At 38.5% G+C, this 72,089-nt stretch overlaps 5 protein-coding genes and 1 long non-coding RNA gene across 7 annotated transcripts; 1 reads left to right on the top strand and 5 right to left on the bottom strand.

Moving 5' to 3' along the window:
* Positions 1-3,455: 3,455 nt before the first annotated feature.
* Positions 3,456-4,175, bottom strand: LOC113330664. The gene is made up of 3 exons (XR_003350418.1): positions 4,099-4,175; positions 3,837-3,939; positions 3,456-3,675 (listed from the first exon to the last, which is right to left on the bottom strand). It is a non-coding gene; the product is annotated as an uncharacterized LOC113330664 (long non-coding RNA).
* A 17,698-nt stretch (positions 4,176-21,873) lies between these two features.
* LOC113291737 (tRNA pseudouridine synthase A-like) lies at positions 21,874-23,982 on the top strand. The gene is made up of 2 exons (XM_026541236.1): positions 21,874-23,191; positions 23,377-23,982. Exons 1-2 carry the CDS (start codon positions 21,984-21,986, stop codon positions 23,723-23,725), a joined length of 1,557 nt encoding a protein of 518 aa, XP_026397021.1. The 5' UTR covers positions 21,874-21,983; the 3' UTR covers positions 23,726-23,982.
* Positions 23,983-24,211: 229 nt separating this feature from the next.
* On the bottom strand, positions 24,212-25,492 carry LOC113342790 (basic 7S globulin 2-like). Its single transcript, XM_026587234.1, has one exon. The coding sequence runs from the start codon at positions 25,490-25,492 to the stop codon at positions 24,212-24,214; it is 1,281 nt and encodes a 426-aa protein (XP_026443019.1).
* A 723-nt stretch (positions 25,493-26,215) lies between these two features.
* LOC113291727 (bifunctional riboflavin kinase/FMN phosphatase-like) lies at positions 26,216-28,323 on the bottom strand. Of its 2 annotated transcripts, none has more exons than XM_026541226.1 (3): positions 28,000-28,323; positions 26,648-26,791; positions 26,216-26,563 (listed from the first exon to the last, which is right to left on the bottom strand). In XM_026541226.1, exons 1-3 carry the CDS (start codon positions 28,018-28,020, stop codon positions 26,237-26,239), a joined length of 492 nt encoding a protein of 163 aa, XP_026397011.1. In that variant the 5' UTR covers positions 28,021-28,323; the 3' UTR covers positions 26,216-26,236. The 2 variants fall into 2 exon arrangements, with proteins under 2 accessions (XP_026397011.1, XP_026397015.1); XM_026541230.1 differs by having other exon boundaries at positions 28,018-28,323.
* A 982-nt stretch (positions 28,324-29,305) lies between these two features.
* Positions 29,306-31,433, bottom strand: LOC113291720. The gene is made up of 2 exons (XM_026541219.1): positions 30,232-31,433; positions 29,306-30,065 (listed from the first exon to the last, which is right to left on the bottom strand). Exons 1-2 carry the CDS (start codon positions 31,330-31,332, stop codon positions 30,057-30,059), a joined length of 1,110 nt encoding a protein of 369 aa, XP_026397004.1. The 5' UTR covers positions 31,333-31,433; the 3' UTR covers positions 29,306-30,056.
* An 8,083-nt stretch (positions 31,434-39,516) lies between these two features.
* On the bottom strand, positions 39,517-40,779 carry LOC113342696. Its single transcript, XM_026587174.1, has one exon. It carries the CDS (start codon positions 40,777-40,779, stop codon positions 39,517-39,519), a length of 1,263 nt encoding a protein of 420 aa, XP_026442959.1.
* Positions 40,780-72,089: the final 31,310 nt, after the last annotated feature.

The raw sequence follows: 72,089 nt of genomic DNA, 5'->3' as shown, positions 1-72,089 counted from the left end.
TCTACATAAACAATGAACAAAATCTGGGTGGTGGGTTTAGTATGTGCAATATCATATACAAACTATATGTAATTTCTAAAGCAGATGGAAAAAGAATACATCTTTGAAATAATATTGTTTGAGAATCAGTTTTGATTATCTAGCTAAAACGGTAATTAAGAAAAAGAAACTAACAACCACATCAAAATTATGAATGCAATCAAAATCCAACACTATACCATGGTGGAAGATGTCATTGTAATTAAGAAAAACATTAGTGAATAGTTATTGATTTGAGACCTTCCACACCTTCGTTTAGATTAACATCTACCTTGTTACTGATTTGATGTTAAGGATACAACTATCCTCACTCATTCAAAGCAGTAACTACAGGTGTATCCTTCTAAGCTATAACTGTCATATTATGTCGACATTCTAATGTCTGTCAATCTTGTACTTTTGGTATACAATCTTGCAATATCTTCTGTAATAATAGCCATATACGGCTCTTTATATTGAATGAGAATCCACAATATCAAGTGTGGAACATTTCACCAAAACATCTTGTCCTAGCTTGGTATCAGATCTCCACTCCATCTCCTATACAACAAAAAACCCGACTGCTCCTTTCTAAAGGTTTTTGGTTGTCTATGTTACCCATGCCTTCGCCCATATGTCTCTAATAATATTGAACCAAGATCATTACCGTGTGTATTCATTGGTTACAGTGGCGCGCACAAAGGATATCTATGTTTACATGTACCTACAAGAAGGTTGTATATCTCTCGACACGTCAAGTTCGTAGAAACGAGCTTCCCATTTGCTGCCAAGCAACATGTATGTATCACTAAACCCATTTCCAGGCCATCCACAAAAAATTTGCATCACCCACTTTTTCTAATTCATCTCATGAGAATATTGTTTCTCAACCATCCTCTCCTATGCCACATATTCCACCAATGTCGCCTGGTATGGATATTTTGCAGTCACCACCTCTATCTCCAAATATGGATAATGTGCTGTTAACTTTAAACACAGCAGCACCAGAATCTACTACAACAATCCCTTCTGCAGAGACAACCACTTCAGCAGCACCACAACCATCTATGTTGCAGTCGGCTCCATTAGCTCCAACAGCTCCACCTGCACCACCTACACAACATCATATGATCACTAGAGCTAGACATGGTATCAAAAAACCAGTCAAGAAGCTTTGTCTTAAAGCAACAAAGTATCCACTTGCAGAGACATCCCTCACCACTCCATCATCTTATACAGAAGCATCAAAAAATCCAATATGGATACCTCCCATGGATGATGAGATTAATGCTCATATTCGTAATGGTACGTGGAGCTACGTACCACATGAACCATGGATGAATTTGATTGGATCGAAATGGGTTTTTAAGTTTAAACATAAAGAAGATGGTACAATTGACAGACCAAAAGCTCGACTAGTAGCTAAAGGCTTCAATCAAAGAGAAGGTTTTGCTTATGATGAAACCTTCAGTCCTGTGATTAAACCAAGCACTATCAGACTTGTCTTGTCCATTGCTGTGGCAAATGGTTGGTCCTTGCGACAATTAGATGTTCAAAATGCTTTCTTGCATGGTGTTCTGACAGAAGATGTTTATATGAAGCATCCAGTTGGTTATATTCATCCTGACTTTCCAACTCACGTTTGCAAGTTGAACAAGTCAATCTACGGACTCAAGAAAGCTCAACGCACTTGGTTTTCAAGGCTTAGCACGTACCTAGTTGAGCTGGGTTTCAAAGGATCTGTTGCAGATAATTCACTATTTATCAAGACGAATTCAGATGGAGTAATTTATGTCTTAATATATGTTGATGACATTATCATGACAGGTTCCAATTCTTCTCTTATTACAAACCTAATATCTGCTCTGAATTCTGTTTTTGCAATCAAAGATTTAGGTGACCTCAGCTACTTCTTGGGGATAGAAGTTATTAAGTAAAAAGATTCAGTTTTGTTGAGTCAACAAAAATACATCACCGATCTGCTTAAACAGACCAAGATGGATGCTGCAAAACCAGTTGCTACTCCCTTGGTTGTGAACACTAAAATCAGCAGATTGGGTACACAAAGATTTGAGGATCCAACGCTTTATTGAAGTGTCTGTGGAGCATTGCAGTATCTACATCTCACTCGGCCTGATATTGCTGTCGCAGTAAACAAAGTGTGCCAGTTCATGCAAGACCCTTACATCGAGCATTGGGAGCTAATCAAACGCATACTCAGGTATCTCAAACACACAGTTCAACATGGTTTGGTTTTGCGAAAATCTTCAGATATCAGTCTTCATGCCTACTCTGACTTTGATTGGGCTGGAAGTCTCGATGATCGCCGATCCACTAGTGGATACTGCATCTATTTTGGCAACAATCTTGTATCTTGGAGCGCAAGGAAACAGAAAACTGTTTCCAAGTCGAGCACTGAAGCAGAATATAGAGGCATAGCCATAGCAGCTTCTGAACTAATCTGACTTCAATCTTTGCTAAAAGAACTTGGTGTTGAAGTAAGAGCTCCGTCAATCTGGTGTGACAATTTAGGGGCTACATATCTCACTGCCAATCCAGTTTTTCATGCTCGTATGAAGCACATAAAAATTGATTATCACTTTGTGCGTGAAAGAGTAGCAAATAAGCAGCTTCTGGTACGGTTCATCTCGACTAAAGACCAAGTTGCTGACATCTTCACTAAGGGTTTGTCAGTACCAAGATTTCTTTATCTCAGGAACAAGTTGAACATTCAACAACTCATGTTCAACTTGAGGGAGGATGTTAAGGATACAGCTATCCTCACTCATTCAAAGCAGTAACTACAGTTGTATCCTTCTAAGCTATAGCTGTCATATTATGTCGACATTCTAATGTCTGTCAATCTTGTATTTTTGGTATACAATCTTGCAATATCTTCTGTAATAATAGCCATATACGACTCTTTATATTGAATGAGAATCCACAATATCAAGTGTGGAACATTTCACCAAAACATCTTGTCCTAGCTTTTGAGACCTTTTCTCAAACAAATTTTTTAATTTTTTCACTCTAACTTAAGACTATGAGGTAAAATATGTATTTAAAGAACACAGTTTTTCACCAAACTAAATATTGTAACCCACTCTTTAAAGGCACAATTATTATCACTCCACATCTGGATAATCTAAGCTTGTTCTACAGACAATGTCCTCATCCACCCTTTCTCAATACAAAAACGACAACCCCATTGGCAACAGGTAAATGTATATGCAGATGAGCCTATTCAAATAAATCATGATTGAGGTGTATTTTGCATGTTGATCATATGTTGCTTCTTACAAAAATACTGGCACTACAATAAATCTTAGTCACTACAGAAATTATCAAAATCGAAATAGTAGTCTGAATTTCAAATTATCAATATCCACATGAATAGTTTAATGCGACATGGTGGTTTCATAACAAACATGAATGCAAACATAAAAAATAATTAACCTGCTACTCATTGTTTTTGCTATCGCCAAATGGATTGCGACTGCCATCCACTGCAGAACTTATTATATTTAGCTCAGTCTTGGTTCTCATAAAAGACAAACTTTGAGTCCTTATTAAGTACTCTTCTTTCATCCGCCTCTTATCTAGTGGTGCATCCTCCCACATTTGCTTCTGGAGAGCGTTTGCAGCATCCAACCACTCCTGCAAAACTCTCGTCATCAGATCAGAACAAATAATCATTAAAGAACACGAAAATTGCATCAAATACTACCTTAGAATTTGTGACATAGATCAAAGATTCACACTTCATTCTATATATAACGAAGTACACAAAATGCAGAATCAAATAAAATTAGGAGTACCTAATTTGAACCACCAGAAAGAATGGGACTTTGATATAGCATCGCAATTATCCAACTCCTTCAAAGCAATTTCATTACCGCTTCTCAACAATACTGAAATGAACTTTACAATCCGAGAACAATTGCAAATTAGAATTTGTCTTTAAGAAAATGGGTCAGCGTATGGTCGACTACATTAACAGCATACTGTAAAAGAAACTTTTTATGATTAGAAAATTGAAGAAAATTGATTGTAAAATATAATTTTCTACAGGTCGTGTACCTCTTTCATCATGTCCAAAACGTTACGGCATTATATGTATAAAGCTCCTTTGCAGACCGATTAAGATACCACTAAAGTGGTTATAAGCTACTTTTAATGTTTCTTACCGGTCTCTGTACCTACAAATTTTAAATACACTATTTGTATACCATTTACATTTACGGTACCTTTATGACCTATCCATACTTGATAGGTCATAAAGGTGTAAAATTTTCCAACCAATCTCAATCCAATTTATGTGTTAATCTTTGAGCTTGAGGTGTAGACACCGAGGATGTATTGGTCCCCATGGAAAATGTTTCATAACTTCAACATCACCATGACATCGGCATTTTTTCTCTGGTAACTCCATATCATACCAATGATTCCATCAGGTGAACAACCAAGAAGTCCATTATTCTAGGTTATCTCATGGTAAATTTGTAACTCGGTATTACTTCATTTCCTCATCATGTAATGCATTCCAAAACATAGAAGGAATAAGAAAAAAAAAACCCTAGAGTACAGATTAACTAATCACGAATAATTTGTCAAACATCATATACCCTAACTCAAGTTTTCTTAATCCTTGAGGTCGCAGTTGACTTCAGATCGAAATACTCCAGGTCCGGGACCAACCAACTGATGCTATGGCATTGAAGAGAACTGCAATTGTACGACGCCTCTTTTTATTTTGTAGCCAAGCTTTCCATCTTGTTGTATTAGTTACAACATATTGCCCTTATCCAGCAGCTATGGATCCAGTACCTGGTGGAGATCCAACCATATATCCAGTATCATACTACTAGCAAACCAATTGTCATTACAGAAGCACATAATGCTTTATGATACATGGATTTTACCTGAGCACGGTCAAAGATGCACAATGATTTTAATTGGTGTAAAATCCCTCTTCTATGACAGTGTTGAAGACTGCAAGCAGTAAAAGGCAGTTTTGGACTAAGTTTCATTGAATAGTGCGAGTGTTACATCAAAATTTGTGTTGCCACAAAAACTTTCAAAAGTATTTAAAAGCAGTGGAATTCCAAAATTAGAGATCAAAAATCACCTCGTCCTCATGACGTGGGAGATCCTGCTTTAACTTTCGATTTTGGATATTCCAAACTGAAAGTACAAAATTGCATAACAGAGATGAGGTTCATCTTTAATCGGTATGGTAAAAAAAGTTTTTTTTTTCTTTTTGATACAATCAGCAGGTGATAAAAGAAATTAGTTAAGGATGACTTGTTATTGCGCATATCAACCGTCTCTTCTCAATACACCCTATCATATCTATATTCCCTAAATAAATTAAGGTAAGAAAGATGCTAATGTTTAGCTATGTGTGACGTATTGGAACTCCTGCCATTTTGTGAACACACAAACCACGAAGGGATCCGAATGCTCACAATCAATCATCATCATCTAAAGAGATTTGTGATGATGATGTCCTGGTGTTGATTTATTGGCTCAAAACCTTCGGGTTTATCATGGCCTCATCTAACAACTCCATGTGAGGCGTTTGCGCACGGGATATAAGTACAAGCAAAGAAAACAAAACGTATAAGTAAAGATCCATGGGGCTAAATAAATATAAAGTGCTGAAATGTAAATAAGATCAAGGTTTACGTGGTTCAGCACTAAGGCCTACGTCCACGGGGTTTGTTGTTTTACTATATTCTTCACGGTTACACGAATAGTCGAATGATTTTTGGGTTTACATGTTTCTCTCTTCTAAATGATTAACTTACACTTGCAATCTCTCTCTCTCCTTCCCTTCCTGATTTTTCCGATCCCCTTTCCTCTTGGTGGAGACGGGGTATTTATAAGGTTAGAATATGGGACCCATCTCTGAAGACCGTTGGAACCTTATCTTCTTGTGTCCTTGCGTCTATCACGCAGAGGTCTGCGTTTGCCCCTTGATCCCGCAGAGGCATCCTCGCTCGTTCCACAGGTTGATCGACACGTACACTGCTCAGAGTGTTTAATGTGGGTAGTTGAGGGGTCTGCTCGTGTCAGACAAGTGTCTTCTGCCCCTGTCACGTCCGTGTCAGCTAACTTTCTCTCCACCGTTGATCTTAGCTTCTCTTTTGGGGATGAGATAAAGTAACTCCTCGGGGTTTATTTGGTGTTTCGTAGCGCATCATGTTTTGATGTTTTGGCCTGCATGCTTTCCACGTATCTTTTTATATACACGTGTCTGATAGTGAGATATATGTGTACACAATTTGCCCCTTTTCTTCGGGCTTGAATGTCTAATGGGTGCCTTGAAGAAAAACTATCGTCGCATATTCTTCTCACTCCTAATAACTTCTCCTAGATACTTGGGCACGTCTTTTATTCGTGCATTAACTGCTTCTGTAACGGGCACGTTTCCCATTCCTCCATTAATTTCCTTCTCTTTCTTTCGGGTATATTAAGGAGAGAAAGAAAATTAATTTCATTATTCCTAAACATTCTCTCAGTTTTCATTCTTTGTTTTTCAGCCCTTAAATTCTCTGTCTGTCTTCATTGAACCTGTGACCTTAAATTCTCTGTCAGTCTTCATTGAACCTGTGATCTTAAATTCTCTGTCAGTCTTCATTAATCACGCCCGCTTCCACTGTTTGTTTCTTCTGTTGCTGTTTTTGCCGGTAAGTTTTTCTTTTCTTTGTTTCCACTGTTTTACGCTGTGTTGATTTGTAAATTCTCTGCTACTGTTGTTCCTTGTTTGTGATGAAGAACTTCTTCTGATGCTTGCATACTAGTTTGCCCCTGTTCTTCATCTTAAATCAAGGAAGCCACTTTTTGCTTGTATTTGAGTTTTTGAGGGTATGAATTTTATGAAATTTTGAGCATGTATACTAATTTTAGGGTTTCTGCGTTATCGTGTGTGTATTGCTATTGATGTGGTTTTTTGATCTTTGGTAATGTTTTTGAATGTGTGTAACTTGTTCTTGATTTTAATCTTTTCGCAGCCATGTCTGACCGTCCACGGCTTACTTATCAGACTCCTGGTTCTGGCCTATCGAGATATCCTCCGCGTAGAGAGTCTCAAGATGATGTTCGTCGGAGTCGAGTTTCTTCTGGAGCGAAGGCCTCGTCTTCTAGGGAAGAGATTCCTCCGACAAATCCTTCTGGTTCCCGAAGAGTCTTCGATCGCGCAGCGTCTCGTCCTCGTGATGATACTAGGAGTACGCAGGCTCCGCCTCGTGCTGTTGCTTTTGACGTTCCTCCTCTACGTTCGTTAGTGCCCGAGCATCATCTGCGGTCCCCTCCAACTTTTAAAGGGAAGAATACGAAGGGTGTAGTTCCGAGGGCTGAATCTTCAAAGAATCCTTCTGTGAAGAGAAAAGCTTCTGAAGCGTTCATTAGTTCATCCGGCCCCGCCGAGGAGGATGAGGCTGCCCCCTTGATACGCAGTGTCTCGGTTAGTAAGAAAAAAGTAACCTTCAAGCATATTGATCTCGAAATATTCAAGGAAAAGCATGAGCTTCAAGCCTTCGGGGTTCGTTTCTATGCCCCTGAGGATGATATTACTTATGAGCTTATCTCAAAGTATGAGTTCGATGAATTTCATTTGTTAACGACGGTTGGAGCGTTCGAAGCTGGTCTTATGCTGCCGTTGTACAAATCAGGTGATTCCTTCTACTATGACGTGCTCGCTAGTCGTGAAGGCTCTTCCACCAATACTCACAGCCGTTCCGTATCCCAACTATCGGGGAATTATCTCCGCGCCCTGAAGGAGTGCTATCTGCGGAGTAAGGGGGAGACGTCGATGACTTGCTACGTCCCCAATCCCGCGGAGAAGGAATGGTATACTCCTGAGAATTTCAATAACTCCTTCGGTGATTACGTCAATAGTAGGAACCGCAAGCCGTGGAGTGTCAGCCTTCGGAATCTCGCTGCTCCTCGGGGCGAGATTCGTCTGTTAAATGAGGTCAGCGATGCCAAGCTGAAGTATGTTCCTGGCACGGAGGGGTCTAGTCATCGGAAACTCTTCCCAGCGCGCGAGAGGATCAAGCGCGATCATGACTACGAGTGGCACGCCACCGTTATCGAAATAGTTGGTCCGTGGGCTTACGGTTGGATTCCTGGTCCCCGCGGTTGGCGGCCTACCGAGAGTAGCAAGCCACGCGAGTCTCCTCCTGCTCGTTATGGAGATTTCTGTCCCTGGCGTTTGAACTTTGCGGGTATGAATTTTCCTTATGCCCTTGACGTCGTAGAGGGAGACGAGGAGGAAGGTTCTGGTGCTATACTTCCACCGAAGAATACCTCAACTGCTCAGGTACGCGGATTCTAGCTGCGCTTCTCCTTTTAGAAATTCAGTCGGGAAAAATAATTCTTTTTGTGGTGTTGGTTTTTCAGGTGTTGAAGAAGAAAAAGATTAAGCCGAAGCAGTCTTCTACTATTGTGATGGGCGAGGCTGAGGCCCAAGAAGAAGTTACTAGTCCAGTGAACGAAGAGTTTGCTGAGGATGAGGAGATTACAGATGGGGAGGAACGTACTGGTACTTCCCCTATCAATGTCGAAGAAGAGGTCTTCGTTGGTCATGTTGGTGATGAAGGAAGGAACAAAGCCGTGGTGGCTGATGACGTTGTTATTGGGGACATTTCTGTCCCTGCTGTGATGTCGCGGATACCCTTCCCGCTCTCAAGAATTTTCTTTTGATCGGATGTACTCCACGGGGGAGTTCTTTGACGATGCCCTCGATTTTCCCGAGGACTTCTCTTTACTTTCCCCCAATGATAATTGGGATGTTCTTGGTGGTGATGGTAATGGAGACGCTACTGTTGAAGATGGTGGCGCGGAGGAGCATGCTGCGCATGTAGGCGCGGAGGAGCATGCCGACATTTGTGCTGAGGGGGCCGTGTCAGAGAAGGGGAAATCGGTCATTGATGCGCCTGCTGATAATCTTCCACAGTCGCCGACGTCTGAGGGTGAGGACGCCATCATGGATTGGTTCAAGGAAAAGAATCTTCTATTTGTCCATCCCGCCCCTGTTGTTGCTGGGGAAAAGGAATCTACTGCGTATACCCGTCGCATGATGGAGATGTCTTCTAAGGCGCGGGTGTCTGAAGCCTGGGGAAAAAATTTGAGTGTTCCCGAAGCTACCCTTGTGCCGGAGCCTCCTACTTCCGTTGCAGATATGATGGCCATCGCCGACGGGTATCAATATGGCTTTCCGCAGCAGCGTGTCTTGGAGGTAAATTTTCGTACATACTTTTCGTGACGATCGAATGCTTCGGTGAAATAATGTTTGTCATCTTGATGTGTAGATGATGAGGAGTGAGCATTGTAACCACGTGCTGTATCAGTTCTTCAAAGCGAAATCTCTGAAGCTCGAGGCTAAGCTTCGTCACAGAGAAAAGGAATTATCTGCGGCTGAGGTGGAAATAGAAGAACTGAGAAAAGCCTCAAGGAGAAAGAGAAGCTGGGTGAAGCAGAGGCCGGTCTTCGTTCCGAGCTTGTTGTTGTTCGCGCTGAGTTAGAGCAAACTCGCAGCCAATTTCAACTTTCACAGGTTTGGTTCTTTTTCCCTCGCAGTATGTCGTCATTCCTCTATTTCTTAGTTGTTCTGTCTGAGTCTCCCCACCCTATCTCCAGTGGGTGGCGTCCCCGAGCTGATATGGCTTCGAAACGAAAGAGCTCGGCAAAAATCTCGTATTAGAGATCTGGTTGAGAAAATTAAGAATGAAGCCAAGAAATGGGATGCTCGGGCTGAGGTATGGCGCGCGAGGCATGTTCAGATGGTCGACATGCAAAATCTGTACAACCATGATCGTGCTTTATTTAATGGCACACTGCTGTGGACACGTGATAGTCTGCGGGAAGCCCGTGAGCGTACTTCCTTGCTGGAGTCTAGGATTCAGCTGCTGGAAGAAGAATTACAGAAGGCTCGATCCATTCCTCTTTCAGGGGTTAAGGATAATATGCTCTGTCTTGTCAGAGAAAGAGATGATGCCCGTGCCGAAGCCATGCGCTCAGCAATGCCTTGCCGCGTCCCGTGCCGACGTAGCTCGTCAGGCTGAGTCTGAGAGGAATCTTGAAGTGTGTATGTACAGACTTAGCAAAGGGGTCTCAGAGTAAATAAAGAGGTCGACCACCTTCGTCACATGGACTCGATGAAGCAGGTAGAATTAGATGCCTGTCAATTTACTCTCACCAACCTTCAACTAGACTATAAGAAATTATCCGCGGAATATGACCATCTTGATGAAGCGCGAGATGCGGTTGTTAATGAGTATGAAGAGGCTTCGGCTTGTGTCGAAGGTATAATCCTATTTCATCGAGTGTGACCGTGTTTTTTTCTGCGCTAACTCCGTGGTGTTGTCTTTTTCAGAGCTCGAGGGACACCTTCGCGTCACAAATGAAAAACTTGAAAAGGCTCAATCTTCCTTAGCGCAGCAGGAAGAACAGACCAATCATTTCAAGAATTTAGCGGCAACCCGCGAGGAGGCCGTTGGTGCTGCTTCTAGAGAAGTGAATCGGCTATCTTCGTTATTATCCCAAGCCCAACAGCGGACAACAGTTATTAAGCACAAGGCTCGTTGTCAATTGGCTGAGGAGACGAACAAGATGCTGGAGAGGATAGAACTTGGCCTAAAGAACGAGCATGGTCTCGTGAAGAACTATCCTCGTCGTCCAGTTCCTTCTGCCTTGCCTGCTCCTCGGGACCCTTCTGGTGGGAGCGTCCCTTCAAGTCTTCGGAATAATCCTGCCGATGGGGCAGCAATCTAGGCAGAGACCGCAGCATTTTGTAGGGCCGCGGCATCATTATCCTTCCCTTTTTGTAATCATGTAACAAGAATATTTTTTTGATATCCTGTAAAAGGAATATTTTTTGATGTGTATCCTTGAATTGGCCTTTCACTTTTTGTAATCATCCTTTATGAAATGGATCCTTTTCTTGATATACCTGCAATGTTGGTTTTTTTTATTTTAAGCATTTGTGAAAAAACAAAACAAAAGTTTTTAAGTGTTTGGTGCGATACTGAAGGAAGGTACCTTCGTGATCGTCTTGAGACCTGTCACCCCGCTGGCGAATCCTGGGCCAGAGGATTCCCAGACGGTGGGGGCCGGGGCAACGTTCTAGGATATGGGATTTAAATATTTACACACCCATTCCGTCGACCCGTTGCCTTAAGATTGGTTGGGTATCTCTTTTTGGTTGGGTATCTCTTTCTGCTGGGTGCCTTCCCCCTGGTCTTACACTTATGGACACTGATGGGGGAGCCCTGAGAGATTGTAGATTAAATACTTTCCCCAATATTGTCGATAGATTCCGCTGACTTGATAATTTGAAAGCTTGTTTGATTGATAAGTTGAGGCCTGCAATTCCTCTTCCAGAGATAGAAACATGTGGAGCGGTCAGGCTCCCTTCTTCTTCTGGTACACTCCAAGCAGATTCAAGTCTGCGTTGCTCCTATGGGAAGTATGGTTTGAGCCACTTAGCATTCCAAGGATGCCGGAGGACCTCGCCTTTTAGATTACGAAGGTAGTAGGAACCGTTACCCGCAACGTCGTGTATTATAAAGGTCCTCCCCACGTAGGTGCTAATTTTCCCCATTTCTTTTCTTGCTGATACCGTGGGATTGTTCTCAACACATACTGCCCCTCTACAAAATTCCGCAGCTTTACCTTTTTGTTGTACTCCCTTGCTAGTCTTCGTTGATAATTTTCCATCTTTTGTAATGCTACTTCCCTTCTTCCTTCCAAGTCGTCCAACCTTTCTAACATCATATCTGTTGTGAGGTTTTTCTCCCAAGCTTCGGTCTTCGTGGTTGGCATGAGGATTTCCGTAGGTATGACTGCTTCAGCTCCATAAGTTAGAAGAAACGGGGATTCCCCGGTGGCGGATCTTCGTGTTGTCCTGTATGCCCATAACACATTGTGCAGTTGTTCGCACCATCTTCCCTTATGCTCGTCTAATTGTTTTTTGAGTATAAGGGCGAGGGTCTTGTTGGTAGCTTCCGCTTGTCCGTTGCTTTGAGGGTATATGGGGGTGGACTTGTTTTTCTTATTTTGAAAGTATCGAAGAGCATGTCTATATTTTTCCCCTGTAATTGCTTGCCATTATCAGATACAATTTCAGCGGGTATACCAAATCTGCAAATGATGTTCTGGAATATGAAAGTAAACACATCCGCGTCTCTGATCCTGGCCAAGGCCTTAGCCTCCACCCATTTACTGAAGTAGTCCGTGGCTACTATCAAAAATCGTCTTTTCCCTGATCCTTCGATGAAAGGCCCGACGATGTCTACGCCCCATTTTGCAAATGGCCACGGGCTATCGACGGAGTTTAACATTGTCGCCGGCGCGTGGATCTTTTTTGCGAAGCGCTGACATTCTTCACATCGTCGGGACATCCTCGCGGCATCCTGTATCATTGTCGGCCAGTAATATCCTTGCGTTTTTGCTTTGTCAGCTAGTGATCTCATGCCGCTATGATTCCCCGCGTCACCATAATGGATATCATTTAGAATTCGATGCCCCTCTTTCCGGGACAAGCAACGTAGTAATGGTCCAAGGAAGGATTTCTTATACAGGACCCCATCCCGAAGATCATATCTTCCCACTTTGGAGAGTATCTTCCTAGCTTGTTTCTGATCCGCAGGTAAGCTTCCTTTTTCGAGAAAGGCATGGATTGTCACTCTCCAGTCATCTTCGTTGCTGAAGTCTTCGTCTTGATTTGCTCTTGACAGGATATCCTCTTCGTCAAAGTCATTATGGATGTCTTCTCCTACCTGGTCTTCGATATTTTCTTCCACTGTATCTTGATTGGTAGCGAAGGAGAATTGAGATGCAATCGAAGGCTCGTATACCCTTGCTATTTTAATAGCTTCGACATTTTTATCCCTCAGCATGGATGATATATAGCTAGGGCATCCGCGTGCCTGAGGTCCCTTCTGCATAAGTGCCGGAACTTAATGTTCGGGATTTGTGATGCCAATGTTTGGACCAAGGCCATGTAAGCCGAGAGGGTGTCATCGTACACATTATACTCGAGCCCTATTTTCCGTATGACAAGCTGCGAATCACTTGTCAGCCTTACATCGGTTACCCCCATCTCTATTATTATACGGAGGGCGTGTACGACAGCTTCGTATTCAACAATGTTGTTGGTATGCTCTTTGAATTCCAATCTAAGTGCCTGTATAATCCTTTCTCCAGTTGGGGTGATAATGACAATGCCTATTCCTGCTCCTTCCTTATTTTTAGATCCGTCGACGAAGACCTCCCATTGTCTTTGACTCGCAGGTTCGAGGATATCCATTGAATCCTTGTTTTCTTCCTCGGCTTCTGGTATTCCCTTAATCTCTTCGTCGTTGTCAAGGGGGAGGTCTGCTAAGAAATTCGCCAGAACTTGGGACTTCCGAGAATGTTGAATTTCATGAATGATGTTGAATTGGTCCAGATGGGTGTTCCATTTGGCTATTCGGCCCACTTTTCCCGTGCTTTTGAGGACTGCTTCCAATGGTGCTTTGCATGGAACCCTGACGAGGTGAGTTAGGAAGTAGGTTCTCAGTTTTTGGGTAGCCCATACCAGTGCGAGGATGAGTTGTTCAATCTTAGTATAATTTCTTTCCGCAGAATTGAGGGTCTTGCTGACGTAATAGATAGGTTGTTCTATTTTTGTATTGGTTTTGACTAATACCGCGCTGACTGCGTCCTCTGTTGCTGCTATGTACAGTGCCAAAACCTCGTCAGGGTCTGGCTTCTGCAGGATCGGGATTGAGGCTAGGTGTTCTTTGATTTTTTGGAATGCTTCCTCGCATTCAGCGGTCCATTCGAACCTGCTCCCTTTTTTGAGAATATTGAAGAAATGTTTGCATTTGTCCGAAGACCGTGCAGTAAATCTGCCCAACGCTGCTATAGACCCATTGAGCTTCCAGGCGAACACATCCTCATATTCCTTAAGTAATTTGATTAAGGAATGTTCCCTTCCTTCGTCCATTATGGTCCCGATTTTGATCATCTTCGGGTTTTCTTCCGTTCCTATGTTGATTTCCTTTACGGGCTCTACTGGTGTGAACACAGGCTTCGGGTTTCCGAGGACTGGGACGTTCTTTAATTGCTATTTAGCGTGTTTCTGTTCTTCGCTGGTTGTTGAAGTACTTGTTTCTGTGCTTAGGACATTATCATCTTTCGTCAAGCCCTTCCCTGTAGTTTCCTTGAGGAACAGGTCTATGGCCTTCTCTTTCGCGGTTTCTTGATTTTTTACTCTTCGGATTTTTCGCTGCTCTTCTTGCTCGTTGTTGATATGATCCTGAGTGGCCTGGCACTCTCGCGTAGTGATTCGATCTCCCTTGATTTCCATTACTCCCTCAGGTGTTGGAAATCTGAGATATTGGTGGTATGTTGCCGCGACTCCTTTAAGCTTATGTATCCATTTTCGTCCAATAATAACGTTGTAGGGGGAAGGGGTGTCCACCACACTGAATCGGGTTTCCAGTTTCATGGGCCCTGCGTTAACCTGCAACACGATGTCTCCCAAGGGCTTCGTGGCTGCTCCATTGAATCCGTAGATGGTGTGATAAGAGGTCATTAACTGTTCATCATGGAGCTTCATCCGTTTGAATGCATCGTAAAATAGGACGTTTACGGAGCTTCCCCCGTCTATGAGGATCTTTTTGAGGTTACATCCAGCTACTGGTAGTGTTAGGACCAAGGGATCGTTATGGTCTTCCATATCTTCTTCGATATCCTCGGCATCGAATATGATAGGAGATTCCATCCATTCTTCGTGTTCGTCCACCACTATCCCATCGACTTTATATAATTCGCAGCGGTCTTCGAATTGCTTCCGTAACCTCTTTCCAATCTGCGCTGTAAGTGAGGGTCCTGTGGCTTCAGAACACGAGATGGTGTTGATTGTTCGATTTCCTTCCGGAAGTTGGACTGGTTTGGTTCGCTTGGATCTGTCCTCGGTAACATCCTTTCGTACGTAATGTTTGAGCTCTCCCGCATCAATTAATTTTTGGATCATTATTTTAAGGTTCTTGCACTTTTCGGTTTGGTGTCCGTTGAAACAGTGATATTCACAGTAATCTTTAGACTTCTCGGATCTCGGGGGCTGCTTTCCCTTAGACCATGGCCACTCCAAGTTTTCCCTCCCTTTGATCTCTCGTAGGATACGAGCATTGCTAGCGCTGAGTTTCGTGTAAACTTGATCTTCGAATTTTCGGTCACCTGCTCTTCGTTCATCCCTTCGTTCCTTCCTATCTTCGTGAGGTCTCTCCCCTGAGCAACTCCTTTTGGCCCCATTGGTTTGTTCCGCTGAATTGGTGCGGTGAGACCTCTGCGGATATGCCCTCGGGTTTTCCCGTTGAATTTCTTCAAGTCAAGCGTGCTTTTCGATAATTATTCGAAGATCTCCCTCTGTCTTAGGCACGCTCCCATGAATTTCAACAAATAGGGGACTCATTCGGTCTAAGCCCCATTTGTAGCAATTGATGCTTACCACCGGGTCCACGCTCCCTATGGCTTGGCAGATCTTGTGCCATCTGTTAGTGTACTCCCTCGTGGTTTCCTTGTAGCCAATCGCTAGTGAAAAGAGCTTATCCATTCCGGTGTTTACAGTCTTGTTGTACATGTAAGTTCTTAAGAATTTCTCTGCGAGTTGGTCGTATGAGTGGATGGAGTTTGGCGGCAGATTATCGAACCATGATAACGCCGATCCCTTCAGGCTTGACGGGAAATATCTGCAGAGTACGGCGTCGTTCTGACCCCATCTAGCTAAGACACGGTTGTAGTACCGAATATGTGCAGCAGGGTCGCTGGATCCATCATAGCATTCGAACGTTGGGACAGGGCATTTCAGTGGAATAGGGGTGTTGGCTAAGCGATGAGTTAAGGGCGTGGAGTTAGCTTCTCTCATGACCTCTTCTAACCTCCCCCCGCCTTGTTTATTTTTTAATTGCCTGATCTCGGCCATCATCTCATCTCGTAGTTCTTCCATTGCGCGGTGGTGCCCTAAATTCTTCTGCTCGTTACCGTCTGACTCTCCATCGTCATAATCCGGGTCGGATACGCTACTTCCCCTTGTCGCGTCTTCATTAGCCGCTATGACGACTCTACAGTCTCGGTTTGGATCTGGTGCTTTGGAGTTTGCTTTATCAAGTTGTTGGATGGTCTTCGTGCTTAGAGCAATCCGCTCCTTTAAATCTTGATTTTCTCTGGCCAACAGGGCTACAACATCTGCGTAAACTTGCTGGATCTTCTTCAGTTCCTCAAGCTCAGCCATCAGTCGGTGTGATTGGTTGGACCCATGATTGGGAGTCCCAGCGCGTGCTACTACAGCCATGGTGCCGCCCTCCTCCATGGTCTTCACTGAAGGTGGCAGGGGTTCATCTTCGGTTGCTGTCATTTCCAAATTGGGGTGAGTGCCCCTCTGCGGTGCTAGAGCCGCCGGTATGGTTTGATTTTGATCATTTGTTGGTGGCATTCCAAAAGTTAGAAGGTGCACGGGTTGGAATGTTCTGGATTCATCCTCCCTTTCTCTTGGTTGATTAAGTTGATTCATGGCGCAAGTATTGCTAGCCTCTGCAGCCTTCGGGACTACCGCAACCGCACCGTACTTTGTCGCTGCTGCTCTGAGAGCCGCCGCTGCAACTGAATTAGCGTTCATAGGTGAAGTGATTTCCGCGGTATCTTGCCTTTGACTGGTCATTTTAGCTTTATCTCCTTTCTGCTTGCTTCGGGTGATGACCGGGGTTGTCCTGGGTGTTTCTTTTGACAAAGCTTTGGATTTTCCTGCTTCCTGCGTCTTTTCCATCACGTGTCCTTTTGTTGACAATGAAATCTCGCCGAAACTCGCCTTCTTTACTCACAATACGTTCTTTCTGCACAAGGCATTTCAAACAAAAAACGGGAATATCCGCGTGAAACGGGTTAGTTGGCGAAATACATTCTTCCAGGAGAGGATTAATACACGCAAGTTACAATATACGGGTTAAAGTTTTATTAAAGGAGATCCTTAGTATAAAAACTACGAAAAACCCCCCAGAGAGACGGGTTCGCATGAGATCTAAAGAAAATCGTAAATCCACGGATTAGAACAATAAATCTTATCGAAGATAAAAGGTGGGTTTTTGAATACAATACAGTTAACAAATGATCTACACGGTCCGAGCTGATAAATCAGAGCAATCATATGCCAATTTAAAATGAAATCACAGGACAAGATAAATCTTTTACCGGGACGAAGTCCCTGTTTCTAGCGCCAAATTGTGAACACACAAACCACGAAGGGATCCGAATGCTCACAATCAATCATCATCATCTAAAGAGATTTGTGATGATGATGTCCTGGTGTTGATTCATTGGCTCAAAACCTTCGGGTTTATCATGGCCTCATCTAACAACTCCATGTGAGGCGTTTGCGCACGGGATATAAGTACAAGCAAAGAAAACAAAACGTATAAGTAAAGATCCATGGGGCTAAATAAATATAAAGTGCTGAAATGTAAATAAGACCAAGGTTTACGTGGTTCAGCACTAAGGCCTACGTCCACGGGGTTTGTTGTTTTACTATATTCTTCACGGTTACACGAATAGTCGAATGACTTTTGGGTTTACATGTTTCTCTCTTCTAAATGATTAACTTACACTTGCAATCTCTCTCTCTCTCTCTCCTTCCCTTCCTGATTTTTCCGATCCCCTTTCCTCTTGGTGGAGACGGGGTATTTATAAGGTTAGAATGTGGGACCCATCTCTGAAGACCGTTGGAACCTTATCTTCTTGTGTCCTTGCGTCTATCACGCAGAGGTCTGCGTTTGCCCCTTGATCCCGCAGAGGCATCCTCGCTCGTTCCACAGGTTGATCGACACGTACACTGCTCAGAGTGTTTAATGTGGGTAGTTGAGGGGTCTGCTCGTGTCAGACAAGTGTCTTCTGCCCCTATCACGTCCGTGTCAGCTAACTTTCTCTCCACCGTTGATCTTAGCTTCTCTTTTGGGGATGAGATAAAGTAACTCCTCGGGGTTTATTTGGTGTTTCGTAGCGCATCATGTTTTGATGTTTTGGCCTGCATGCTTTCCACGTATCTTTTTATATACATGTGTCTGATAGTGAGATATATGTGTACACACATTTAAAGTGCATTCTAACCCTTTTGGCTTCCCATCCACATACCTGGGCTAAAAGTAGTTCATATATTAGCATAGTAACAACCCTCTCTATAATCTGTACCACATCCAAATAAAAATGAAAGAAGATAAGTAACTAACCTAAAAATAGAAAAACACTTGATAGTAGTTCATACTATCAATCAATAATATGAATCAAAAACCCTAAGAAAAATAAATTTGTAAGAATCAATAACATGGAGAGCTAATGAAACAAAAGTAGTGAACAAATAAAAAATTAAACACAATATACATTGAGTTTGCACAATCTATAATCAATCTGATAAATAAATGTTTTTTAGAAAAATCAAAATATTGAAGAAAACCCAATACTGAATTAGTGTAGCAGAATTACATTTGGGGATTTTCCGTTTGCAAAAGAAAACCATGAGAAACGGAATCAGCACACATGATTTTGAAAGTTAAAAGATATGTGTTTATGATATATCAGTAATTAGAATAAGAGTAAAATCACGTTGAATGGCTATTAGGGTTTCTCCGTAACTTATCTTGGACAAAAATCGTACCTGCAAAATAAAAAAAGAAAAAAAAAAGAAAAAGGGTTAGGTTTTATTGATTCAAAGAAACAAACACAAAATTGAATATGTTTGCAATCCACTGTATCAAAAACCCAAGCTTTCCTTCAATCGACGAATCCCTACAACACAAACACCAAACCCCTTCTTCAAATGTCAAAAGAAATAGTTTGAAAACCCCAATTAACAACAAAAGAAGATAAAAGAGAAACCCCCGAAACTATCTACTCTACGTCTCCATCTCGTAGAAGAATCGGAGAAAGTACCACTTAATCTGCTTTACCGAACACTCAAGAAGAAAATCGAGCGGTGAGTTCGTGAAGAGACAGAGAGTAAATTCGGATAAAAGTTTTTTTTTGTTTTATGTTTCCGGGAAGACCATTTTGTTCGTTTTCCATTTCGTTAAAAACCGGTATTCACTGTTACATTCATATAATTTGAGGAAAAGTTGAAATCAGCAATTTCAAGGGGGCGGTGACGCTCATCCAAGGGTGGGTATTCTCACAGCGCGACGTGGGGCCTTATATGACTTAGGGATTTAAAGGGAATATGTTTGCAATCCACTGTATCAAAAACCCAAGCTTTCCTTCAATCGACGAATCCCTACAACACAAACACCAAACCCCTTCTTCAAATCTCAAAATAAACAGTCTCAAAACCCCAATTAACAACAAAAAAAGATTAAAAGAGAAACCCCCAAAACTATCTACTATAGGTCTCCATCTCGTAGAAGAATCGTAGAAAGTACCACTTAATCTGCTTCATCGAACACTCAAGAAGAAAATCGAGCGGTGAGTTCATGAAGAGACAGAGGAGTAAACTCGGATAAAAGTTTTATTTATTTATTTTTTTTTTTGTTTTATGTTTCCGGGAAGACCATTTTTTCGTTTTCCATTTCGTTAAAAACCGGTGTTCACTGTTACATTCATATAATTTGAGGAAAAGTTGAATAGAGCAATTTCAAGGGGCGGTGACGCTCATCCAAGGGTGGGTATTTTCACCGCGCGACGTGGGGCTTTATATGACTTAGGGGTTTAAAGGGTTCGATTTTTGCTGCCCCTTGGAATTGCTGCACGAAGTTGAACTTCGACAACTTTGTCCCAAGGCCGGACTTGGAGATTACAGCGAGAAAATTTTCACTCGCGCATTCTGCTCAAACATTTTCGATTTAGCGGCACTATAAATAATAGTCTTCCATATAACTGGTTGTGATGATACTAGCAAAAACACTTAATAAATAAAAAAAGCTTATCCAGATTAACTGAATGAGTGCCGCTTATATTTCTCAATGGATGGTTGTAATGCTGGTAGATCAAAAAAAATGGTCGAACAGCGTGCGAGAAAATATTTTCCTCTACATTGGGCTCAACTAATGAATACGATCCCAATCCAAGCAGAAATCTACATTCTAGAAAGTGAAAACTACAGGGAGACCCATTCTCCCAGATTTTTCCACTGTCAAACCCACGGACAGAAAAGTTTAGGCGCGCACCCATTTTCCCGTCAAAAATTCGTAGCAGACCCATAATTTATGAAATTCTGCTTCTCAGTTTTTAAAAGGCCAAACTACCCTTTTCTTCGAGCGACGAACAGAGAGAAGCGAGAAGAAAACAATGGTGAACTCCGATTCTTCGTTTTTAACATTTTGATTTTTCTCTTTGTCAAATCTTTTCCCAAATCCTTTTCTGAATAATCTTCTCAATAAAACTAGGGTTTCTGTTTCAAAATCTGCGATTTAAATCTGGGAATTTTGAGTTTTTGTTGTCTTTGATTGCACATGCATAAGATGTTATGCATATTTTTTTGTACCGCATAACTTGTTATGCACATTTTCTTTGTACTGCATAACTAGTTATGCATATTTTTTTTGCATCTGCAGTGATTTATGATAAGCATAACCTTTTAAAAACATTGTTTTGTACTGCACAATGTCTTATGCATCTGCATAACTGGTTATGCACATTTATTTTACTTGTGCTACATAACAAGTTATGCATCTGCATAACTGGTTATGCACATTTTCTTTGTACTGCATAACTAGTTATGCACATTTTCTTTGCATCTGCAGTGATTTATGATAAGCATAACCTTTGATGCATCTGCATAACTAGTTATGCACATTGTTCTGTACTGCATAATGTCTTATGCATCTGCATAACTGGTTATGCACTTTTTTTTTGTGCTACATAACAAGTTATGCATCTGCATAACTGGTTATACACATTTTCTTTGTACTGCATAACTAGTTATGCACATTTTTTCTGTACTGCATAACTGGTTATGCACATTTTTTTTGTACTGCATAACTTGTTATGCACATTTTCTTTGTACTGCATAACTAGTTATGCATAGTTTTTTTGCATCTGCAGTGATTCATGATAAGCATAACCTTTGATGCATCTGCATAACTAGTCATGCACATTGTTATGTACTGCATAATGTCTTATGCATCTGCATAACTGGTTATGCACATTTTCTTTGTACTGCATAACTAGTTATGCACTTTTTTTTGTACTGCATAACTTGTTATCCACATTTATTTTTGTACTGCATAACTGGTTATGCACATTTATTTTTCGTTAACTGAAAGTGAAAGTATCAAAGTAAAATAAAATGTTGATTTTGTTTGTGTTTCGTTCATTTTTTTTCAAAATGTTGTTTCTAGAATTTGTAAACTGTAAGTAGTTTCTAGGTTGGTTTTTTAGAGTATGAAATTGATTTTTCATCCATTTTTGTTGAAATTGATTTTTTTCTGTTTCTTCTACTTGATTTTTTCTTCTTCGTCTGTTTCATCCATTTTTGTTGAAATGTATTCTAGGGTTTAGTCAAAAATGATTTACTTCTTTGAATCATCGATTTTAAATGATTTATTTCTTTAAATGATGGAGAAAAAATCTTTGCAGATCCGTTACAGAGATTAATGGAGGAATAGAGAAAGAAACCGGCGGAGAAGAAAAAAAATTATGCCCAAAAACGATGAAGGATAATAGAGTCTTTCAGTACGTTTTAAATAGTTTTAAATAATTATGGGTGCGACTGTATCAGAAATTAATTGTGGGCCTGACGGTAAGAATGTTTTTTTTTTGGGCCTGCCTCTAAGTTCCCCGAGAAATATCGGTGGACCGGTCCATGGAAGTGCGAGTGGACTTGTAGAGAGAGAAACTGTAGAAATCCATCACAGGTTCAGTTAGGGTTTTGGCTCCAAACATATTTGCAAGCCTACAACACTTTCCTACATTCCCCTGCAAAATCAACTGAAACAATGGACGAATCCATTACTACTACTACTTCACCTTCCTCATCTTCTCCTCCTCCACCACCACCACCACCAGAAGAACCTGAACCTAAGAAACTCAAAATGTCCACCACCACCTCAGATGATGAAACAACCAACACAGACCCAAACTCTATAGATCGAAAACCTAGATACAAACGTCGCAAAATTGCAATATTCTTAGCTTACTGTGGTGTTGGTTATCAAGGCATGCAGAAAAACCCAGGAGCTAAAACCATTGAAGCTGATTTAGAAGAAGCCCTTTTTCAATCTGGTGGTATTCCAGAACCTGACCGTGGAAACCCTAAACGATTCGATTGGGCTCGTTCTGCTCGTACTGATAAGGGTGTTAGTGCTGTTGGTCAAGTTGTTTCTGGCAGGTTCTATGTTGATCCTCCTGGCTTTATTGATCGGCTTAATTCACATCTTCCTGATCAAATTCGAGTATTTGGGTTTAAGCGAGTTACGAATTCGTTTAGTTCGAAGAAGTTTTGTGATCGAAGGAGGTACGTTTACCTGATTCCTGTTTTTGCTTTAGACTCTAATGCTCATCCTGATAGAGAAAGTGTGTTAGCTAGTTTAGGTTCTGAAAATGAACTTTCCAAGTGTTTGGAGTGTCCTGATAGAGGTAGAAAGGTGCTAGGTGTAATGGGTAAACGTAAAATCATTGAATCCAAAACATTAGAAGTTGATGGGATCGATGTTGTTGCTCAAACAGAAACAACTGAAATTGAGTCTGGGTTTGTTTTGAATAATGATGGTACTGAAAATGAGAATGTTGAGTTAGAATCTAAAGCTTCAGGAGTGGAAGTATTGGCGGAAATTGGGGGTTCCGAGGAAGTGGGTTCGGGCTTGGTTCAAAATAGTAATGGGGATGGGAAGGCTGGGAAAAAGAGTGTGTTCAGCTATGGTGAGAAGGAGAAAGAGAAGTTTAATAGAATTCTAGGTCGTTATGTGGGAACTCATAATTTCCATAACTTCACAACAAGAACGAAAGCTGAAGACCCAGCTGCAAAACGCTTCATTATATCGTTTGACGCGAATACCGTTGTTAATGTTGAAGGAGTGGATTTTGTTAAGTGCGAGGTTGTGGGACAGAGTTTCATGCTTCATCAGATCAGAAAGATGGTTGGGCTTGCAGTTGCTGTCATGAGGACTGGTGCACCAGAGTCATTGATTGATGTAGCCCTACAAAAGTAAGTGCTTTCTACTGGTTTGTTCGAATGGTTGGTTATATGAATCAACCATCTCGTATTTCATTTATCATGCATATTTCCATCCTTTCAACTTTAATACGAGTGATTATCTGCTATTTTATCTGAATTTTTCATAGTACGAATTATCCCTTTTAAAATGTTTTCTCCATTTCTTGGAATTTCAGGGATGTGAATTTTACAGCTCCTACAGCTCCTGAGGTTGGTCTATACCTGGATGAGTGTTTCTTCACTTCGTATAACCAGAAGTGGAAGGATACACATGAAGAGATTTCAATGAAAGATTATGCTGAAGAAGCTGAGGATTTCAAAATGAAACAAATATATCCTCACATTGGATCAACAGAACTGAAGGAAGGATCTGTAGGTATCTGGTTACATTCTCTAAACCACCGCAATTATCCTGATTTGAATTATCTAGAGGCCAATAAAGTCGGCAATAATGGGCTAGCAGAAGAAAGTGCTGCAGTTCCAAGTGTTCCAGTTGAAAGCGCTCCAATTGAAAGCGTCGCATGATATGCACATTGAGTAAGAGCATTTATAACCTGATGTCTCCTCTCTCTGCAATTTATAAGTGTTGTATTTGTTTTTAGGAGGATATACTTTCTCCTATATAAACTTTCAGACGTAGGTATTAAACCAAACCTATTTCTTGACATATTTGCCTGTGTTTATGCTTTAGGCTCGTGTTTGATAACTGTCAGATAAGCATGGAAATTTGGCATTTACACAGTGGAATTGAATTAATGGCATAAAAGCTTAATCTTATAAGATGTCTTTGTCTGCATTAATCGGGTTACTTATTGTGTCTTGTCACGTTTGAATGTACTCTTTCACCTTCTTGTATGAGCATTACAGTCTCAAACTGCAACTTAACTCGAGATAAGGTAGACGAATTCATGATTATTGTAGTAATAACAAGTAAAGAAAATTACATTCCCTTAGTGAAAACCGCACATACTTTACTATTTAAAAAGGTTTAACAAATCTGCCACTTGATCATCAAACTTGCATAGGTGGACTGAACCCTAACCTTGATCTTGGAATATCAAATTGTAGAACGTTATACTGCAATTGATGTCCACCAATAACAATCGACGTCCTCGGAGTAGAACCTCCATCAACAAAACCCAGGCAAAATACACTATCACGAACATAAACCAAAGAATTTCCTGTGCCTATCATCTGCCACTTGACATTCTTAGGCAAGACTAGATTGATTGTTGGCACAAGATAACCTTCTGGTCTTTGTGTCATGGTGGATGAGTTAAAACAGGCAGTGAAAGGTGCAACGGAAGCAACTCTGGAGATACCCATGGCTTTAGCTCGCTTGATATAAACACTAGTAAATGCCTTGTATATTGAAGTCTGCATAGCAGTGTATGGATCTAGAGTGCTAAATCTCGTTCCTCCAACACCGTCTTTCTTGTTAATTGACAACAATGCTTTATTCAACGGGACAACTTCACCATCTATCTCGATCGATTTTACATCAATGTAGTAATCACTGTTAGGGGCAGTTGACCAACTTTCAGTTGGCATTGGGTTTAACAACAGAGGGGTGTAAGATAAAGAACTCATCAGTTGCCATCCAGAATGTTGAATAATGTAAGGCGCATCTCCGAAAAATACGAACCCATTGTCAGCTGATGATAGATACACAGCAAACTTCCGAGGGAATCTAAATGCAGCTGAAAATTGTGACGCTAAGGCAAGGCTGGAGCGCCCAAGACTAACCATCCCCTTAACACCTTTAGGAAGACCCTCTAAGAGGCCAATAGTTGTTTCACAAGCAAACGGAAACCTACGTGCCGTAACATTGGGGACTGAGATCCAATCTCCAGTTCTTGGATCGATCACATCGCTTGGTTGTACAGTCACAACACCTGAAACGAGATCTGCGTTGGTGGCTGAATGAGTTATTAAGTTGGCAGCATAAAGGCTACATGTGTTGTTAACGCAAAATACTGGACTGGCAGATTGTCTAGCTAGTGAACATTGAGGTGACTTGCAATCTACCGGGCTGTATAATGATGTGGAGCAACCTCCCTTGGAATGTATCCAGGATACTTTACCGCCAAGATCGACGACAAAGTTTACGGGCACTCTTGTAGCTCCTAGGCTGATTTGGGTCACATATTGGAGTGTAGCTGGATCTTTGTGAACTGGAAAGACGAGCCCGCGGGGTCGTGAAGAAGAAAAAGGCTGAGCATTAGAGAGGGAATGGAGAAACAAAAAAAGAAGAACTGAAAAACGAAGAGAACTCAAGGAACAAGAAGTCATGGGATTTAGGAAATGATTAGGATTTGATTGTCGTAATCAATAGGTAATGATAAGATTGCTGGGTGATTATATTGAGATCTAGGCACGGGTTCTTATAGTAGTGTGATCGATCAACGTAGTCAAAGTACGACTTTTAACTCAAATTAACTATGGGCTAGTTGTTGTTGCCAGCTAAAGTCAAAGATTTTATGAAGCAACGTACGTAATTATGGATAAAGAAGGTGATTAGGAGTGTATCCACTTGAGAACAATGAGTAAGTCATGGAAAATATCTACGAGAGGGTTATTGACGGCGTCACGTTAACGCTTGTGACGATACTGTCTTGCAACTTCACATACGGCGGGTGTTGTGGCAAAGAAATGTAGAAGCACTTCGGCTCCGCTTCTTTGTTGAGTGCTTCTGACAAAGCCATGAGCATGAACAGAAATAAGGCAGTCGAAAAAAAAGAAGTTGCCTTCAGGATCTTCAAAACTGAAAATATAGGATCTATGCCATCCTACTCGCTGGACAATGGACATTAAATCCACAGAACACCAACCTAAGCCATAAAAATGGCCACGACTAAAATGCAATAATTGCATCCAAGAATTTTATTGCAGCTAACGTGGTGGACTGGTAGTCGGCCATTGCACTGTATTTCGCGTGAGTACATCGCATACTCACGTTTAAGCTTGAAATAGTTCACAAAAGAAAATAACCAACTGCTAACAAAACCAAATAACAAAAAACACACTACTGTTGATTCAGTTTATTGACGACCCGTATTTAACAATGTTCATTCCACATGGGTAATAGTAACAAGGGAAATGGCAGAAATATTTGGTCTCTTTAGTACAAAAAATACAACTGCACATCTTTTTCTTTATATTTCTTTTTGAATTGGATTGTTGCATAATGTTCAGAAAAACTTCCGTAAAGGGTTTCCTCTCATGGACTGACCTTATTACAGTCCTAACATATGCATATGTATTACAATATGTCAATACCTCTGGTCGCATATAACCAACAATGGCAAGACGCAGTTCTTCCCAATAGAAATCCTCACTGAAATCATGAAATAGCCAAGGTTCCTGCAGTAACAACATACTATGCTGTGTCAGGATCCAACAGCAAGCACAAAACAGAACCACTGGTTAATCATAATTGACACTTACAATAGTCTTTTCAGTGTTATTGAAGTATGGGTTCCAACCAATCTTATAGACACCTCGAGTTAATAATCCAGCCCAACCAAGTATACCACAGAGCCGGAAGGGTGGTAAGAGAGGTACTGACCAGCCCTCAGGTTGATAAATTTCCTGAAAGAAAGATGAATTAAAATTTACTGTCACCGAAACATGGCATAAAATCACATTATCTCCTAAGACAATGAGCAAATCAAAGGAAGATCATCCTCAGTCCTCACAAATCATAGTGTCAGAAATATAGCAATATGACATGTCTAGCAAAAATAGTAGGACTATCCATAAAAAGTAACTTGTAAAAAAATAGTATCTCAGTGAACGCCAATAAGAATTTCATCCGAAAGACACGCCTGGCATATGGTTTCAACATGATATTTCCATTATAAACTCAAGAATGTGCAAAAAATTAGAAACCATTTATAATGTGCACTCAATGACAAGGCAGCTGGAAGGCTCAGCATTCAACAACTTCACCATCTAAAAGAATCTTAAGGAGAAAATCAAGCAACAAATGCAGACTAGACGCATATATGGAATTTATCCGCAGTTAAGAATAATAGTAAAATATGCAAAAGCATCTCACAATTCAGGATTCTTTTCAGCCTAAACACACATAATGAGATGGTAAGATCAAACATGTAAAATTAATCTGAATGTATTGAATAATCTCTAATCTAGTACTGGTTGTTTAAGATCGGATAAATATCTAGCGAACCTGACCTTCCGGATAGGTGAACTTATTTCTATGCTTTCCGTAGGGGGAATTCGAAGCCAATGCCATGGGTACACCATGTCCCGTCAAATGTTTAATCAATCGGTTGGCACCAGGAAGAGGTCTTATTTTAGCACTAGCTACAGTAAATAACATAATACTTAACAACCAATCTTGGAAACACTCATAGATCATACAGACACTATTAGTTAGCCAAAGTATAGCATCCACTCCAAAAGGCTCTCTATTGTCTTTGTGATATCCTAGAGAGAAGATAGTCGAAGACAAAATAGAAAGAAAGAAAGAAAGAAAGAAAGAAAGCAAAAGAGAGAGATCTGTATCTATCCAATAGCGCAGATACATCTTACGTAATTATGAACTCTATTTGATAGTGCAGAACTGTCTTAAGTTATCTGCATAATATTAAGTGTTTGCAACGGAATATACAAGAAGGAAAATTATATACTATATGATAACTCATAAGTTCCCATTGATGATTAAGAAAGATTCGGGCATATAATTGAGTAACATGTCATGGAAACTTCCATCAACCAGCTTCAAATATATCCAATTTAATTAACCACGGTGCACATTAAGAAAAGAAAAATACTTCGCCATAGCTAGTTACCATCCAGAAAACATTGAGGTAATTTCTGACATGAACTCATCAATTGTGCACGGAAGCTCGCCAACCATGCCATCTGTCATGTAACTGAAACACAAGTTATGCCCAAAAGATAACAAATGAAAAACAGCAAAATCAAAGAGGATAGCACATAAAACAAGTAATGGTATTGCTGATTACCCTATATTACTTGGATAAACTAGAACGGTTACCTAATGCCTAAGACTACTTTGGAGTATTGGATACTTATATACCTCACACGTGGTGCTAGAATGATTCTCCTAACTACGAATTCGTTGAAAATGAATATCAGAACCCACCTGTGTTAAGAAGAGTACCATCGACACAAAACAACAACCTCCTTAAGGGCGTGGCAGTCGGCCTTTCTTAATACTTTTTAGTGCTGAATTCCAAATGAAGTTTATATCTTCACTTAAAAGTAACTTTGTAAAAGAAACAGAATTTGAATAGTTTAGCAAACTTTGATAAAAAGAACAGACAAAATGTACATAAAACATAGTAACTTCTATTACGTTAAGCATCCACAGAGAAATATTGGAACTTAGTAATACACGTAACAATACTTTTTTCATTTCAACAGAATAACTTATCAGTAAGCAGAAATAAAGTAGAAAAATACATGTGTAAGGGCACAAACTACGTACAGGTCCGAAGTATAGGAGAATAAGTGAGTGTTGCAACAAAATATATGCCATGCGCATGCGCATGCACATGCAATAATAGAAAGAGAACAATGATCAGAATAAACACGTGATGTAATAAAAAAAACTATTATATGAAGTTATCACACAAGCTCAAAAATTAACAGAAACTATTTTGATCTATAAGCAGAACTTAAGCTTGAATCTTGAAAGGTTGTTAACCATTCTTAATGATAACAGAGTACTCTACACTCAAAGAAACTAAATTTCCTGAAAGCTTAAGTAAACCCATGCTTACTGAATTCAGAATGTCCAAGTCCAACACCAAGCAGATGCTAAGCTAGAACTATGAATCTTGAAAATCTGTTATCTAGTCTAACAAGCAAATTATCAAACATACCGGTTCTGAATTGGTTAAGACATGAGATATTGCAAGTAAAACTTTGCTTTCCCAAAAAGAAATCGCTTACCAGCATTATACCTTGGGAATCCGAGCATCGTAATTCCTATGTGCAGCCTAGGTATGTGTTGTTGAAGTGTTTGAAAGGAGTGAAACTAGAAGTTTTTCAAAAGATATTCTTTCAACTTTCATGGAAAAAATTATGTTTGAAAATAAGCCCAGCTCAAGAAAAATTAAGACCAGTTCATGACTGGTACTAGCTTAATATCATAAAATATTTAGTGATATATCTGCAGAATCTAATTTTCGTAGTCTTTGAGAATTTGAACCAAATCAATAAGAACTGATTGATTCATCAGAAGAAGAATAAAAGAACTTAAGATGTGCAGAACAAACCAAAGGAAGGAACATATCTTAGATTGTTACATTTGAAATCCAAGCTGGTGGAAGCCAGAACAACTGTGAACACCCTGAATTAGACACTAGAGGACCAATACTGCGCCAAACACACCATCTTTTTCAGTGCTTGTGCAGACGGATTTATTTCTATAGTATATGCAATTTCCTTTATATCCTGAAAAATCAGGAGCTGAGGCAGAAAATGAGCAATTGTCACCTAAGAACAAAACATGATCATCCAAGCTTTCCACAATTCGACCCAGTGCTGCAAGTCTTAATTTAGCTTGTGGACTTTTAAATAGACTGTAGACTCTGAAATATACAGATCACTCTGCGCAACAAGAGAACCATCATTGTGATCATTATCGGTGCTTAGATATTTGTCAACCATTAACAGCTCTCCATCTGATTCCACCAAACACAGGATATGCAAATTCTGAAATGATTATAGAAGGGTTAACAGCTACAGCTCTTTCCATTGGTATCCACTGCATAGAATCCACCTTTGTAACATATAACAGCATCATAAGGAGATGTTCAATCATCACTTAAAGTCCGCAAATTCATCGCTCTGAAGACGGCTAATTTTCCTGACACGCGTATATTCATGATCACATAATCATAGCCAACACTCCAAGGAGGATTAAACCTTTTTTTTTCTTTTTTTTATTTATTGCAAACTAGTTTAATTTGAATAATTACAATGGACCAAGTACTAAACCATAAAACAAATAAAGAGGAATGTGGATTTCATACCCCTTTGGCAGCCATTATAGCTCTCTTCAATTCCTCTCCCACTTCATCTTTCGAACTCTCAGAACCACTGGAGTTCTTTTCTTCTCCACCATTCTTCTTATTTCTCCACTGCTCAAACCCAGGTGTAGATGGCGAGGATGAGGATACCACATTTTTGCTAGCACTTCCACTTCCTCTGCGACTTTTCAATGTCGAACCTCCCAAATTCAATTCATCAACACTCTCCTTCAATATTCTATTCTCTCTTTTCAAACCCTCAACTTCATTTTGCATCCATAAACACAATCCTTTCAACACTTCCAAATCTCCCTCACTCCCATCCTTATTCTTCTTCTTCTGAGAATTCACTTCCACCTTCTCCTCAACTCGCTCCACTGCAATCTTATCAACAGTTAAAAAAGGCATCCTTTGCTTCTGGCCAAAATCTGGCGGAAAATTCACTCCCCATCGACATTTAACAACAGCCTTCTTAGTAATAGGCAAAAGGGTTTTTGCCCTAACTTCAACACCAGAGAAAACCCCATCACCACCATTACGAAATTCAGTCAATTCTTTCCAAACCAATGGTCGCTCTAACATAACACCAATATCATCAGTGAAATGGTTTTTTTCACCATTTTCTTTAGTAAATGAAGGGGTTTTAGGGTTAGGGTTAGTTAAAGGAGCAGAAACAGCAGTCTTTTTTAATGAAAAGTCGCCAAATTGGGGTTTGATTTGAAGAAAAAAACTAGGGTTAGGGTTACCAAAAAGATTAAACTGAGCAGACATGATAAGAGGTGAATTTTGAGGAGAACCAAAGAAACCCACACCAGATTTCAAAGAGATTGAAAATGGGGTTTGAGTTGTTGATGATATGTTGGGTGAGTAAGAGAATTTGAGAGATGGACCATTGATTGAATTAGTACGAATACCAAATGAAAGATCTGAGGAGTCTCCTGCTGTGAGTATTGATAGAAATGGAAACCCTAATACACTAATCGGGATTTTTGCTCTCAGAAGTGGATTTTGATATTGAGATTTTGGATTATTTTCGGTTTGGTTTTGTGGTTGGTTTAGAGTTGGCTGCTTTTGATCTTCTCGGAGTTTCAGTGATGCCTTCATCTCTCACTTACTCTCTAGGGTTTTCTCTGGTAAGCTGCTTCACTCCTCGGTCTCGAGTTCGGAGTTCAAACTCGAGTTTTAACTATTGGCTTGCTGTTGTGGCCAGCTTAAGTCAAAGGTTACAGGAGACATCGTAATCTTACGGATAAAGTGATAAGATTGTACTAACCGTAGCACCTGAGAAGTCGTGGATGAAAAATTGAAAATATTTACGAAAGGGTTATTTACAAGGCACTGCGTCCGGTGAATTCCTATCACCTCTCCGTTGGAATGGTTAGACTTGAGAGTAGTCACGTGTTCACCCCCTCCCTCCCAGGATATCTTGTTTAACTTGGGGTCGCCTAATAAACAAGGGAAGATTTTGAGTTTAAGATTTTATTTCTACCGGATGTTCTGTCTTCCGCACAACGATTCCAGATCGGTTGATTTGAATTGTGGACAAACCTGCAGATTATATGTTCCCAGATAAATTTTCATATATTTTTTTCTGTGATTGTGACTACAGCTTTCGCCTCAACCCATTTTGAAAAGTAATCACTAGCGATTATCAGAAATCTTCTGCCACCCGGAGCCTGTATCATTTAGGTGAGTTAGTTTCCAGGCGCTTTTGAGATCGGAGATCCCAGACTGTTACTCATTTCACTGTTGTTTTATGAGCAGTTTTGAGCAGTAAAGTTATCTGTTTACTCATTTAGGTGGGAGATATGAGTGTATATACTTTACCGTTTTGAATGGTCCTATAATGTCCAGTGTCCACTGGAGGAATGGCCATGGACTCAGCACATTGCGTTGCAGCTCAGCTGGTGCGTGTATTGTGCTTGCATACCTGCATGCATTTCAAGTAGTATTACTTTCAGACTTCAAGAGTCTCATAACAAGCTATTTATGGTTCAGTTGATATGAGTTTTCGTGTCTGAACTACATGATTATGCATGAATGAGAGGTTTCTTCATGAGCTTAATAGTTTCAGATAGATTCGAGATAAGATGTTTAGTAGCATCATGAGAAGTTTAAGATGTATGCTTCTAGATATGAGCTCAAGATGTATGTTTTGCATAATGATTTAGAGTTCAGGTTTACCTCTGGCACTTGTCACGTGTATTTTTTATCAGTTCGGTTGTGTGTCCCATGCTTGGCCAGAATTAGCCCTGAGATCAGGCTTTATCAGGCTTTATCTGCTAAGGATTTTTTTCCTTCATGATTTTGCAGTCACTTATGTGTGTATCGTCCATTATTAGTTTTCCTTGCTTTCTATTATACATCTCAGGAGTGGGTCCATGCATGTTCTTCTGTATAGGTCGTTGCCTCTTAGTTGATATCTTGCAGATCTGACCACAACTTTTCTTGCCTCCTGATAGTCAGATGAGAGTTTTCTGGCTTTGAGGTAGTTATAAATGTCTTTCATCCAGGATTGATCTGTTTCTTCTTGTGTTAGATGTAAATTCTAGACTTGCATTTCAGCTTTCTCAGCCTCGATATGGTCGATGGCATGGATCTCTAGCACACCCACATTTATGGTTCTTGTACACGCCCCATGTATCGCAGTTCTTAAGAGAGCTAGTGCCTCTGCATGCGCGACCTAGTTTCTCTTTACATGCCTTATGATCACCTTTTTTGAAGCTTGAGATGAGTTTGCTCACTAAGTCTTTGTATCGAGCCATCTTAGTGTTCTTTGTTTCGAACCGTCCTTCAACCTGCTTTGATGTTAGTTGGGAGTCGGTATAAATAATGAACTCTCTGATATTGAGGTTTTTTGCAGCCAAAAGTCCTTGAATTAACGCTCATATTTAACTTCATTGTTAGTCGGGTTGAAGGCTAATATGTAAGAAAATTCAATAAAGCTATTTTCTAGAGTGATGATGACTATTCCAGCTCCTCCACCTCTTTCATTTGAAGCTCCATCTGCATATGTTTTCCAAACTCCTTGTGTCTTAAGTGATGATTCATCATTCATAGGTAACACTTCTGGTTTTGGTGTATGTGGTATTGCTAGCTGTTCTTCGCAGAACTTGAGGTCGAAGGTTGGATCTTCAACTGGGAAGTCGACCAGAAAATCTACTACTGCTTGTCCCTTAATTGTTATTTTGGACAGATAGCTTAGCCCAAATTGATTCAGGTGAATTCCCCATTTGGCGAGCCTTCATGTCTTGTTTTCTTAAGTCAATACACTCTCAACCGGATACTCAGTGACGACATTCATTTTTCATCTCGAGAAGTATGGCTTCAACTTAATTGAGGAATAGTAGATAAAAAAAAAACTTTCTCGAGCTGCGAATACCTTGTCTCCGGGTCTGTGAGGGTTTTGCTGATGAAGTAGATTGGTCTTTCTTTATCCTCTTCAACTCTGACCAGTATTGCGCTTATTGTAGTTGGGGTGTTAGATATATAGAGGTACATCTCCTCACCTGGTACTGGGGAAGAAAGAATTGACACAAATGATAGGTAGGTTTTGATCTGCTCAAAGACCGTCTGATATTCATAATCCCATTTGAATCCTTTCTTTTTCCACAGTAGGTTGAAAAAATGCTTGCATTTGTCAGACAATCTGGATATAAACCTATTTAAAGTTGTTAGCTTTCCAGTCAGCATCTAGATATCTTTCTTACAAATTGGAGGTGGCATATCCAATATGGCTCTGACCTTTGCAGGATCGACCTCAATGTCGTTTTTGGTGACCATGTAGCCAATGAAGTTTCCACTCTGAACACCAAAGGCACACTTGAAAAGGTTCACCTTCACTATGTGTTGTCTCAGGACATAGAACGTTTTCAGCAGGTCGGGGTGATGATCCGTTTTTTATTTTGCTCTTAACGACCATGTCGTTTACGGAGCATTCCATTGTTTCTCCAATCAGATCTCTAAACATCTTGTTTATCAATATTTGATAAGTACTTCCTGCATTCTTCAAATCGAATGGCATGGCTTTGAAGCAGTACAGTCTGTTATCTGTGATAAACGTCGTGTATTCTTCATCTCTGGGTTCATTGAAATCTGGTTATATCGTGAATACCATTCATGAATGATAGGCGTTTATAGCCTGTCATGGCTTCTATCATTTTATCCATGTTTGGGAGAGGATAATTTTCTTTAGGGCAAGCCTTGTTTATGTAATTGCAGGAAATCCTACAACGCACCCCTTGTATTATCATGACTATGATTTCTAGATATAAACTTATTTGATATGAAAATAAAGATAAAGATAATGAAAATAGAAAATAAGACACAAGATTTACGTGGTTCGATCAATTTGATCTACATCCACGGGGTTAGGGATCTTCACTATGATTGTTTGTGATTACATCTTGATTACATGGAGACTCCATTAATGAGTATTTGGAGCTCTAAGTTGGTAGAGGAAGAAGAAGGAAATAATAATAATACCAATTCTAAAAAAACCTCTTCTCTCTCTCTGATTTTCCCTTTATATAGGTGTTTACATAGTGGATGACAACTCACATGTAGTGGAGTACAACTCATATTATCTCGCGCCCAAACTACATTCTCGCAAGCTTCGCCACCTTCTCGCAAGCTCTCTCTATAACTTCGCATGCTTTATCTATAATTTTGCAAACTCTTACCGTTGTGCGATATTTGGATCCTACATCTTGCCTCTTTTTCCTTGAATATTGCTTGAAGAGCGATCTTTAAGGAAAAATTCACTTTGTAGTAGTAGTTGTTGGAGGAACGAGCGAAAGAATATTGGACTTGAAAAGTACGTACTTGCCTCTATTCTTTTGTGAAGTTCCGGAGCGTTGCGAAGTAAATAAGAAGTATTTGTCCTTGAATAATAAATATTTCCTCTATTCGTGCGAAATTATTACTTCATTTTTGGTGAGGATTCTTGTTGTTGTACGTCCACTTTGGAAATGATTCTTGCCGAGGAGATAAAGAACATAAAATGTTTTCTTGGTAATCCATAGTTGCCTCTGTTCTTTATCTATGAAGGTACAATCCTTGAGAAAATGTTGAATGTGCGAATTGTTTCCTCATTCTTATCTTTGCACGCTAAAATTGATGTAGCTTTAAATTGCCTCCATTCTCCATTTCTCTGGGTTTTTCTTTAGTGTATGCATTCCTCTTCGTGTAGTTATTGTTCCTCACAAGTTCTTACTTGTGTTTCATCTTTCCTTTTTCCTGCACTATTAGTATCTCATAACAGTATGATCATAATATCAAGTCTGCGGCATTTTCACTGCCTCAGTTTCATTTCCATGTGCATATTCGCAAGCTTGTTTGATTACATATAATCATTCTCGCAAGCTTACTTGGTTAATCATTTTCTTATGTGGTCTTATTTTGCCTTCCTAGTTAAAGGTCTTATTTTGCCTTCCTAGTTAAAGGTCTTATTTTGCCACTTCTTGTCATTGCGACAAAATCGCAGGTTGTCTTTGCACTTTCATGCAAAAACCCATTGATCTTGCCTTAACTTTCTCTTTTGTATTATTGCCTCTTCAGGATTGTTGCGACAATATGACAGGCCTAAATATTCTTGCAAAAATAAAGCCCCATGACATTGTCGTCTTGCGACGAAATCGCAGGACGTCTTCACACTTTCATGTAATGACCCATTGATCTCGTCTTATATTTTTCTCTAGTATTATTGCCTCTTCAGGATTGTTGCACAAATATGACAAGCCTTAATACCCTTGCGAGTAAAAATCCTCATGACATTTGCGTCTTAAGACACTTATCAGCTCCCTAATGGAGGGTGCCGCCCTTATCTCCCCCTGGTTGACCCTTCAAGGAGGCGTACTTCTACCATACAAGGTTAGATCCTCCCATCCGGTCTTAACAACAACCAGTTGTTTTCGCAGCCTCTTATCCCTTTTACCTATAGGGATTATGATTACGAGACTGCACCCTAAGTGGGGTTTTTTCCGGGTCGAGTGCAGTATAAGCCAAGACTTTTCAAGAATGGCAAGGACGCTTCAAACGCCCCTTTCACTCTTGACTCAACCGTGTACCTCGGCGCCTTGATCAGATTCTGCACTCCTTGGGAGAGTCCTTATTACCTTAGTCTCCCAACCTAAGTCATATGCTTAGGCTGAGAATCCAAGGTGCCTCTCCCGGATGGGCTTTATTGACCCCAAATCTCCATGACTCAGGTTCCAAGGGAGGTGTAACCTTTTCCCTGAGTCATGCTACAGGTACCCCCTTCTATGACGTACTTTAGGTCTTACATTTGCCTCTTGCGAAATTTTATTCGCGAACTAGGGTGTACGCCATAAAGGTTCGCCCCGTTCTAATCTTAGATTTTTATGGATCTTAGATTGTCTCTTGCGAAATTTTCGCGTTTCTTTGTTATTTTATTCTTTCACTCATTCTTTCATTCTCATAATATCATATCATTTTACGCAAAGTAAATATTCAAGAGAAGTTCTAATACATTATAATTGTGAAATCTTTGTAATTGTGAAATCTTTGTAATTCTGCGATTGTTTCGGATTTTGTAAATCATATCAAAAATCTTTTTATTCTCTGTAAAAGAAATATTCTAGAGAAACATCTAAATTATATTTTCTCAGTTTTCTGTAATTTTGAAATCTCGCAATCTTTGTAATTTTGAAGTCTTTGTAATCTGGAAATCTTAGTAATCTTTATAATCTTTAAATCGTGCGATTGAATCGCTTTTTTGTAAATCAAATCAAAAATCTTTTTATTCGTTCTTAGTATAAAGTAAAATGTTCAAGGAAGTGGTACTTATCTTTCATGTGAGTCGCTGTTGTTGTCAAAGAAGTGAATAAATGCCTTGAAATGTATGAATTTCGCGCAACAAAAAGAAGTGTGAGAAGTGAGACTTGAACCCTTGATCTGCTTCTTGGATTTTCTCGCACCATACCAACTGTGCTAAGCCTCTTTTGCGAAATAATCAAAGTTCTTGCAAAGTAATCAAATTCCAACTGTGTAAGAGGCAATTCTGTATAAATTTCGCATAATAAAAATAAACATGCGAGAAGCAAGAATTGATCCCGCGACCTGCTGCTTGCATTCATGCCTCTTGACCAACTATGCTAACCTTCTCTTGTGAAATAATCAAAGAGTATACGAAGTAATCAAATATCAACTCTGCGAAATGAATATTTGCGAAGCAAAAATTATTTGGTCGCAGGGAGAATCGAACCAATGTCCTCTAGTTTGCGTACTCCTTCTCTAACCAACTGCGCTACTTGTTGCTTGTGAAAGAAACACACAATGCTGTACTTTATTCCATTTCTTCGCCTTTAGGATTTCAAAAATGTGCGAAAAATTAAGCTCGATGAGGGATTCGAACTTGAGTCTTACAACTCACTCTAGCGAAGCTTGACCAACTGTGCTACCTCTTGTTTGCGAACTAATGAAATAATATTGCGAAATTATTCATTGTTTCGCTATCTGTAAAAAGAAGAAAACTATGCTCGCAGGGAAGTTCGAACTTGCGACCACGAACGTACATATTGTTCTCTTGACCAACTGTTCAAGAATCTCTTTGCAAAATAAACGCACAATGTTTTTCTCTTATTCTTTTATTCTCCCATGCAAATGAGAAGAAAATGAAAAATATGTGTCTCTACGAAATTCGAACCCGTGACCTATCGCTTACTCGCTCCTACTCAAACCATCTGTCCGAATTTCTGTTTGTGATAAAAATTGCAGCATTTGCCTCTTATCTTTTCTTCGTCCTTCCTTAACTTCTTTCACATTTGCCTTCTTCTCCTGAACATGAAAATCTTCCACTGAAACTTCCATTTTCTCTTTAAGTTTCACCACAACAACTAATTTTTTCTCTCACTCTTTTCATGTCTTTGAATTGTTGATGATGTTTACTCCCTGAAAGTGTGATTTCTTCCATAAAATTTCCATTTTTGAACCTAAATTTTGTAGATCTAAAAAAATATGAACAGTAGCTAATCTTCATGAAAATTTCTTGAATCAACAAGTTACAGGAAGGATAAATCCTTTACTCGTTCCCTGTTTCTAGCGCCATTATATAATTGCAGGAAATCCTACAACACACCCCTTGTATTATCATGACTATGATTTCTAGATCTAAACTTATTTCATATGAAAATAAAGATAAGGATAATGAAAATAGAAAATAAGACACAAGATTTACGTGGTTCGATCAATTTGATCTACATCCACGGGATTAGGGATCTTCATTATGATTGTTTGTAATTACATCTTGATTACATGAAGACTCCATTAATGAGTATTTGGAACTCTAAGTTGGTAGAGGAAGAACAAGGAAATAATAATAATACCAATTCTAAAAAAAACCTCTTCTCTCTCTCTCTGACTTTCCCTTTATATAGATGTTTACATAGTGGATGACAGCTCATATGTAGTGGAGTACAGCTCATATTATCTCGCGCCCAAACTACATTCTCGCAAGCTTCGCTACCTTCTCGCAAGCTCTCTCTATAACTTCGCAGGCTCTATCTATAATTTCGCAAACTCTTACCGTTGTGGGATATTTGGATCCTACAGTTAAGATTGGAAAAGTCTACACATACTCTGACCTTTCCATTCATTTTCATGACAACAACTATGTTTAATATCCAGGTGGGTTTTGACACTCTCTGATTTTATTGGCAAGTAGCATTCTTTTAACGTTTGCGTTGATAACATCGTATAGCTTGTCTGTAATCTTTTATTTTCTGCTTCACAGGTTTAACATTTGGTCAATACACAATGAATGGAAAGCAATGGATGGATCGATACCTGGCTCATCTAACATCTTCCAGGAAAAGATGTCGATGTTATGCTTTAGTAGTTTGATCATGCTCAACTTTTCTTCAGGTGAAAGATCTATTCCCACAAAGTTAATCTTGGATTCATCATCTATACCCATGACGATTTCTTCAAGGAGTTCTACTACCTCTTCTTTGAATTCTCAACCTGGATTTTCAGGTATTTACTTTTCTTTAGGTTCTGTTATGAGGAGCTTTTTCGGGATGGCTGCTAAGGAGTGCAGTTCAACAAGTTTTCTTTTTATCCTGGCTCTCCTCCCTAACAGCTTTAATTGCTATCTCCTTCGACCTTCGTTGGGATCTTCTTGTTGTGCTAATGATAAAACAGATAGTTCTTTGGAAACAACTTGATTACCCTTGATCACATATTCCCCTGAGCTGGTCATCAACTTTAATTTTTGATGGTATTTGGACGGTACAGCTTGCATTTCATGGAGCCAGTCTCTTCCCAAGATTAATTGTAAAGTGATTTGGTATTCAATACCACGAAAGCAACATTTATCTTGATAGGTCCGGCTTCCACAGTCAGAGTGATCTCACCCATCGGGTAAGTCCTTGAGTCGTTAAAGCCCATAATAGCTGAGTCGTTAGCTCTCAGTGATCCTTCTTTAGTGAGCTCCATCTTCTCTGCTTCTTGGAGGAATATAATGTCACAAGTTGACCCTTGATCTATGAGGATTTTTCTGCAATCCCATCCGCCAATGACAAGTTCAACTACCAAGGCGTCTGAATGTGGAAAAGTTACACCTGCTAAATCTTTGGCAGTGAACCTTATGTCATCAGATGGGAGTAACAATCCTTCGCAGCTGGCATGCATGCAGGTGACGTTAAACTCACACAGTTTCCTCTTTATATCTGTTAGGTCAATGTGAGCATCGGGTCCAGATCGAGGCACAAAATAGATCATGTTCACCATCCCCTTGACTTGTCTGGGTAGAGATTTGTTGTTCTGAGTTACTTGTTTTTGCACAACGAACTCAGTCAGATGTCCTTTTTTCACCATATCATGAATGAATCTTAGCATATTTTTACAATCGTTTGTATGGTGGACAGTTGTTTCATGGTAAGCACATAAAGATTTGTTGTTTCCTTCATTTCTCATCTTTGTTGGAGATGAGAAATGCGGCTTGTTATTCATATGTTTCAGTATGACCTCTGGAAGTGCGTTCAGCTTTGCAAAGTGTTTTCTTTCCTCTAGCCATTGTGCTGCTGACTCGGCTCTATAAATCTTTTCTTTAAAGGATTGATCTGGCGATCTCGGAGAATATGTCCTTTTATCACCTGAATGTTGGACAGCTAAATACACTTTGTGTTTTGCTGCTTCAGGTGACAGTTCTTGGTCCTGTTTTCTCATGACCCATTTTTCAGCTTTATGATAAACCTCCTCGAGAGATTCTAGCACTTTTCCAGAAAATGAGTCTATGATTTTACCCTTTTGTAGAGCGATCCTGGAAAATGGACATATAAATTTTTCTTGAGATTTATCTACAGGTGTTGCTGCTGCTTTAAACCTCCTTAAGAAGTCTGTGAAACTTTCATTTAGTTGTTGCGCAATTCTGAATACATTTTCTAAAACATCTGCTTGTTTTATATTACAGGAGTAACTATGTATGAAGAGAGTTTTAATGTCGTTAAAGCTATGAACTGAATTTGATGGAAAGCATTTGAACCATGCTACTGCATCGTCTTCAAAGCTGCTTGGAAAGAAGTGTGCCATGATATATGTGTTCTCAAGATGGATAGCCACCTGTTGTTCTTAGTGAAAGATGTGCTTATTTGGGTTGGTATACCCTTTGAATCCTTTGAAATGAGGTAAATGCAACTTTTCAGGGAGTCGACACTCTCTGTTCTCTCTTTATAATAGACCATCTTTAAAAGTATAAGTTGGTTCTGATCTTGGTTTATTGATGAAAAGCTTGAATCGGTCCTCATGCTCTTTAAACATCCATTCTAGTTTAGAATCAAGTGATTCCTGGATAATGTTTGTAGGGAGCCAACAGATCTGATTTAGAGTTTCCTGTCTGCTTGTTGATAGATACTGATTTGTGAGCGAGCTTTGGTTACTAAACTGTTTTCGTAGTTGTTCTTGATTCTCCGTGATTGTCCTTGGCGGATGAGTTATGTTAGTTGTTGAAGATAATGGAATAGGTGCTTGCCTCTATTCTGGCATCTCAGGTGCTGGTGGAGTCATCTGATTGACCCTATCATTTAAAGTTAAGATTGATTTCATTAAATCCTGAAACATTTCATGTGGGATCTGCACCACCAGATAGGTGCTCAGAGGGGGAGCCCTTGAGAGGTTTCTTCTTGATACAAGTGTCACTGTTTTTCCCACCAAAACTGCTAATGGCTGACCTTTTGGGCCCAACATAGTGGATGGCGTGACTGGGATTTCACCTCGTGAGCTAGTTGGCTCAGGTCGACGGTCAGCTGATGTACTATCTCGACCTGGAGGTGTTTTCTGTATCTGAGGTTTGGTAATTGGCGTCTGTGCGTCAAGTATTTTGCTTGTTGGGGGTGCCACCTCAGATGTTGGTGTCCGACCTAGGGAAGTTACTCCAGGTCGTGGAGGTAATACTCTTTTTGATGTTGAACTCGTCATATATTTGTACTACATAGAGAGACAATCAACCGTGAGAGTTTGTACCCTGAAAAATCTTTCTTGATTTGGGGTAATTATTATTTTATACCCCAGACTAGAAGATTCTATTAGGACACAATAATCAGGTTTATTGTTGTGGAAGTTAGAACTATGATGATCTGTAACAAACTATCAAGTGAATTATATGAAAATCGATAATTCACGACATGATTTTCAGATGTGAAGATACTCATGTTTCATAGATGTTATTCTTCTTTTGGATGCAAGAAAATATCTCGGATTCCCTGTGATTTTCATTTCGAATTTTGATAATATATCATATCGTTATTATGCTCAATCATAAATTACATATTCGTAAGAGATTCAAACATCGATAATCCCTTATATATGTGGATAGAAAATAACATGAAAAAAATTATTCATAAAATCTTCTTTTAAAATCATTCCTGAAAAAGTGGGGGTACAACAACCACACCCAATATTTCGCTTAACAATCTGTATGGAGAAACTCCAATATACTTTCTAGAGAATCAACTAGACAGTCAGACTCAATCTAGATAAAAAGTATATCAAAGAGTTTATATCTCAATCTCTCGATTTGATATATACTCAAGCAAATAGAAATATGCGAGTCTTTATCAAATACTAGAGAGATAACTTGGATGGTACCAAAGGCCAATATCCAAGTGTCAATCAATTTAAATCAACAACCAAAAGGTCGGATATCCTAATTGATTGAACAACGCACAACCTGTGATATTTCAATTATATAAAAAAATATAATGCGGAAAAGAAATAACACAGACACCAGAATTTTGTTAACGAGGAAACCGCAAATGCAGAAAAACCCCGGGACCTAGTCCAGATTGAACACACACTGTATTAAGCCGCTACAGACACTAGCCTACTCCAAATTAACTTCGGTATGGACTGTAGTTGAACCCCAATCATTCTCACACTGATCCAAGGTACAGTTATGCTCCTACGTCTTTGATCCCAGCAGGATGCTACGTACTTGATTCCCTTAGCTGATCTCACCCACAACTAAGAGTTGCTACGACCCAAAGTCCAAGACTTTAATAAACAAATCTGTATCACACAGAAAAGTCTACAGTAATAGATAAATCCGTCTCCCACGAATATACCTACGAGTTTTGTTCCGTCTTTTGATAAATCAAGGTGACATGAACCAATTGATAAACCAGACTTATATTCCCGAAGAACAGCCTAGTATTATCAATCACCTCACCATAATCTTAATCGACGCAGCGAAAAAAGATATTGCGGAATCACAAACAATGAGACGAAGTTTTTGTGATTTCTTTTATATCTTTCCTATCGGAGATATCAATCTCAAGCCAATTATTATAATTGTACTCGTACGATAGAAACAACAAGATCATATCACACAACTACAAGAAAGTAGTATCGGTCTGGCTTCACAATCCCAATGAAGTCTTTAAATCGTTAACCTAGTTTAGAAGAAGAAACCAAAGGTTAAAGGAGAATCAACTCTAGCTTAGCACAACTAGTATCACACAAAAGGTGTGGGGATTAGGTTTCCCAGTTGCTAGAGTTCTCCCTTATATATTCTTTCAAATCAGGGTTTGCAATCAATGTTAGCTTGGTAACAAAGCATTCAATATTCATTGTTGGATGAAAACCTGATTAGATTCAAGCTAATATCTTTCAACCATTAGATCGAAAACTAGATTGTTACACACAAATAAAATGCACGTTTCTAGGCTTGTGTAACCGTACCCAAACTTGTACATTTTTTGGTTCAACAATAGTCAACCAAATGGTTAATTAGCTATATGATCACTTTCATATCAACCATATTCTTCTTCGCCATAACTAGTTCAAGTGACTCAAATGAACTAGTTAGAGAGTTTTTCAATTGCAAGGAAATCTTATGTAACTACACAAGACACAATTGAAGCAAAAACGATTTGATTCACTCGAATCGGTTCATGAACTATATAGCCATGGTTTGCAATTTGCATTCCTTAGTTAATGTAAGAATAAGTTCACAAACATCGTTTTAAATATAACCTACTGAAGTTTGCGGACTGGGTTCGCGGACTTAAGTTCCCGGACGGAGTTCACAAACTCCAGCAGAATTTCTCGGGACGAGAACTTTCGCCAGTTCGGGGACTTGGCTCACGCCACCATTCCAGTTCTCTTGATCAACAAAGTTCACAAACTTCGGTTCAAGGAATAAGGACTTATACATATATGTGTTTCCACAACAATGCTTATATCCTTCAATGGTTATATAATCTAAACTCTCATTTCAATCATTGAAACATTCTTAGAGGACGTTGATATTCTATAGTTGTTATTCACAAACTGTTTTTCGTCAAAGTAAATAATTTTCAAAGTGATTGAAACTTGTCATGACTTTCGTCACTAGGAAAAGATGAACTTGGCTAAAGCGAAAGCTTACCAACACATATTTCGAGAAATAGATAGACGAGATAAACTCGGCTCGAAATAGAAAATGTGTATAATCTAAGTCTATATAGCAAAACGACTTTTGTCTCAAGATAGAATATAAATAGACTTTTGAGTGATATATAAGTTCAAGTCTCCACATACCTTTTAGTCGATGAAGATCCACCGGTTCCTTGAGTAGTCCTTCGTCTTGTATGATGATTGCCATGGAGTTCTTGAGCTCAACTACACTTTCTATCCTAGTCTGAGACCTTAGCTATAGTATAGTAGAAATCAAGACTTATAGTTTTGATCACTAACATTGACAAACATGCTTGAGATAGCAACGCATGCGAGTTCGACCGAGCAATGCTATAACAATCTCCCCCTTTGTCAATTTTAGTGACAAAACTATCAATACATATGGAATACAAAAAATAAATAAATTAACTTTTGTAGCTCCTATTCCGCATGTCTAATCTTCAACATTACTCGAAATCTTCGTCACTTCCAAGTACTCCAATGATCCCAAAGGTTGTAAGTTCAGCTTCAACATTGTTGAAAATCCGTAGCTATAACAACGAGAAAACAAGAATTCTCAATCATTGTTATACAATGTCATGGTATCATTACACAGCGTCAAAGTTTAATTGTAACACAACTTCAACAATAATACTATGGCGATATGTATCACTCCCCCTTAGTCAATACTCCATCTCACATGGAAACCACTCCCCCTTATATAATGATCCGAAAACCACATGTATTTGTAGTGTGAACTACATATTAGTTCTCCCTCTTTTTGTCAATAAAATTGGCAAAGGTACAAGAACGGTATCCTAATGAAATTTCCGAAAGAGGCATTTCATGACCAAACGAAAGAAACACATATCTTCTTATCTAGATGCAATCATAAAGCCGAAGCTAAATGAATTCATCAAGGAGTTTATAAAGATACAAGATAACCCCTATAATATTCCACAGCCACACTCCCCACAAATATTTGGCAATTAAGCACAAGTTCAATTAAGAACTCTCCCCCATAAAATGTTATTCCCGAAAGAACAACAAGAGCGACCTTAATTTCGAAAGAAAAGAAGGATTTCTTTGTATGTAACAAATCACATACAAGTATGAATTTGAATCCCAAAAACTCAATTAAATTAACCACAAGAGAACCCATGATTAATTTAATCGAAAGATGCTCAACATAAGTGAACTTATGGAGACTCAAAAAAAAAATACAATTAGATTAATCACAAGAGAACCCACAATTAATCTAATCGAAATACACAACCAAACTAATCACAAAAGTAACCAATTTAATTGGTCATGCTCATCATAAGAAAACTTATGGAGCAACAACTAAATAACCAAACAAGATGATTAATTTAGTTGAAAATGCTCGAAGTAAAGTATCTCGCGGAACAACAACTAAGCTAATCATAAAAATAATCAACTTGGTCATTTTAGTGCTCAACATAAGACACTTTACAGAGCCTTACAGTAATACATAAAATATGGATCAGGGAAGATCAATACTGCAGAATAAACAAAGATTCATTCTATTTTCCATCACTATTCGCATAACGACATTGAGTAGACATAATCCTCGCAAACAAAAGATTTTAACCTATCTTCCATCAAAAATTGACATAATAGGCTTAACTTTTGTATTTGTCAAAAGTCTATTCATTCTTTTATCAATACATGCATATCGACATACGAAAGACTTTACTTTTGACAAGGTATGGGACAATCATAGTTCACGGACGCAAACACACATATCCCATAACAATATTGCAATACATAAAACTATAAATATTAATACTGCAAAAATCATCTTCCAAACAAATTTAGAATTTAAACCAATAAATCTAAAAACATGAAGATGAAAACGTTGGACATAGCTATGTGTAATCACAATAATGGCTATTCCAAACTCCAGTTATTCTTCTAACAAAAACAGGAAAAACATAGAAGATTTACTAGGCAATAAAATCCTATAGAGAACATAATTTGAAACACTAAACCCGGTCAGCAACCAGAAATTGAATATGGACAAGCTCATCAGTTGCTTTCTTCAGTTCGTTTTTCAAAAACTCAAGATTCCTTGTTGCGATTCCGAGTTGTTCACGCACGACTTCAAAATCTCGAAGAAGATTTCCTACCAGTTGTGATGACATCTGAACTGGTAGTTTGTTTTCATGATCAATGGCATGATGGCATGTTATGAAAACAGGATTCTCGTGAAACTCGATAGTCTTCCCCTTATTGACCTCATCATCTTCGTTTCCTCCATTCGTTGTGCACACCAAAAATTGGTAAAACCCTTTGACCTTTCAGAATAGTGTAACAAGGGATGATACAAAAGTGTATAAATAAGTTCCATGGAAAACCCTAGGAGGACTTGTACACGTTCGTGTGGGTCAGGAGTTCGTGCACTGGTGGTCACGACCTTAATGTGTGACCAAAAAAGAATGAAGTTCGTATGTCAACACTAATAGTTGAGAACCAACTATTTGGAGGAAGCACACACAAACAAATTTTTTTCTCAAGGACGAAAGATCATGATTATCTACAAGAGAAAAATTGGAGCGAAGCTCAACAGATTTTTTTTTAAAAAAAAGGAAGGGAAGGAAAACATACAACCTTGACAACACTTCTCAAGACACACTTCTTAAGAGTATGAGCATCCTTCTTAACCACAAAAAGAATGTTGTATTGAATAGCTGTCATGTTGTGTTTAGATGAGCATTTTGCTCACCAATGTTGACTGTTTCTTTTTCTCCTACAAGAGGATTTACAGAAGGAACACTTGACTTTCTTGAGGAAGTTTTATCAAGAGAGAAACAAGAAGTACCTGAGTCAGCCTCTTTCCTTGTCTTTTTGATGCTCCGTTTGAGTCTATTTATGTTGATCTTAAGCTCTGAGACTCGATTATTGATATGAATGTAATCTGGAGCATGAGTCTTGGATCTGCAACCTTCTTCAAGGTGAGACAAGGAATTCGACCTTTCTTTCTTTTTCCTATGCCTTCTTCTCTTTTCAGATTTATTTAAGAAGTCAGTTGCACTACTGCCTTTCTTCCTTCTACCATTGTTGGCATTTTTTGTTTCAAAAATACAACTAAGAAAAGGCTTATCACAGTATTTTTCTTGATTGTCAACAATGCCTTTTACTCCAACAATATGAGAGACAGGTTTAATAACTTCATTAGACACCCATACAAGAATGTTGTGAAGTTTTTCATTCCTTAAACGAAAACGACATTTTCGCTCAGAATGTCCTTTATTCCCGCAATAATAACAGTTAAACGAATTATTCTTAGATGTTCTCATGTGAGATTTAGAAGGAGCACAATCCTTGTTCTTAGACACATTACAAGCTGCAAACGGTTTGTCACATGAAGAATTATCAATAGCTTTAACGAAATTGATCTTACTAGTTTTTGGAGCGTCTATTCCTTTATAGACCAGACCACGTGTATCACGATGTTCTTTACATGCTCCAATCATAGAAGACAATTTTATAGAGCTAGAATTGAATCTACTCATACTCTCTTCTAGTGATTTCACTTTATCAAGAGCAGCTGCAAGGTCAGTCACCAAGGATTTTTCTTTGGCAAGAAGACTAAGTTCTTTTTCATCAAAACATTTTTGTTGAGCGTCATATCTTGCTTCAGCTTCTGCAAGTCTTTCTTTCAACACAAAGAGATTTCGGAGAAGATTATCACATTCAGACCTTTTTGTGCTTACATCTTCTTCACGATGTTTAACGATAGATTTTAGGAGATTATATCCACCATCATATCCTTTAAAGAGTTTTCTCAATTTTCTGTTTTTTTGAAAAAGAGGAGTCATGTACTTACTCAAGAAAGTGGTTGAATTCTTTTCTTTCAAAGCATGGTCAAACAGCTTGATATATTGAGAGACTTCCTCATCGATACTTTGTCCTTCTTCTGAATCACTGTCATCTGAAAGATCATCCAACTTCTCATCAAGAGATTTTTCCCAGTCGAATGCAGATTTAATCAAGGAACATGAGATAGATTTTTTCTCAGAAGCTTCAGGACTTTGAAGCTCACACGAGAGTCTCTGAACTGATGTTGCATTATCAGAGATACTACTCTTGTCCATAGAGTCAGATCGCTACAAACACAGACTTGTAAGGTCTTAAACGTGTTTGCCTGCTCTGATACCAATTGAAAAAGTGGGGGTACAATAACCACACCCAATATTTCGCTTAACAATCTGTATGGACAAACTCCAATATACTTTCTAGAGAATCAACTAGACAGTCAGACTCAATCTAGATAAAAAGTATATCAAAGAGTTTATATCTCAATCTCTCGATTGGATATATACTCAAGCAAATAGAAATGTGCGAGTCTTTATCAAATACTAGAAAGATAACTTGGATGGTACCAAAGACCAATATCCAAGTGTCAATCAATTTAAAGTATATCAAAGAGTTTATATCTCAATCTCTCGATTGGATATATACTCAAGCAAATAGAAATGTGCGAGTCTTTATCAAATACTAGAGAGATAACTTGGATGGTACCAAAGACCAATATCCAAGTGTCAATCAATTTAAATCAACAACCAAAAGGTCAGATATTCTAATTGATTGAACAACGCACAACCTGTGATATTTTAATTATATAACAAAATATAATGCGGAAAAGAAATAACACAGACACCAGAATTTTGTTAACGACGAAACCGCAAATGCAGAAAAACCCTGGGACCTAGTCCAGATTGAACACACACTGTATTAAGCCGCTACAGACACTAGCCTACTCCAAATTAACTTCGGTTTGCACTGTAGTTGAACCCCAATCAATCTCACACTGATCCAAGGTACAATTATGCTCCTACGTCTCTGATCCCAGCAGGATGCTACATACTTGATTCCCTTAGCTGATCTCACCCATAACTAAGAGTTGCTACGACCCAAAGTCGAAGACTTTAATAAACAAATCTGTATCACACAGAAAAGTCTATGGTAATAGATAAATCCGTCTCCCACGAATAGTTCCGTCTTTTGATAAATCAAGGTGAACAAGAACCAATTGATAAACCGGACTTACATTCCCGAAGAACACCCTAGTATTATCAATCAACTCACAATAATCTTAATCGACGCAGCTAAAAAAGATATCGCGGAATCACAAACGATGAGATGAAGTGTTTGTTATTTCTTTTATATCTTGCCTATGGGAGATATCAATTTCAAGCCAATTATTACAATTGTACTCGTACGATAGAAACAACAAGATCAGATCACACAACTACAAGAAAGTAGTATCGGTATGGCTTCACAATCCCAATGAAGTCTTTAAGTCGTTAACCTGGTTTAGAAGAAGAAACCAAAGGTTAAAGGAGAATCGACTCTAGCTTAGCACAACTAGTATCACACAGAACGCTTGGGGATTAGGTTTCCCAGTTTCTAGAGTTCTCCCTTATGTAGTCTTTCAAATCAGGGTTTGAAATCAATGTTAGCTTGGTAACAAAGCATTCAATATTCACCATTAGATGAAAACCTGATTAGATTCAAGCTAATATCTTTCAACCGTTAGATCGAAAACTAGATCGTTACACACAAAAGAAATGCATGTTTCTAGGCTTGTGTAACCGTACCCAAACTTGTACATTTGTTGGTTCAACAATAGTCAACCAAATGGTTAGCCATATGATCACTTTCATATCAACCATATTCTTATTCACCGTAACTAGTTCAAGTGACTCAAATGAACTAGTTAGAGAGTTGTTCAATTGCAAGGAAATCTTATGTAACTACACAAGAAACAATTGAAGCAAAAACGATTTGATTCACTCGAATCGGTTCATGAACCATATAGCCACGGTTTGCAATTTGCATTCCTTAGTTTATATTAGAATAAGTTCACAAACATCGTTTTTAGATATAAACTATTCAAGTTCGCGGACTGGGTTTTCGGACTTAAGTTCCCGGACGGAGTTCACAAACTCCAGCAGAATTCCTCGGGACGAGAACTTCCGCTAGTTCGCGGACTTGGCTCATGCCACCATTCCGGTTCTCTTGATCAACAAAGTTCGCAAACTTCAGTTCAAGGAATAAAGACTTATACATATATGTGTTTCCACAACAATGCTTATATCCTCCAATGGTTATATAATCTAAACTCTCATTTCAATAATTGAAACATTCTTAGAGGACGTTGATATTTTATAGTTCTTATTCACAAACTGTTTTTCGTCAAAGTAAATAATTTTCAAAGTGATTGAAACTTGTCATGACTTTCATCACTAGGTAAAGATGAACTTGGCTAAAGAGAAATCTTACCAACACATATTTCGAGAAATAGATAGACGAGATAAACTCGGCTCGAAATTGAAACTGTGTATAATCTAAGTCTATATAGCAAAACGACTTTTTTCTTAAGATAGAAGATAAATAGACTTTTGAGTGATAGATAAGTTCAAGTCTCCACATACCTTTTAGTCGATGAAGATCCACCGGTTCCTTGAGTAGTCCTTCGTCTTGTATGATCATTTCCATGGAGTTCTTGAGCTCAAGTACACTTTCTATCCTAGTCCGAGACCTTAGCTATATTAGACTAGAAATCAAGACTTATAGTTTTGATCACTAACATTGACAAACATGCTTGAGATAGCAACGCATGCGAGTTCGACGGAGCAGTGCTCTAACAATTCCCATATCAGAGATCGCATTAATTTGTGAATATAATGCTATGAAAATGGAATCATGTGAAAATTTATACATGTACGAAATCAAAATGATGAGATAAAGCTAGATTTATATGAATTATGACATCTATGTACCGAATCATTTAATGATGAACTAAGATCATGCATTTTTATGTTGATAAGAAAAAGATAAGAAAATGCCAGATCTCTATGATTCTTGACTTATATGCTTCAATTTTGAGGTGATAAAGCTTAGATAATATAAGATAGGATACAAAGGAGACCACAATGATCAAAACATTCATCATTAACAAGATTCAAAACAGATTGAAGTAGTAATGCTCAAAAAAATTATCATTAACAAGATTCAAAACAGACCGAAGTAGTAATGCTCAAAACATTCATCATTAACAAGATTCAAAACAGATCTAAGTAATGATGCATCATTACGATCAGGATGTAAGATTGGATGTGATTCGTGCATATCATGTTCAAATCTGTATTAAGATGGTTATAATGCGGATGATTCATGTTAATTATCATGACACACTTAAAATTAATGCGTTTTATGCATAACAGAGCATAGATATACGTTTTCAGAACAAGAAATCATGCATAGATAGAAAATTTCCAGAAAACCATACTTTCTCCCAAATTAGGGTTTTCCGAACATGAAGATTACAATCTATCATGCTTTTTCATAATTCAATCATAATTTAGATGTTAAAACCTGCTTCTAGCACCAATGAAGATGCATATTTCGTGTCTTGGGAGTAGATACTTCGTATACGTACCTACACAGAGTTATGATATGATGATTCGTCTAGTTGATCGCCAATCCTGATCAATTATGGTACTCTTACAGGTGATTATCTCGATTCGAACGTTAGGGTGAAAAGTATTTCTTATTGATCGGTAAAAGTTGTGTACATTGTACTTGGTTTGCAATCATAGCCTTTCTGGCTATTTATACTAGCGTAGTTATCACACATGAATCATGTCTGATTGGAAACCGCCATAACCTAGCGTATATGACGTCATTATCCGCTCAAACATCACTTCCTTCCCGAATGATCTCCCCAACCTGGGTAGAAATCCTTGTCATGAAACTCTTATTCCAGGTCGTGGGATCTCAGTCTTGACTTCTAGTTATGTCTTCGGTCTCTATCTTAATCTTGGGCTCCAGAAATCAGATCGTGCACGTGGTTTGGTATTCGTCTTCGGGTCGTGGTTATGAGAGTATGATGTCCTCTAAGTCTTGCACGTGAAAACACTGGGTGTACCAAAATACACCATAAACTTTTGTTTAGGAAACCTGTATGGACAAAACCTAAATACAATTCCGAGAGTTCAACTTAATGAATCTCAATCGAGGAATAATATTCAGAGTTTTATCTCTTTCTCTCACAATCAGAAAGTTTACAGAACCAAATCCGTGAACCTGATTTACGTGTGAGAGTTCTTGGACGATCTCAAAAATCAATATCCAAGAATCAATCAAGTTGTATCCAACAAACGAGGATGGGCGTATCTACTTTGACTGATTTACGTACAACCTGTGATATTTCAATTATAAAGACAAAAAATATAATGCGGAAAAAAAATAACACAAACACCGGAAATTTTATTAACGAAGAAACCGCAAATGCAGAAAAACCCCGGGACCTGGTCCATATTGAACACCAAAATGTATTAAGCCGCTACAGACACTAGCCTACTACCAATTCACTTCGCACTAGAATGTAGTTGAGACTGAATTAAACCCTCACAATAATTCAGTTACAGTCACGTTACTTACGCCTCTTGAATCCCAGCAGGACTCCGCAAAAATGATTCCCTTAGCTAACGTCCTTTATAACCTAAAAGTTGCTTTAACTCAATTTAAGGCTTTAAACCAATCTGCTTCCCAAAAATAAGCCTATATGTGTGATTTCCTTTTTGATTGTAGATCAAGGTGAGACTGGAAATCGATAGCAATAGACAAAGTCCAGATATCCTCAAAATCCGGACTTATGCTTCCCGAAGAGCACCCTAGATTATTATTCACCTCACAAGTATTAAACTTGTGGAATCAACAAAGTCTGAGACGAAGAGAACTTTGATGATTTCTATATATCTTTATTGATGGAGCAATCTCAACAATCAATCGAGATCAGGATACTCGAGCTATCAAGATAAATAATAGTTGGACCTGGTTTCACGAATCCCTATGAAGTATTTTTAGTCGCTAAACCCTAAAAGGGTTTTAGGAAGAGGACGACTCTATTTTTACAACTAGGACATACAAGAAATAGTATCGGGATTCAAAGATCCCATTTTTTTGAGGTTCCCCTTTTATAGACTTTCAAAGCATAGGTTGCTTTAGGTTTAAGCTAAGATAGATTTGGAACCAAGCAAACAATATCAACCGTTAAATGAATCTTTGAATCTAATTAACATAACAAGATATACACTCTGGTTAGGATGAACCGTAATCGAACTGTGTACAAAGACAACGTTCATGAATGGTTAGCCGAAACTAGCCAACTGAACTATAAACTTAATCATTTTCATAAACACTTGAGACTTTTAAATTTGAATCAAAGTCATAAGTTATAATGTAATCAATCATATCTATATAATGTTCTTAGAGATTTATTCAAATACTAATTATCTCACAGAAATAATTTTATGTGCATCTGAAAATATTCGACAAGGCAAGTACATGTACATACGTGTACTCAACCTTATTCGTGAACATATTTATCATGGTACATGTACCGGGTATGCGTACCCTTAAGAAAAATTAGAGTTCTGAAAAATACATAACTTTTTCGGTTTGCGTACCGGTTACAAAACCAACAGTTTTTTCCAGTATGCGTACTGGTTTGCGTACCGTTTTGGGTTCACGATTTCACAGACTTTTTGTGGTATGCGTACCGGCTATGCGTACCACTAAGTCGCTGCCGAACTATAGCTACGCCGGTACGTGTACTGGGTAATGTACTACGACTCCGTACCTATGACAGTTTTCCCAGTTTGTGAAACTAGTATGCATACTCTCATGTATCCAGATTTCCAGTAGTTCTATATTTCTCTCTAGATCGATTCGAAACATTCCCAAATAACATCAAAGACACATATCATTGTTCCAAGATATTTTCGAATAATAGTCTTGAATCATAATTTTAGTTGCGAACAATTAATTGTTCTTGAAAAAGTGGGGGTACAACAACCTCACCCAATATTTCGCTTAGCAATCTGTATGGAATAACTCCAATATACTTTTAAGAGAATCAACTAGACGGTCAGACTCAATCTTAATAAAAAGTATATCAAAGAGTTATATCTCAATTTATCGATTCAATCCTTACTCAAACAAATAGAAATCTGTGAGCCTGATTGAATACAAGAGAAATAACTTGAACGGTACCAAAGACCTATGTTCAAGGATCAATCAATTTCAATCAACAACCAAAGGTTGGATTTACCAATTGATCGATTCAACGCACAACCTGTGATATTTCAATTATATAACAAAAAAAAAAGGCGGAAAAGAAATAACACATTAACGAGGAAACCGCAAATGCAGAAAAACCCCTGGACCTAGTCCAGATTGAACACACACTGTATTAAGCCGCTACAGACACTAGCCTACTACAAACTAACTTCGTTCTGGAATGTAGTTGAACCCCAATCAATCTCACATTGATCCAAGGTACAGTTGCTCTCCTTACTTCTATGATCCCAGCAGGATACTACACACTTGATTCCCTTAGCTAATCTTACCCACAACTAAGAGTTGTTAAGACCCAAAGTCGAAGACTTTAATAAACAAATCTGCATCACACAGAAAAGTCTACAGGAATAGATAAATCTGTCTCCCACAGAAATACCTACGAGTTTTGTTCCGTCTTTTGATAAACCAAGGTGAACAGGAACCAATTGATATACTGGACTTATATTCCCGAAGAACAACCTAGAAATATCAATCACCTCACAATAATCTTAATCGACTAGCGAAACAAGATATTGTGGAATCACAAACGATGAGACGAAGATTTTTGTGACTACTTTTATATCTTTCCTATCGGAGAAATTAATTTCAAGCCAATCTTACGATTGCACTCAATCACGATAGAAACAGCAAGATCAGATCACGCAACTACAGTGAAAATAGTTGGGTCCGGCTTCAAAATCCCAATGAAGTCTTCAAGTCGTTAACCTACAGGGTCTCGATAGAAACCTAAGGTTAAAGGAGAATCGACTCTAGCTTATACAACTAGTATCACACAGGAGGTGTGGGGATTAGGTTACCCAGTTGCTAGGGTTCTCATTTATATAGTCTCAAAATCAGGATTTGCAATCTAAGTTACCTTGGTAACAAAGCATTCAATATTCACCGTTAGATGAAAACCTGATTAGATTCAGGATAATATCTTTCAACCGTTAAATCGAACTTAGCTTGTTATACACACATGAAATGTAACTTTATTTAGGTTTGAGTAACGGTACCTAAACCTGTACAAGTCGTTGGTTCAACAGTAGTTAACCAATGGTTAGCCATATGAGTACTTTCATATCAACCTTATTCATCTTCACCATAACTAGTTCAAATGACTCAAAAGAACTAGTTAGAGAGTTGTTCAATTGCTTACATCTAATAGAAGTATATAAGACACAATCGAAGAAAAACGATTTTGATTCACTCGAATCGATTCATGAACATTATATCCACGGTTTGCAAAGATTGCATTCCTTAGTTTATATATGTCTTAGTTCACGAATAAACCGTTTTTAGAAAACAACCCACTCAAATATGCATAACGTTACACATACTTAAGTACCCGGATTGAGTTTTTTTTCAGTTCACAAACTCCAGCAGAAATTCACGGGATGTGAACTTCCGGCAGTACGCGTACAGGTACACGGACTTAGCTCCGGTCATGCTAAACCAGTAAAGTACGTATACTTTGGTTCAAGGATTTTGGACTTACACAAGTATGAGTTCACATACAATGTTTATATCCATTCAAGGTTATATATTCTAAACTCCCATTTTAATCGTTGAAACATTCTTAGAGGATGTTAAATAAAGGTTATTCACACACTATTTTTCATCAAAGCGATTTTCAAGATATTGAAATAAAATCAACATGATTTTCGTCACTTGTAAAGATGAACTTGGCCAACGCGAAATCTCACCAACACATATTTCGAGAAATAGATAAGTGAGATACACTCGGCTCGAAATAGCAAATGTGTATAATCGAAGTCTATATAGCAATACGACTTTTGTCTCAAGATAGGAGATAGAGTAGATAGACTTTTGAGTGATAGATAAGTTCAAGTCTCCACATACCTTTTTTTCGATGAAGAACCACCAGTTCCTTGAGTAGTTCTTCGTCTTTGCATGATGAACTCCGTGGAGTCTAGAGCTCAACTATGCTTTCTATCCTAGTCCGAGACTTAGCTATAAGTAGACTAGAAATCAAGACTTATAGTTTTGGCAACTAAACTTGACAAATAAGCTTGAGATAGCAATGCTTGCGAGTTCGACCGAGAAGTGCTCTAAAAATCTCCCCCTTTGTCAATTTTAGTGACAAAACTATCAATACATATGGAATACAAAATAAATAAACTTTGCAGCTTCTCATCCACATGCATGATCTCCTTGGTTCTTCAATATTACGCGAAATCTTCGTCACTTCCAAGTACTCCAATGATTCCAAAGATATTCAATGCAACATCATCGTTGTTGAAGATCCGTAGCCATAACAATGAGAAAAGAAAAGCTCTCAATCATTGTTACACAGTGTCATAGTATTATTACACAACATCAAAGTTCAATTGTATCACAACTTCGACAACAATACTATGGTTATATGTATCACTCCCCCTTAGTCAATACTTCATCTCACATGAAAACCACTCCCCCTTACATAATGATCCGAAAACCATATGTATTTGTAGTGTGAACTACACATTAATTCTCCCCCTTTTTGTCAATAAAATTGGCAAAGGTATGAAAACTAGTGGAATCCTAATGAAATTTCCATAGAGACACTTCATGACCAAAAGAAAGTATATCAAATTTTTAGATGCAATCATATAGTCGAAACTAAATGCATTCATCAAGGAGTTTATAAAGATACAAGATAAACCATATAATATTCCACAACCGCACTCCCCACAAAGATTTGGCAATTAAGCACAAGTTCAATTAAGAACTCTCCCCCATAAAATGTTATTCCCGAAAGAACAACAAGAGCGACCTTAATTTCGAAAGAAAAGAAGGATTTCTTTGTATGTAACAAATCACATACAAGTATGAATTTGAATCCCAAAAACTCAATTAAATTAACCACAAGAGAACCCATGATTAATTTAATCGAAAGATGCTCAACATAAGTGAATTTGTAGCTCCTATTCCACATGTCTAATGTTCAACATTACGTGAAATCTTCGTCACTTCCAAGTACTCTAATGATTCCAAAGTTTGTAAGTTCAGCGTCATCTTTGTTGAAAGTCCGTAGCTATAACAACGAGAAAACAAGAGTTCTCAATCATTGTTATACAATGTCATAGTATCATTACACAACGTCAAAGTTCAATTGTATCACAACTTCAACAACAATACTGGTGATATGTATCACCCCCTAGTCAATATTCCATCTCACATGTAAACAACTCCCCCTTACATAATGATCCGAAAACCATATGTATTTGTAGTGTAAACTACATATTAATTCTCCCCCTTTTTGTCAATAAAATTGGCAAAGGTACAAGAACGGGATCCTAATGAAATTTCCGAAAGAGATATTTCATGACCAAAAGAAAGAAACACATATCATCTTATTCAGATGCAATCATATAGTCAAAGCTAAATGCATTCATCAAGGAGTTTATAAAGATACAAGATAACCCCTATAATATTCCACAGCCGCACTCCCCACAAAGATTTGGCAATTAAGCACAAGTTCAATTAAGAACTCTCCCCCATAAAATGTCATTCCCGAAAGAACAACAAGAGCGACCTTACTTTCACAAGAAAAGAAAGATTTCTTTGGACATTAACAAATCACATGAAACATGAATTTGTATCCAAAATACTCAATTAAATTAACCACAAGAGAATCCATGATTAATTTAATCGGAAATGCTCAATATAAGAGAATTTACGGAGCCGCACAGTATATGCATAAAAAATATGGATCAGGGAAGATCAATACTGCGGAATAAACACAGATTCATTCTATCTTTCATCACTATTTGCACAATGACATATAATAGACTTAATCTTTGTAAACAAAATCTCATTCTATCTTCCATCAATATTTTCATCATGACATAATAGGCTTATCTATTGTTTTGTCAAAATTTCATTCAATCTTTTATCAATACTTGCATACCGACATATGAAATACTTAACTTTTGACCATGTATGGGACAATCATAGTTCACGGATGCAAACACACATATCCCATAACAAATTGCAATATATAAAACCATAAAGATTAATACTGCAAAATCATCTTCCAAATAACCTTTGGAATTTAAACAAATAAATCTAAAAACATTGAAGATGAAAAATATTGGACATAGCTATGTGTAATCACAATCATGGCTATTCCAAACCCTAGTTATCCTTCTTAAAAACACAAGAATAAATTCTCATAAGAAGTTTACTAGATATTATAGAGCTTTCTCAGAGCATCTACCGAGAATTCCTTCTCATTATTGAAAAACCCATTGATTATGGGATCGTTCAATTCCTCTAAATCTCCAGAAATATCAGTCAACTCACTAAGTTCTCTTTTTAGCTCACGCAAGGTGTTCTTTGTTAGAGACAACATTTGTTCATAGTGAGTTATCTTTTCTAAAGAAGAAACAATTTGATATTTTAAACCATTTCTTTTGCTAATGGAATCTTTCACCATACCTCTAAAGTTATTATCAAAATGACAAGCTGACAAGAGACAGTTAGAGGAAGAACCTTCTTCATCATTTGTATATCTCTCTTTCTTATTCCTTGAGGAAGTGATTCCTTCACACAGATACACATTAACTTCTTCTACTGCATCCCTTTTTGTGCTACCTCTAGTTACAGGAGCCATGAAACTGTATCTTTCAAGGAGAAAAGAGATGAAGTACTTGATCACAAATGATTATAAATAGACTTATGGACACCAAAACCCTAGAAGAACTTTGAAAAAGTCTTTCATGGTTTATTATCCATTATCTAAATTATTAGGAGAATATTTTCTTAACAAAAATAAGAAAAGAATATACAAATATAAAGACTTGAGCCACCTTGATGTAATCCTCATTTTCTCAAGTTAAAGATGAGGATGTGGACGTCACTGATATTAAACAGTGATGGAGTGAGTCGAATGCTCACATCTTTTACCACCTAGTGGCTTATCAAGGTTTGTTGTATAAACAAACTTCTTACCTCGTCTGAATCTGAAATTTCTGGATTTTTTATGAAAACCTTGTTGATCATCCAACGCCAGATTCATCCTCTGCATGTTCTCCTGAAGTTTTCCAATTATTTTGTTGTTCCTATTGAATCTCCAACACATACTTTGAACATGATTTGCATTTCCACAAAATGAACAAATCAATAAGGATTTTTTGTTCTGTTGAATTGCCTTCTGTTTATCACAATATTCAACGTACACTGTTCCAGTATTAGTCGGAACAAGAGAGTTGTTTGTGTTTACAGTTTTGCTTTTAAACCCCAAACCATTTGTGTTTCCAAAGGACTTCTGACCGAATAGCATGGCCGAGATTTTGTCAGAACTTCCGGATAACCTTTGCAGGCTATTCTTAAGAGTATTAATCTCTTTTTCCTTTAGAGACATGGTTCTGGTGAATTCAATCTATCTCAAGACTTTTCAGTTAGAGAGATGATTCAAGTTTCTTCAACGAAGCTCTTAGTTGAAGATTTTCTTGGTGAATCTCTCTACTTTTATTCAAGAGTTCACAAACCTCTGTGTCAGACTCAAGTTCTGAATCAAAAATTGAGCAGGTGGAGATTTCTGCTGCAAGAGTTGAAAGTTCATTGCACACATCAGATGTATCCAAGCTGTTGACACCCAGGGAAGATTTTTCTTGTATTGAATCATCTGAAGCATTAACTAGAGAGAGACGTTTATCACATCTTTTATTTCTTCTCACAAAATATTTGTTCTTTTCTGTTATCAGTGATTTATCAAAATCAACATGATTGGAACAATATTCATCAGCCCAAGACAAGTTAGAAGATTCACTTGCATTGGTCACAACATTGAATGTAGATGTTTTGACTGTGTTTTGATCAAGATCAAGAATTTTGAACTTTCCGATTAGAGTATTTCTGGAAAGCTCATCAAGGTTATTTCCTTCAACGATGGCATGCTTCTTAGAATCGTATCTAGATGGCAGAGATCTTAAAATCTTCATCACAATGTTCTTTTCAGGAATAGTCTTACCCAATGCAAAGGATGCATTAACAATTTCAGACACTTTGTGATTAAACTCATCAAATGAATCTTCATATGCCATACAAAGGTTTTCCCAATCAGAATATAGGTTTTGAAGCCTAGCTTCTTTTTCACTGGTATTCCCTTCAAATACAGTTTCTAAGATATCCCAAGAATCTTTAGACTTTATGCACGTAGTCACATGATGTTGAAGATCTGGGGTAATGGCATGTATGATAGCATTTAAGCCATCATAATTTTTCTTTGTAGCAAGGTGATAGACGCATTTATGTGTCTATTTTGTTCTCAATATTCTGTATTGTTAGACTCGATTAAGTACTTATTGTGTTATTTTGTGTTTTTGTAGATGTTTTTAGAGAAATAAGCCTTTGCGGCGAAATGAGCTCAAAAAAAGTGATGATTTACACCCCGGAGAAAAGTACTAAAGGCACCCCAGAAATGCACCGGAAGCGTCCCAGAAATGTACCGGAGGAACCCAGAAAAATTACTATTTCCACCCCAAAATTACTATTTCCACCCCAATTGCTAAAGGGACACCCGTACAGGATTAGGGGGAGGACACTTTTCTTCTCATAATTCAAATTTCATTTTTGGCGGGAAAATATATTCTCTCTCTGGCAGATTTTCAATCAACAAAATGAAGGTGTTGTGGTGCGATTCAATGGCTAAAAATTGGTAGGAAGATGTGATATAGCTTAAGGAATACAGAATGTGTGTCAGAATCGATCGAATTTGGCTAAAATCGGCTAAACAAGTCATCATCAGAGAACATGGCAGTCACGGGTTTGAGAGGATTTTTTGAGGGATTCGGACGTGTTATGATGATGCATGGAGGACTCTAGCACACTTTTGGACCGTGTAGAAGCTAAATAAGGGAGTATCAGAGGCTGTTTACGCGTGGAGAATCATTTCAGGGAAGAAAATATTCGGAAAATATTTTCTTTAAACACCGAGTAATGAAGATTATATGGAGTAATTGAGGGAGATTCAACGAGCTGTAGGTGTATAAATATGTTCCCTGGGAGTACTAGAGAGGCTGTCGAGAGTTTGGGGAGGTTTGGAGGCGAGCAGAGAGGCGCAGGAGGAGTTGCAGAGAAGTTACCTGCTGCTGCTGCTGCCATTAACACGCCTGAAGAACACGAAGAACACACTTACCGGAACAGTCGTTTTCTAGCAGTCTTAAAACAGCAGCGACAGCGACAGTGGAAGCTAAGTATCGTTGTTTCTGTTACAGCAGTGGTAAAGTATCGTTGTTTCCTGGACGCCTTATGTTGGTCGCAGATTCACTGTTTTAGTTCTTCTTTACCTTTTAATCAACTTTTTGAGCTATAAAAATGTATTTTGAGAACATGATTAATATGAGTAGCTAAACCCCAACATTGGGATGATGGAGGAAGCCGTTCTTTACGCATATGATAATTATATTAATTCTTTTTGACTACTTGCACTTTTTATTAATCGATTTATGATTTTTCTTAATTGGTTGTGATATCGTATGATGATGTATGCTTGGTCGTAGTGCTTTTGATGCGTCATGCTAGTGATATACAATAAATATTCTAAAAATCTACCTTGGAAAGAATGAGAGTCCTTATGATTTGAGCTATAATTGTTTCGAATAAATATATGAATTGTGTGAATGATTAATGGTGGAATCCTAAGTCCTAGTGTCTCTTGATCCTGTGACAAAAATTTTGTATATATTTTTATTTTCTAAAAAAAATTATCCTTCACAAGTCCGAGAGTTTGAACCTCATTACTACAACCACGAAAATTTTTAAATCATTTTGGCGCCGCCGACGCGGACCTGTGCTTAGGTAGAATTTTTTTTGGTTTATTATTTTTTTTTTCCTTTTACGTTTCTTTTTGTCTTTGATTTGCAGGTTCGAAGTGGAGTACTAAGGACCTTAGAAGGAAAAGCTTAAAGCGAAAGGAGCGAAAGAGGAATTTTTTTTTTTTTATATATAGAAAAGAGAGAAAAAAAAAGAGAGATTTTTATATTTTTTTTAGGTTATTTTTCTTTTTCTTTTGCACTTTACTTTATTTGGACTTTGGACTGGACTCTTGGACTTTATTATTATTTTTTTAACCCTACGGAAGGGTATTATTATTAAAAAAAAAAAAAAAATTATATAAACTGTGTGCAGGGAAGGACGACGATTACTATATCGTCTCGGCCCCTCGGGTTCGCACACGGCATAGGAGTCGTGGCCCGAGTCGACGACAACGGTTCATCGCCCGTCTGGTACGGGAGGTAAGTCCAATCGAAACACCCGAATCTCCTGCAAGCGGGTTACTGTCTGCCTTAAGGTGATAATTGTTTGAGGACGAACCGACTGTCTTTATTTTCCTAGTAAAGGGCAAGGCCTGGCCTAAACAAGATAAGGGTTCGGATTTCATCACCGTTCTCTTCTTGCCCGCCTTAGGAAAACGAAACCTAACGCGAACCCAAGCTTAAAATTTGGAATAGAACGAGACCGATAGGGTAACGAGCTTAATAGGAAACTCGTTCGAAAAATATTGGTTGCTCTTTAAGCACACTCCAAAGTTCATGATGGTTTCTGTGGTTGAATGCGTGACTGCGCCGCCTTGTGATAGCGGTGAGGCCTTGGGTATCAAAGCTCCACTGAGCTTCCCTCGCCTCAATTCAACTTACTTTGACTCGGATTGATTCCAGAGGGGTTTGCTCAAATTGCAACGAATTCCCTTTCGAAAGATAGAAGCTGGTCTAGAAACAATCTAAGTGGAGCCATCATGCTTTTTGTTTGCTAGAAATCTTTAGGTTTGCTTTGGTGGAGTCGAGTCGGCCTTGTTTGTGATTGTATAGAATCCCTCTGTAGTTTATTTTCTTCGGTGATGAATCCTTTTGAGGAGACGCCACCTGCGATGACGTTGCGAGAATATATGTCTAGAAATTCTCGTTATCAAGAGACGTCTTCGGAAATGACTCTTGGTGAATATATGCGTGGGCAGCGATATATGGATACTCCAACTTTTATTGAGGAATCACCTCTAACGATCTATGAGAAATATTATAAACATAGACCATGTAGTTTGGAACAAAGATTGAGAATTCTTGAATTTCAAAAATTGTATCATGATGATGAGGATAGTGATGATGAAGAATCTGAAATATGTGGGAATAGTGATCAGGAATTTGTTACCCCAGTTGAGCCTTATAATGATTATATTATTTCTGGTTCAGATCCTAATAATTTTAAAAATTATTCACCTATTCAAAAGGACGAGGATTTGACTAGAGATACCCCCGTTTCAGACGATGTAGTATGTCCTGTTTACGAAACCGATGATGGTTTAGAGGAACCAGTTTATCTTGAGATCGAGTCAAACGATTTAGAAACAATAGTCTTAGATGAACTCGTAGAGATTAGCGAGGATGAACCTGACTTAGAAAAATCAATTGCCGACCTAGAAATTAGGGAGGTTATGACCAGTCTATCTAGAGACGCCGAAAACTCTAAGTTTGGGGGTGAGTATCATTCTCCATGTGCTTTAACTCTTAGTAAGGTCCCTCACTTGGGACTTGACATCAATGCCTCAACCATCTTACAAGATTATCTTCATAATCGTTTTCCAGAACCTAATGATATCCAACAAGACAAGATCTCAAATGTTAGAAACCCATCCTCTGGTTGATGTGGTTAACCCAGGCAATAATACCAAGATTGATTTTGTTTTCCCACCAAATAGTTTTCTTCCAATGTGGGAACGTATAGATTTCAAATGTGTCGAATATTAAGTTGTGAGACTAAACCTAAATGCCTTAGGAAATTAGAATCGACACATTTGCTTAAGAATGACCACTACTCTCACTGTGGTCAATTATGTAAGTCAAACTGATTGACTTAGAGGATCCTCAGTTATTTAGGTTATTATTATTTGTGATTCTAAGTTCTTATTTGAGTTTTTCCAGACTCTAGACCTAGTAATTTGGATCCAATCTATGAGAAACATCCAATGAAATTTTATTTAGACCCTTTCATAGAACCTGAACCTGAACCACAATTAGATATAAATATCTTAATCAGGAAACTAGGTAAGGCACGCTAGACTTGTTCACTTTCTTGGTTTACTGCAGTTTCCTTTGGTCAGCTCTATTTGGTTTTAAAGACCCACAGTTATTCCGGCTACTGTTATATTCGAGTTGACTATCCTTTCCTAAGTCTGGCTGAAGACTTAAACTTAGCACTTCTTGGGAGGTAACCCAATCTCATGCAACAAGGTAATATCTTCCTTAACTCTTTTGCTTCAAATGGTAACAGTTTCTCCTTGTTCATGCTTTTAGTTTCATCTTTAGAACATTGAGGACAATGTTAGATTTAAGTTTGGGGGTATGGGAGAAACTTTTTAGTTGCAATAAATAAACTCCAGAGCCTAGAAATTTATGCGTATTTAGGATAGCACTAACCAATCTAAGTGGATGGAAACATTTTTGTTTTAGGAGTTGAGGAACCAATCTGACTAGATGGAAACATCTATAGAGTCTATTCATAAAAGCACAGAGCTCAGGTGTTAGAAATAACATGATAGTTTCGCCATATCTTGTCGAGTCCTTTTCACTTTCTATTTTTAGTTTTCTTTTGTTTCAAGTGATTTGGTGGGGCACACGATTCAAGTTGTTACCTTTGCTAGGGTGAAATAGAGTGACTGAGTTACCTTTTCAAAAAAAAAAAAAAAAAAAAAAAAAAGACCGGACCAGTTAGACCAATCGGAATAAGTATTAACACTTGGATAGCAATATGCGTGTGTTCTCCCTGTTTCCGTCGCCTAAGCAAGCGTGGAATGCAGGACCCGTGGGAACTATCGTGTAATCTGCTGACAAGAAGCATGCACTTGGATCCAAAAGATCTATTCATGCCGTTAAGTTAAAAAAAAAAAAAAATGGTTATTGTTATGTGTAGTCAACTGCTGGTTCCCTTGTATTTGCCAGTTTGTTGATCTAGATTTAAGTTATTGACCACTGGTTCCCTTGTATATGCCAGTGTGTTAATATTAGTCAGACCGTATCTCAGTCATTTAGGTTAGGTTCACCTTGGCAGAGGCCTTCAGACAGATATGGGAAACACCGTTCACTTTTCAACCATCTACATTTTTCTTTTTCCATCTTCTTAATCTTTTCATGTGATTAGTCTGACTCCGAGTATGATGTCCATCGTGAAACTATCTTAGTAGAGCTCTGTCACTTATATGAATTTTAGTATGCTTGAGTGCAAACTCGTGTACACAATTGGAATTTCGCATCAGGGTTCTTCCTCTTAGAGTCAATAATTGTATGCCAACCAAGGAGGTTCTTTAGTGCTTTCCAAGGTTCTGCGTAGATAGCTAGGGTCTGGAGTATTGGTTTTTGTGGGTACACCTCTGATAAACCCACCCGAGATTAACTCGGTCACTTTTCAAGAATAAATTTTGCTCGAGGACTAGCAAATAATAAGTTTGGGGGTATTTGATAGACGCATTTATGTGTCTATTTTGTTCTCAATATTCTGTATTGTTAGACTCGATTAAGTACTTATTGTGTTATTTTGTGTTTTTGTAGATGTTTTTAGAGAAATAAGCCTTTGCGGAAATGAGCTCAAAAAAGTGATGATTTACACCCCGGAGAAAAGTACTAAAGGCACCCCAGAAATGCACCGGAAGCGTCCCAGAAATGTACCGGAGGAACCCAGAAAAATTACTATTTCCACCCCAAAACTATTTCCACCCCAATTGCTAAAGGGACACCCGTACAGGATTAGGGGGAGGACACTTTTCTTCTCATAATTCAAATTTCATTTTTGGCGGGAAAATATATTCTCTCTCTGGCAGATTTTCAATCAACAAAATGAAGGTGTTGTGGTGCGATTCAATGGCTAAAAATTGGTAGGAAGATGTGATATAGCTTAAGGAATACAGTATGTGTGTCAGAATCGATCGAATTTGGCTAGAATCGGCTAAACAAGTCATCATCAGAGAACATGGCAGTCACGGGTTTGAGAGGATTTTTTGAGGGATTCGGACGTGTTATGATGATGCATGGAGGACTCTAGCACACTTTTGGACCGTGTAGAAGCTAAATAAGGGAGTATCAGAGGCTGTTTACGCGTGGAGAATCATTTCAGGGAAGAAAATATTCGGAAAATATTTTCTTTAAACACCGAGTAATGAAGATTATATGGAGTAATTGAGGGAGATTCAACGAGCTGTAGGTGTATAAATATGTTCCCTGGGAGTACTAGAGAGGCTGTCGAGAGTTTGGGGAGGTTTGGAGGCGAGCAGAGAGGCGCAGGAGTTGCAGAGAAGTTACCTGCTGCTGCTGCTGCCATTAACACGCCTGAAGAACACGAAGAACACACTTACCGGAACAGTCGTTTTCTAGCAGTCTTAAAACAGCAGCGACAGCGACAGTGGAAGCTAAGTATCGTTGTTTCTGTTACAGCAGTGGTAAAGTATCGTTGTTTCCTGGACGCCTTATGTTGGTCGCAGATTCACTGTTTTAGTTCTTCTTTACCTTTTAATCAACTTTTTGAGCTATAAAAATGTATTTTGAGAACATGATTAATATGAGTAGCTAAACCCCAACATTGGGATGATGGAGGAAGCCGTTCTTTACGCATATGATAATTATATTAATTCTTTTTGACTACTTGCACTTTTTATTAATCGATTTATGATTTTTCTTAATTGGTTGTGATATCGTATGATGATGTATGCTTGGTCGTAGTGCTTTTGATGCGTCATGCTAGTGATATACAATAAATATTCTAAAAATCTACCTTGGCAAGAATGAGAGTCCTTATGATTTGAGCTATAATTGTTTCGAATAAATATATGAATTGTGTGAATGATTAATGGTGGAATCCTAAGTCCTAGTGTCTCTTGATCCTGTGACAAAAATTTTGTATATATTTTTATTTTCTAAAAAAAATTATCCTTCACAAGTCCGAGAGTTTGAACCTCATTACTACAACCACGAAAATTTTTAAATCATTTTGGCGCCGCCGACGCGGACCTGTGCTTAGGTAGAATTTTTTTTAGGTTTATTATTTTTTTTTTCCTTTTTACGTTTCTTTTTGTCTTTGATTTGCAGGTTCGAAGTGGAGTACTAAGGACCTTAGAAGGAAAAGCTTAAAGCGAAAGGAGCGAAAGAGGAATTTTTTTTGTTTTATATATAGAAAAGAGAGAAAAAAAGAGAGATTTTTTATATTTTTTTTAGGTTATTTTTCTTTTTCTTTTGCACTTTACTTTATTTGGACTTTGGACTGGACTCTTGGACTTTATTATTATTTTTTTAACCCTACGGAAGGGTATTATTATTAAAAAAAAAAAAAAAAATTATATAAACTGTGTGCAGGGAAGGACGACGATTACTATATCGTCTCGGCCCCTCGGGTTCGCACACGGCATAGGAGTCGTGGCCCGAGTCGACGACAACGGTTCATCGCCCGTCTGGTACGGGAGGTAAGTCCAATCGAAACACCCGCGAATCTCCTGCAAGCGGGTTACTGTCTGCCTTAAGGTGATAATTGTTTGAGGACGAACCGAACTGTCTTTATTTTCCTAGTAAAGGGCAAGGCCTGGCCTAAACAAGATAAGGGTTCGGATTTCATCACCGTTCTCTTCTTGCCCGCCTTAGGAAAACGAAACCGAACGCGAACCTAAGCTTTAAAATTTGGAATAGAACGAGACCGATAGGGTAACGAGCTTAATAGGAAACTCGTTCGAAAAATATTGGTTGCTCTTTAAGCACACTCCAAAGTTCATGATGGTTTCTGGGTTGAATGCGTGACTGCGCCGCCTTGTGATAGCGGTGAGGCCTTGGGTATCAAAGCTCCACTGAGCTTCCCTCGCCTCAATTCAACTTACTTTGACTCGGATTGATTCCAGAGGGGTTTGCTCAAATTGCAACGAATTCCCTTTCGAAAGATAGAAGCTGGTCTAGAAACAATCTAAGTGGAGCCATCATGCTTTTTGTTTGCTAGAAATCTTTAGGTTTGCTTTGGTGGAGTCGAGTCGGCCTTGTTTGTGATTGTATAGAATTCCTCTGTAGTTTATTTTCTTCGGTGATGAATCCTTTTGAGGAGACGCCACCTGCGATGACGTTGCGAGAATATATGTCTAGAAATTCTCGTTATCAAGAGACGTCTTCGGAAATGACTCTTGGTGAATATATGCGTGGGCAGCGATATATGGATACTCCAACTTTTATTGAGGAATCACCTCTAACGATCTATGAGAAATATTACAAACATAGACCATGTAGTTTGGAACAAAGATTGAGAATTCTTGAATTTCAAAAATTGTATCATGATGATGAGGATAGTGATGATGAAGAATCTGAAATATGTGGGAATAGTGATCAGGAATTTGTTACCCCAGTTGAGCCTTATAATGATTATATTATTTCTGGTTCAGATCCTAATAATTTTAAAAATTATTCACCTATTCAAAAGGACGAGGATTTGACTAGAGATACCCCCGTTTCAGACGATGTAGTATGTCCTGTTTACGAAACCGATGATGGTTTAGAGGAACCAGTTTATCTTGAGATCGAGTCAAACGATTTAGAAACAATAGTCTTAGATGAACTCGTAGAGATTAGCGAGGATGAACCTGACTTAGAAAAATCAATTGCCGACCTAGAAATTAGGGAGGTTATGACCAGTCTATCTAGAGACGCCGAAAACTCTAAGTTTGGGGGTGAGTATCATTCTCCATATGCTTTAACTCTTAGTAAGGTCCCTCACTTGGGACTTGACATCAATGCCTCAACCATCTTACAAGATTATCTTCATAATCGTTTTCCAGAAACTAATGATATCCAACAAGAGTCTCAAATGTTAGAAACCCATCCTCTGGTTGATGTGGTTAACCCAGGCAATAATACCAAGATTGATTTTGTTTTCCCACCAAATAGTTTTCTTCCAAATGTGGGAACATATAGATTTCAAATGTGTCGAATATTAAGTTGTGAGACTAAACCTAAATGCCTTAGGAAATTAGAATCGACACATTTGCTTAAGAATGACCACTACTCTCACTGTGGTCAATTATGTAAGTCAAACCTGATTGACTTAGAGGATCCTCAGTTATTTAGGTTATTATTATTTTGTGATTCTAAGTTCTTATTTGAGTTTTTCCAGACTCTAGAACCTAGTAATTTGGATCCAATCTATGAGGAAATGCATCCAAGGAAATTTTTTTATTTAGACCCTTTCATAGAACCTGAACCTGAACTACAATTAGATATAAATATCTTAATCAGGAAACTAGGTAACGGCACGCTAGACTTGATCACTTTCTTGGTTTACTGCAATTTCCTTTGGTCAGCTCTATTTGGTTTTAAAGACCCACAGTTATTCCGGCTACTGTTATATGATCCGAGTTGACTGATCCTTTCCTAAGTCTGGCTGAAGACTATAAACTTAGCACTTCTTGGGAGGTAACCCAATCTCATGCAACAAGGTAATATCTTCCCTTAACTCTTCCGCTTCAAATGGTAACAGTTTCTCCTTGTTCATGCTTTTAGTTTCATCTTTAGAACATTGAGGACAATGTTAGATTTAAGTTTGGGGGTGTGGGAGAAACTTTTTAGTTGCAATAAATAAACTCTAGAGCCTAGAAATTTATGCGTATTTAGGATAGCACTAACCAATCTAAGTGGATGGAAACATTTTTGTTTTAGGAGTTGAGGAACCAATCTGACTAGATGGAAACATCTATAGAGTCTATTCATAAAAGCACAGAGCTCAGGTGTTAGAAATAACATGATAGTTTCGCCATATCTTGTCGAGTCCTTTTCACTTTCTATTTTTAGTTTTTTTGTTTCAAGTGATTTGGTGGGGCACACGATTCAAGTTGTTACCTTTGCTAGGGTGAAATAGTGACTGAGTTACCTTTTCCAAAAAAAAAAAAAAAAAAAAAAAAAAAAAAGACCGGACCAGTTAGACCAATCGGAATAAGTATTAACACTTGGATAGCAATATGCGTGTGTTCTCCCTGTTTCCGTCGCCTAAGCAAGCGTGGAATGCAGGACCCGTGGGAACTATCGTGTAATCTGCTGACAAGAAGCATGCACTTGGATCCAAAAGATCTATTCATGCCGTTAAGTTAAAAAAAAAAAAAATGGTTATTGTTATGTGTAGTCAACTGCTGGTTCCCTTGTATTTGCCAGTTTGTTGATCTAGATTTAAGTTATTGACCACTGGTTCCCTTGTATATGCCAGTGTGTTAATATTAGTCAGACCAGTATCTCAGTCATTTAGGTTAGGTTCACCTTGGCAGAGGCCTTCAGACAGATATGGGAAACACCGTTCACTTTTCAACCATCTACATTTTTCTTTTTCCATCTTCTTAATCTTTTCATGTGATTAGTCTGACTCCGAGTATGATGTCCATCGTGAAACTATCTTAGTAGAGCTCTGTCACTTATATGAATTTTAGTATGCTTGAGTGCAAACTCGTGTACACCAATTGGAATTTCGCATCAGGGTTCTTCCTCTTAGAGTCAATAATTGTATGCCAACCAAGGAGGTTCTTTAGTGCTTTCCAAGGTTCTGCGTAGATAGCTAGGGTCTGGAGTATTGGTTTTTGTGGGTACACCTCTGATAAACCCACCCGAGATTAACTCGGTCACTTTTCAAGAATAAATTTTGCTCGAGGACTAGCAAATAATAAGTTTGGGGGTATTTGATAGACGCATTTATGTGTCTATTTTGTTCTCAATATTCTGTATTGTTAGACTCGATTAAGTACTTATTGTGTTATTTTGTGTTTTTGTAGATGTTTTTAGAGAAATAAGCCTTTGCGGCGAAATGAGCTCAAAAAAAGTGATGATTTACACCCCGGAGAAAAGTACTAAAGGCACCCCAGAAATGCACCGGAAGCGTCCCAGAAATGTACCGGAGGAACCCACAAAAATTACTATTTCCACCCCAATTGCTAAAGGGACACCCGTACAGGATTAGGGGGAGGACACTTTTCTTCTCATAATTCAAATTTCATTTTTGGCGGGAAAATATATTCTCTCTCTGGCAGATTTTCAATCAACAAAATGAAGGTGTTGTGGTGCGATTCAATGGCTAAAAATTGGTAGGAAGATGTGATATAGCTTAAGGAATACAGTATGTGTGTCAGAATCGATCGAATTTGGCTAGAATCGGCTAAACAAGTCATCATCAGAGAACATGGCAGTCACGGGTTTGAGAGGATTTTTTGAGGGATTCGGACGTGTTATGATGATGCATGGAGGACTCTAGCACACTTTTGGACCGTGTAGAAGCTAAATAAGGGAGTATCAGAGGCTGTTTACGCGTGGAGAATCATTTCAGGGAAGAAAATATTCGGAAAATATTTTCTTTAAACACCGAGTAATGAAGATTATATGGAGTAATTGAGGGAGATTCAACGAGCTGTAGGTGTATAAATATGTTCCCTGGGAGTACTAGAGAGGCTGTCGAGAGTTTGGGGAGGTTTGGAGGCGAGCAGAGAGGCGCAGGAGGAGTTGCAGAGAAGTTACCTGCTGCTGCTGCTGCTGCCATTAACACGCCTGAAGAACACGAAGAACACACTTACCAGAACAGTCGTTTTCTAGCAGTCTTAAAACAGCAGCGACAGCGACAGTGGAAGCTAAGTATCGTTGTTTCTGTTACAGCAGTGGTAAAGTATCGTTGTTTTCTGGACGCCTTTTGTTGGTCGCAGATTCACTGTTTTAGTTCTTCTTTACCTTTTAATCAACTTTTTGAGCTATAAAAATGTATTTTGAGAACATGATTAATATGAGTAGCTAAACCCCAACATTGGGATGATGGAGGAAGCCGTTCTTTACGCA

This window comes from Papaver somniferum, chromosome 1 (assembly GCF_003573695.1).
Source record: "Papaver somniferum cultivar HN1 chromosome 1, ASM357369v1, whole genome shotgun sequence".
Classification (NCBI taxonomy): domain Eukaryota; kingdom Viridiplantae; phylum Streptophyta; class Magnoliopsida; order Ranunculales; family Papaveraceae; genus Papaver; species Papaver somniferum.
This window is presented reverse-complemented; position numbering and strand designations above follow the sequence as displayed.

Coding starts and splice junctions, on each gene's coding strand:
- LOC113291737 (XM_026541236.1), top strand. CDS start 21,984: ATGGACGAATCCATTACTACTACTACTTCACCTTCCTCATCTTCTCCT. Junction 23,192..23,376: donor ATTGATGTAGCCCTACAAAA/GTAAGTGCTTTC, acceptor TTGGAATTTCAG/GGATGTGAATTTTACAGCTC.
- LOC113342790 (XM_026587234.1), bottom strand. CDS start 25,492: ATGACTTCTTGTTCCTTGAGTTCTCTTCGTTTTTCAGTTCTTCTTTTT.
- LOC113291727 (XM_026541226.1), bottom strand. CDS start 28,020: ATGGTAACTAGCTATGGCGAA. Junction 26,792..27,999: donor TGGTAACTAGCTATGGCGAA/GTATTTTTCTTT, acceptor TCTTTCTTTCAG/GAAATTTATCAACCTGAGGG. Junction 26,564..26,647: donor ATAACACTGAAAAGACTATT/GTAAGTGTCAAT, acceptor TTGTTACTGCAG/GAACCTTGGCTATTTCATGA.
- LOC113291720 (XM_026541219.1), bottom strand. CDS start 31,332: ATGAAGGCATCACTGAAACTCCGAGAAGATCAAAAGCAGCCAACTCTA.
- LOC113342696 (XM_026587174.1), bottom strand. CDS start 40,779: ATGGCACACTTCTTTCCAAGCAGCTTTGAAGACGATGCAGTAGCATGG.